The following is a 60,948-nucleotide window of genomic DNA, read 5'->3' as shown; positions in this document are numbered from 1 at the left end:
ATGTCACAATCGTCATGTACAGCATATTTGATCTGGGGACAGCCAACACAACAGTTGTTTGACGCATGGCAATTTAAAGTAGTTCTAATTATGCACTGTTGTTCAGCTCTCTTTTATGTTTGAAATCGACAAAAGGCAGGTCTCTCGCCCTTTGAGTATTCCCTGGGGTATCAGCCCCTGCTCTTCCCTGAGCAAGAGGTCGGCATACCTTCGGCCCAGATGTTTGTCCGCCGCTGTCGTCGTACCTGGAAGAGAACCCGGTCAGACTTCTCAAGACCACCTCCAAGTATTGACGACAAGCGGACCGCCACCGGACCCCAGCTCCCCGGTATCGTCTCGGGTAGAAGGTATGGCTGTCCACCCGATACCTGCCCCTCCGATGGGAGTCCCGCAAACTTCCCCCCTGGTTTATCGGCTCTTTCCCCATCGCCAGTGTCATTAGCCCCTATGCTGTTCGTCTTCTGTTGCCCCGTACCCTCCATATACGTCCCACTTTTCATGTTTCTAAAATCCAACCGATGTCTCACAGCTCCTTGTCTCCTTTTGTTACTTTGACACTGTCTGCATCTGGGTCTTCCCTAAAACGTGATAGATCTTTCCTCTCAATAGCAGCTCATCATGTCCCTCATTGTCCCGAAACAATACACTAGTTTGTCTCTAAACTTTTAGGTCCCAATCGGTGGACATCTTTACACACAAAGGCGTGTTGCCATACATCTCTTCCACAAAAACTGTAAAATGTTAACACCACAGCCATGTCTTTCCAGGAGACGTGCTGAACCAGCAAATCTTCTGCAAGAGGTCCAAACAGTTGATGGTTAAGGTCTACACCACTTCAGGCAATCTTATCCAGCTGGCAAATGTGTCTGCCTTTATGGATTGACAGAAAATATTTATATAAGCGGTATAGGGCTCTGTATCATCAAACAGTCATGCAGATATATCCAAAGAATGTTTAAAAGATCAAATACAAGGGAGTGAGTGTACAATACAATATTTAAGACTAACTCAAAAAGAGAACTGGGTATTCAACAAGAATGTTATATGGTAAAAGTAACATACACCAAAAACACAGCATGGACAGTGTAGTACAGTTCAGTGTGTCTCTGTGTATTAAAGTGTAGCTACAGATTGTTACACCAGATAATGTGATTTAACCAAAGATTTTTGATATCCATTACTGGGAGGTACAGGATAGGTACTGTTTGGTGTAGCACAGCGAATTTTCGACCAACCTTAGCTTGGCAATGCTGTCTTTGTCCTCGATTCCTGGAAACACGAGTCTCAAAATATCTGTGTCCAGTTGCATGGGGTCCGTTTAAATTTATAAAAAATGTTTTACTCCATGAAGTAATCCAACAGTGTACGCAGCCATTTTATCTATATCAAGTCTTCTCTCATTGATCGAGACAGGTGTGTCCACCCCAAAGAGGCCTATGTCATGATGACAGACACCTGTCTCACCATTCCAAAGAAAAATACACTAAGTTCAGAAAACACTTGTCACTGTGGAAGGAGTGTTGTCATGGTAAAACTACCATTCAGCTGCTCTTGAGTAATCTTCAACTTGAAATCCAGCATAATGTCCAATCCAGCGAGAGGGATACAGTTCACGGGATACAGTTCTGCTACAATGACACACACAGCCAAAGGAATTCTGTTTCTCAACAAGGATCCACTCCAGGAAGAAGCACATGGTATTGTCTGTAAGACAAAAAAACATAATAAATTATTCTGCATTGCACAGTTTGAACAAGAGCTGAACTTTCCCAGCAGAACAACATTAGGGTAGACTAGTTGAACATGCATACATAGGCATAGAGATTACATTTAGAACAATCTCTATCCTAATAGAAAGAAATATGTCATAACCTTCAACCTTTGCACAGATGTACATAGGTAGGTAAGCAGACAGTATCTAGCTACTGTACAGCCATGTCTAACAGGCATGCTTAGGCAAATCTTTTTTATAACAAAACCAGCTTATCAGTTTTAGAGATTTACAACAGTTAAAGTGTTGAATTATTGTTTCTCCTCACTGTTAGCTAGTAAACTTAACTAGCTAGCTTGCTGGATAGCCAATCATTGTTATTTACATCTGTTTGGAATCATATCTTGTGTCTTGCTTATTTTGTGATTTTGAAACGCATCCACAGTCATAATCATAACTATTGTCAACCCTCGTCAATTATGTTATATAGCTAGCTAGTAAAACTATTTACAGTTGCTAGTATTGCAAATGTTTGCTAAAAAGTTACAAATGGGAGGTCCGGTGGCGCATAGTAACAAGTTAGCAGGCGCCTGGCTAACTAGCTAGCCAATGCTAGTCATATGCTAACTTTTGCCCGTAAACTTAGCCTTAGGTAGCTAATTTGTAAAGTAACCATATCTACGACTAAAAAGTGAAAAAGTTTACAATAGTGATACAATAGATCTCCGATTGTAAAATCTCTTCTATTTTTGTCATAGACATGGCTACCAGTAACTAGCAACCTACCTAGCTGTCTTAGTTAGCAAACATAAAATGTATTTGATTTCCCACCCACTGTAACACAGTAGTATGTTGGCCAGCAATACACAATATGTGACCCCCAACAGCTGGATTCGGTACTATGAAGAACATTTTGAAATGCTGTTTTTTTACATTGGACAAAGGGTCTAGACTCAGAGCTAGAAAATGGTCTATCATACACTGCATTTAAGGAACAACGGGAAAGTAATTCTGCTTTTTAAGTTGATAAACTTGTAACCACACTTTTGAGAAACTGGCCCTTGAATGTTTTGGTACACCTACTGGAGAACTCTTCTTTGTCTACACCTATTCAGCATCATTCACACCCTCATACTCCTTAGCCCCACCCATCACTTTAAGGATTCACATGCCATGTGCTAAATAACCAAAGATTTCAAGACTAAATGTGGTAAAAGTAGTAGCCTACAATAAGGAAAAAACTCCAGGTAAAAATACACTTTATCTAGTCCTCCTAATCTGATTTTGGTACAGGTCATGTTGATCTTCATATTACCATTTCTGGTAAAAACACACTATATAAAGTCTATGTTTATTTGTCACAAGCTCGGGACACAGAAGGTGTAAACGGTACAGTGAAATGGTTACTTGCATAGTAGCAAAAGTTTCCCCAGATACACTTGTATAAATTGATGGGTCATGTGAAAGAAATTCTATAACAACCCCCCAGCCACATGTAGCTACGTGGATGGGTCACTATTGTCTAGACATGTACACATCTTCATGAAATACAATAGATGGCCGTAATCACACCAAGACACACCTGGTTAACTTGATGGGTCATGTAATCATCTGGTGAAGTGGAGTCTTTTGTTTAGACAGCTAGCTATCTATCTAAACAATGAACAGGGATAATCCCAACTCATACTAATACCAATACAAACATTGTCATAGCTGTAGTATAAAGCTACAGGTAGATAAAGCTAACAAAACTAGGTTCAATGTTATCTAGGTAACATTAGGCTATAACTAGCAATGCAAATGGTTCATACACATAGATCATACACGTAAAGTTAGTCAGCGAGCCAGCAAGCTAACGCTCGCTAGCTAGCAAACGGTACGCTTTAACTTGCAATGAAAACCACTTTGACAAAATCAGAAACACATCATACAGTACATCTTGTTTGGCCAGCATCGTGTCACGTCTTTCCGGTTCACATTGACCGTGGCATGTGCAGAACGTATCCCATCACAACTTTGTCCAACTGAATGTCGATAGCACCTGCTAAATTCAATGCATCCCCTTACAAAAATGTACCATGGCAGTAAAATGAGAAAAAAAAATACCATCGTACTATCATAGGATGTATCATGTGGCATGCGAATCCCAGACCTCCTGGGCAATTATGTGTGAAACATCTCACTGACCTAGAAATGCCATGGACATGATGAAAACAAGCCCAGATTACCCTAGGGCGAAATTCCCCTTTAAGGATTAATGAATTGCTTTTTCAACATTGCTCAGTGGTGGTGATTATGGACTATTTAAAACAGCCCCACAAATAAGCCAACGTTCCTTAAACAGACATCTAACTCTTTGATTACACCGACAGCGTCAATGCGCAGAAATAGTACGCAGCATCATCTGGATATGTATGCAACAAATGTTCAACATTCACCTTCTGCTACCATTTCTGTCAAGCCGTCTACGCATACAGTTTGACGCATATGTTCGCTACATCCAACGCATGCACAGCAACTGCCTCTGCAAAGCAACGCTGCAGGGCAAACGCAGAGTTTAATTGGAATTGACTGTAATTCTGGTGTGCCAAAATGCAATGACACTGTCGGTGTGTTCGAAGCATTCTGTCAAACGCCACACACCCCCTTGATGTTCAATGGCTGCTGGGCTTGAACCTCGAACGCGTCATAGGAGGAGTGATTTCAATTTGTGCTCCCTGTTGGCTTTGAACTAAGGAGTAGCTCCGCCTTCATATCACAAAAGCGGTGTATAGCCATGAACAAGAATCCCGTTCTATTAACAGAGCTCGACTGTCTGACATGAGAAACACTTCATTCACCATATGTAGCCTATTTGAAATCCCATGAAGTCGGCCAACACAGTATGGAAACAGATTTAGCCTACTTCTGGACTCGTCTGCATGATCTCCAAACGGAATACTAAACAACTGTTTGAAGTTGTTCCATCTTGAGAACGGCAACAGTCGATCGTTGCAGCAGTCCACGAATTGGTTGAACTCGCTTACGCCTCGTGTTGTGACACGCGCCACCATCGTGATCATTTCTTCGCCTTGACTTCACATAAAACTACCACGACGGAAAGGTGAGCACCGGATGACATTTATCCACTTTTTTTTTTTACCAACGTCCAATATGGTTCAAAGTTGCAGCCTGTGGTTCGGACGACTGTTAGACTTGTACATAGTAATGCATTTATGGCTATAATTGGAACATGTTGGTGCCCGTTTCTAGTCGATGTCTGACATGTTCGGACAGATTCTTGAGCGTAAGTTATTCGTCCGTGATTCTACATTTCCCTCTTTCCGGTGGTGAAAGTGGAGAACATGACTCACTTTTACCACTCATCGTAGCACACATCTCTTAACGGTTCGTCCATGCTGTTCTTGGAGGGGTGGGTGGGTGTCTTGACTTGACTGCATCACAGCTGCAAGAGAGCACTTATACAATGGGGAGTTGTGCTCCGTAATGGTCATTAAAAGCAGGGATGGGTGTATTTATGGCCCTTGAGCGCAATATTAAACGAGAAGGATATATTGCTAATCTGCCTTGGTGGCAAGCGGGCCTGACCACTGCTCACTGTAGGCCTGCTATTGGTACTATTTATAGTGTCTGTTAATGGTACAGTCATGCTTTTAATTACAAACGACTTCCCCTCGCTTGTGTGAGCAGATTATTTGTTCATTTTAAACGGAGGGGTTGGGTTTTGACAGGTTTTCATTAGTGTAGGTTTACCTAGGGCAGAGGGAGCAATGCGTCTCTACAAAGTGACTGGTGAAATTTGAACGGAGCCACTGATATATGGGACTTGTTGATGCACATGAATTGAATTTAAACAAGAAAAGGCCAACATGCCTTAGCCTACAAAATGCCTGGTGGTCTTATAAAACAGTTAGTACTCACCATATGTTGAGAAAATAAGGTTATATAGGCCTATACTACCTAGGTAGGTGTTTCTCCAAAGAAGCTTTGCAATATAAAAAGATTATATGATTGGGAGATGAGCATCAAATTGAACATGGATAACATGACAGCTCCCCACTTAGGAAACCCGTCAATGTATACTGAACAGAAATATAAATGCAACATGCAACGATTTTGCCGAGTTACAGTTCATAAGGAAACCAGTCAATTTAAATAAATGAATTAGTCCCTAATCTATGGATTTCACGTGACTGGGCAGGGGCGCAGCCATGCCCCAGCCAATCAGAATGGCTTTATTACAGACGGAAATACTCCTCAGTTTCATCAACTGTCCGGGTGGCTTGTCTCAGACAATCCCGCAGGTGAAGAAGCTGGATGTTGAGGTCCTGGGCTGGCGTGGTTATATGTGGTATTTACTGGATGCGCTGCCAAATTCTCCAACATGATGTAAGAGGTGTTTTATAGTAGAGAAATGAACATTAAATTATCTGGCAACAGCTCTGGTGGACGTTCCTGCAGTCAGTATGCCAATTGCATGCTCCCTCAACTTAAGACATCTGTGGCATTGTGTTGTGACAAAACTGTACATTTTAGTGACCTTTTATTGTACAAGGTGCACCTGTGTCATGATCATGCTGTTTAATCAGCTTCTTGATATGACACACACGTCAGGTGGATGGATTTTCTTAGCAAAGGAGACATTCTCATTAACAGGGACGTAAACAGATTTGTTCACAACATTTAGAGAAATAAGCTTTTTGTGCTTATGGAACATTGCTGGGATCTTTTATTTCAGCTCATGAAACATGGGACCAACACTTTACGTGTTGCATTTATATTTTTGTCCAGTGTATTTCTCCCCAAGTGAATAATTCAATGAAGAAGAGCCAAATGCAATTGTGTATCGGCAAGTGAACTATTATTTGCTCTGTCAACCTGAAACCAGATGCAATCCATCAGTCTGTACTCAGACAGCCACGGTATTGTGTTCCTCCTCATTAGCCTCTGTTTTTAATCAGTCTATTACTAGAGCGGAACAGCGCCGTCTCTTCTCCTCACTAACCTTTTTGTTTTGCTTGATAATTCATTTATCATGAAACACTGCAACGGAGACCACGGTTATTACAAATCAGAGCCAACAGACGCTTATTTCTCGATAATGACTCCAGTTTATCAGAGGAAAGAGTGTAAGTAGCCTAGTCAAAGACAGATTGCCAGGCAGACTCAAACTTTAATCTAAACAAATGTAACTCTGTCACCCCCCCCCCCCCCCAAAAAAAATGTGGTCCTTCGGTGTGTGCCACTCTTTCCTCTGTCTGGTACGCTTGCGTAGACTTTCCTAACCCCATTTTCTCTTTTTTTGTATTTAGAAAGCCAAGATGCTCCTTTTGCCTGGAGAAATGCCCTACCTTGTTTTTAGCGATAGGCTCTGGTTACAGATCGGCATTACAGAGTTGTGCAAAGGTCTGCTTGGAGGTGATAAGATGGAACACTAAGTCATTGTGCCCTCCAAACTAGGTGGGTGTCTAGTGTGTTCAGTGGGGAGATGAGCTTGTCTACGTCCCGTATAGGCTAATGTACAGTTGAAGTCGGAAGTTTACATACACCTTAGCCAAATACATTAAAACTCCGTTTTTCACAATTCCTGACATTTAATCCTAGTAAAAATGCCTGGTCTTGGGTCAGTTAGGATCACCGCTCTATTTTAATAATGTGAAATGTCAGAATAATAGTAGAGAGAATGATTTCATGTATTTCAGCTTCTATTTCTTTCATCACATTCCCAGTGGGTCAGAAGTTTACATACACTGAATTAGTATTTGGAAGCATTGCCTTTAAATTGTTTATCTTGGGTCAAATGTTTCGGGTAGCCTTCCACAAGCTTCCCACAATAAGTTGGGTGAATTTTGGCCCATTCCACCTGACAGAGCTGGTGTAACTGAGTCAGGATGTAGGCCTCGCTCGCACATGCTTTTTCAGTTCTGCCTACAAATTTTCGACAGGGTTGAGGTAAGGGCTTTGTGATGGCCATTCCAATACCTTGACTTTGATGTCCTTAATTAATTAAGCCATTTTGCCACAACTTTGGAAGTATGCTTTGGGTCATTGTCCATTTGGAAGACCCATTTGTGACCAAGGTTTAACTTCCTGACTGATGTCTTGAGATGTTGCTTCAATATATCCACATCATTTTCCTCCCTTATGAATCCATCTATTTTGTGAAGTGCACCAGTCCCTCCTGCAGCAAAGCACCCCCACAACATGATGCTGCCACCCCCACGCTTCACAGTTGGGATGGTGTTCTTCGGCTTGCAAGCCAAGCCTCCCCCTTTTTCCTTCAAACAGAATAATGGTCATTATGGCCAAACAGTTCTCTGGTCTGATGAAACAAAAATAGGACATTTCTCCAAAAGGTATGACTTTGTCCCCATGTGCAGTTGTAAACAGTAGTCTTCCTAACTGAGCGGCCTTTCAGGTTATGTCGATATAGGACTCGTTTTACTGTGGATATAGATACTCAGAGGCACTGAGTTTGAAGGTAGGACTTGCAATACATCCACAGGTACACCTCCAATTGACTCAAATGATGTGAGTTAGCCTATCAGAAGCTTCTAAAGCCATGACATCATTTTCTGGAATTTTCCAAGCTGTTTAAAGGCACAGTCAACTTAGTGAATGTAAACTTCTGACCAAACTGGAATTGTGACACAGTGAATTATAAGTGAAATAATCTGTCTGTAAACAATTGTTGGAAAAATGACTTGTCATTCAAAGTAGATGTCCTAACCGACTTTCCAAAACTAGTTTGTTAACAAGAGATTTGTGGAGTGGTTTAAAAACGAGTTAATGACTCCAACCTGAGTGTATGTAAACTTGCGACTTGAACTGTAATTGTTGAGGCTTGCGCTGCATTGAAATATCTCCCCCTCTGAAGATGATGATGACATCCCTGAGGCTCAGTCTCAGATCTTGCCTTGTGCTGCAAAAGATGAATAAATGTTTATTTGCATTTAAGAGACTAGTTTTCTTTTTTTTGCAAGGTTATTTTGGCTCTTAGTGTACGGCGGACATTTCTGCAGGTGTGTGTGTTTCTGTCTGTGTTATTGCGTTCGCTGTGCAAATACATTCGCTGTGATGCCGCATCTTGTTGCAGGTACGGCAAGGAATGTTAAAATGTTTTTATTTGCAGGGCTCCAGACTAACGTTTTACTGTACTAACCTTTTTCATTTGATGGCACCAGCCCCTTTTCAGGTATTTGCTCTCAATTAGAGGTCGACCGATTAATCGTAATGGCCGATTAATTAGGGCCGATTTCAAGTTTTTTTAACAATCGGAAATCGGTCATTTTGGACGCCGATTTAAAAAAAAAAATAAAAAAAAATAATAAATAAATAAAAAATCACAATTAAAAAAACATTTAAAAAATGTTTTATTCTTTTAAATATATTTTTTTACACCTTTATTTATCTAGGCAAGTCAGTTAACACATTCTTATTTTCAATGACGGCCTAGGAACGGTGGGTTAACTGCTTTGTTCAGGGGCAGAACGACAGATTTTTACCTTGTCAGCTCAGGGATTCAATCTTGCAACCTTACGGTTAACTAGTCCAACGCTCTAACCACCTGCCTCACGAGGAGCCCGCCTGTTACGCGAATGCAGTAAGAAGCCAAGGTAAGTTGCTAGCTAGCATTAAACTTATCTTATAAAAAACAATCAATCAGTCAATCATAATCACTAGTTATAACTACACATGGTTGACGATATTACTAGTTTATCTAGCGTATCCTGCGTTGTATTTAATCGATGCAGTGCGCATTCGCAAAAAAGGACTGTCGTTGCTCCAACGTGTACCTAACCATAAACATCAATGCCTTTCTTAAAATCAATACACAGAAGTATATATTTTTAAACCTGCGTATTTAGCTAAAAGAAATCCAGGTTAGCAGGGAATATTAACCAGGTGAAATTGTGTCACTTCTCTTGTGTCAGGGTATATGCAACAGTTTGGGCCGCCTGGCTCATTGCGAACAAATTTGCCAGAATTTTACTTAATTATGACATAACATTGAAGGTTGTGCAATGTAACAGGAATATATAGACTGATGGATGCCACCCGTTAGATAAAATACGGAACGGTTCCGTATTTCACTGAAAGAATAAATGCTTTGTTTTCGAGATGATAGTTTCCAGATTCGACCATATTAATGACCTAAGGCTCATATATTTCTGTGTGTTATTATGTTATAATTAAGTCTATGATTTGATAGAGCAGTCTGACCTAGCGATGGTGGGCACCAGCAGGCTCATAAGCATTCATTCAAACAGCACTTTTGTGAGTTTTGCCAGCAGCTCTGCTGTTTATGAATTCAAGCCTATCAACTCCCGAGATTAACCGATGTGAAATGGCTAGCTAGTTAGCGGGGTGCGCGCTAATAGCGTTTCAAACGTCACTCGCTCTGAGACTTGGAGTAGTTGTTCCCCTTGCTCTGCATGGGTAACACTGCTTCGAGGGTGGCTGTTGTCGATGTGTTCCTCGTTCGAGCCCAGGTAGGAGCGAGAAGAGGTACGGAAGCTATACTGTTACACTGGCAATACTATAGTGCCTATAAGAACATCCAATAGTCAAAGTTATGTGAAATGGAAATGGTATAGAGAGAAATAGTCCTATAATAACTACAACCTAAAACTTCCTACCTGGGAATATTGAAGACTCATGTTAAAAGGAACCACCAGCTTTCATATGTTCTCATGTTCTGAGCAAGGAACTTAAACGTTAGCTTTCTTACATGGCACATATTGCACTTTTACTTTGTTCTCTTTCTTCTGCATTTTCTCAACCAAATTGAACATGCTTCATTATTTATTTGAGGCTAAATTGATTTGATTGATGTATTATATTAAGTTAAAATAAAAGTTCAGTCAGTATTGTTGTAATTATCATTATTACAAATACATTTCAAAAATCGTCCGATTTAATCTGTATCGGCTTTTTTTAACCTCCAATAATCGGTGTCGGCGTTGAAAAATCATAATCGGTCGACCTCTACTCTCAATAGGCATAAGCTATTTTCTAGTTAATGAGATGGTTTTTACGAAAGGCATTGGCCATCTATCAGAAGACAGTTCTCATTTGCATCGCTAACGGCTACAGTGGTAGACATGCGTGCATCGCACACACACCGATGAGACTGGCTGTCCTGTGTCGCTGCTTCTTCTGAAAGTTGCAGGAAATACGAATCACTGATCTGTGATAATGGCGCGGGAGGGGGTGGCTGCTGTTTTACGGTCTCCTAACCAACTGTGCTATTGTAGGTTTTTTTCGAATTGTTAGTTACTTATTTTGTACATAATGTTGCTGCTACCGTCTCTTATGACCGAAAATATATTCTGGAAATCAGAACAGCGATTACTCAGCTCGAACTGGACGAAGATATTTTTTCTTTAATGAGTCTGATGCGAAGGATATACTGCTTTTCCGAGACCAGGTGCAAATGCCACTTATTCACATGAAGAAAATACAGAAATATAGGGGGCTGAGATCGGGGTGCCTTGTGAGAATTTGTCAGCGAGTGGGTATCCCGCCTTTACCATCTGTTCTATTGGCCAATGTGCAATCACTGGAGAACAAACTAGATGATCTCCATTTGAGATTATCCTACCAACGGGACATTAAACTGTAATACCTTATGTTTCACAGAGTCTTGGCTGAACAACGACACGGATAATATACAGTTGGTTGGGTTTTCTGTGCATCGGCAGGACAGAACCAGCTATGTCTGGTAAGATGAGGGGTGGTTGTGTATTTGTCAATAACAGCTGGTGTGCGATGTCTAATACTAAGGAAGTCTCGGTATTGCTTGCTTGAGGTAGAGTACCTCATGACAAGCTCTAGACCACACTATCTACCAAGAGTTGATCTATATTTTTCATAGCCGTCTATTTACCACCACAAACCGACGCTGGCACTAAGAATGCACTCAGCGAGCTGTAAAAGACCATAAGCAAACAATAAAATGCTCATCCAGAAGCAGCGATCCTAGTGCACTTAAATCTGTTTTACCTAATTTCTACCTGCATGTCACATGTGCAACCAGAGGTGGAAAAAACTCTAGACCACCTTTACTCCATACACAGAGACGCATGCAAAGCTCTCCATCCCCCTCTATTTGGCAAATCTGACCATAGTTATATTCTCCTGATTCCAGCTTACAAGCAAGAACTAAAGCAGAAAGTACCAGTACCAACTAGTACCAGTACCAACTAAAGTACCAGTACCAGTGACTCGCTCAATACGGAAGTGGTCAGATGACGCGGATGCTACGATACAGGACTGTTTTGCTAGCACAGACTGGAATATGTTCCAGGATTCATCCAATGGCATTGAAGAGTATGCCACCTCAGTCACTGGCTTCATCAATAAGCGCATCGACAACATCATCCCCATAGTGAACGTACGTACATATCCCAACCAGAAGCCATGGATTACAGGAAACATCCGCACCGAGCTTAAGGCAAGAGCTGCCGCTTTCAAGGAGTGGGACACAAATCCGGACGCTTATACAGTGGTTGCTCAGCTAAAAGTTTTGAGATTATGCTGCGGGATTTAAAGGTAATTTGTGGTTTAGTACGGTACCCTGCGTCACTGCTTCATTGCTCCAGACCACCGCAAGGGGGAGTTAGGACACAAAGCATAATCAGTTCTCTAAGGCGCTAAATGGGTCTACCTGACAATGAATGGGTGATTTAAAAAAAAACTAATAGAAACTGATAAATGTGCACGGCTTCAAAATTGAATTTCAATGAACTGAATGATGAGGATGAAGCAGGTGATTTGAATTTATAAATGAAAATGTTCAATTCTATTCCATGATGTTCTTAAGATATACACTACCAGTCAAACATTTTAGAACACCTACTCATTCAAGGGGTTTTCATTTCTTTTTAGTATTTTCTACATTGTAGAATAATTGTGAAGACAAACTATGAATTAACACACATGGAATCATGTAGTAACCAAAAAAGTGTTCAACAAATCAAAATATTTTATTTTAGATTCTTCAAATTGCCAACCTTTGCATCGATGACAGCTTTGCACACTCTTGGCATTCTCTCATCCAGCTTCACCTGGAATTATTTTCCAACCGTCTTGAAGGAGTTCACACATATGCTGATCACGTGTTGGCTGCTTTTACTTCAATCTGCAGTCTGACTCATCCCAAACCATCTCGGGATTGTGGATGCCAGGTCATCTGATGCAGCACTCATCACTCTCCTTCTTGGTAAAATAGCCCTTACACAGCCTGGAAGTGTGTTTGGATTATTGTCCTGTTGAAAGACATGATAGTCGAACTAATCCCAAACCAGATGGGATGGCGTATCGCTGCAGAATGCTGTGGTAGCCTTGCTGGTTATGTGTGCCATGAATTCTAAATTAATCAGACTGTGTCACCAGCAAAGCACCCCCACACCATAACACCTCCTCCATGCTTTATGGTGGGAAATACACATGCAGAGATCATGAGTTCACCCACATCGCGTCTCACAGACACAGCAGTTGGAACCAAAAATCTCAAATTTTCAGCCTAAAGGACAAATTTCCACCGGTCTAAAGTTCATTGCTCGTGTTTCTTGGCCCAAGCAAGTCTCTTCTTCGTAGTGGTTTCTTTGCAGCAATTCGACCATGAAGGCCTGGTTCACGCAGTCCCCTCTGAACAGTTGATGTTGAGATGTCTATTACTTGAACTCTGAAGCAATTCTGAGGCTGGTAACTCTAATGAACTTGTCTTCTGCAGCAGAGGTAGCTCTGGGTCTTTCATTCCTGTGGCTGTCCTTATGAGAGCCAGTTTCATCATAGCGCTTGAAGATTTTTGAGAATGCACTTGAAGAAACTTTCAAAGTCCTGAATGTTTCTGTGTTGACTGACCATGTCTTAAAGTAATGATGGACTGTTGTTTCTCTTTGCTTATTTGAGCTGTTCTTGCCATAATATGTACTTGGTCTTTTTTCCAAATAGGGCTATCTTCTGTATACCACCGATACTTTTTCACAACAATCTAATTGGCTCAAACGCCTTAAGAAGGAAATAAATTCCACAAATTAACTTTTAACAAGGCACACCTGTTAATTTAAATGCATTCCAGGTGACTACCTCATGAAGCTGGTTGAGAGAATGCCAAGTGTGCAAAGCTGTCAAGGCAAAGGGTGGCTATTTGAAGAATGTAATAAACAACTCAAAATATATTTTAGAACACTTTCTTTGGTTACTACGGGATTCTAGATCTGTTATTTCATAGTTTTGATGTCTTCACTATTGTTTTACAATGTAGAAAAGAGTAAAAATAAAGAAACCCTTGAATGAGTAGCTTTTCAAAAATGGTAGTGTATGTGTTGACTGAATAATAAGCAAGTGATGTCTGCTAAGTAAGTTGACATGTTGCGGTTCTTCTGATGAAGGTGCTCATGGGCCTATTTGTATAATGAATAAGAATACGAAGGGCAGAAATTAAAGCATTAGACCTCACTAAAGGTGTCAGTCATACAAAGTTAGCCTTAAATCTGAACTGGTTTTACAGCACTCGCTCATCTTCAACCATCAGTGAGCCAGACAAAATTAAAAGGGCCTAATTGTCTCACTCCATGTTCAAGAATGGCTTTTTCCCCCCCTTGATTTAGGTTACAACCGCTCACTTTCGGTTATTTGAAAATGAAATCATCTCCAAAATACCGAAAAATGAGATTGAACTCTGTAAACAAGGTTTCCAGTCCGAGAATGGTAAATGACTAATTAATACATTAATTCAATACATTGAAATACAAAATAACCCACCCATCCATTTTGGGCTCCCGAGTGGTGCAGCGGTCTAAGGCACTGCATCTCATTGCAAGGTGCATCACTACAGTCCCTGGTTCAAATCCAGGCCGTATCACATCCGGCCATGATTGGGAGTCATACGGCGGCGCACTATTGGCCAAGCGTCATCTGAGTTTTGCCGGGGTAGGCCGTCACTGTAAATAAGAATTTGTTGTAAATAAGTAATTTTTAGATACTTATTAGATATATTATTTCACTTATAATTCACTGTATCACAATTCCAGTGGGTCAGAAGTTTTAGTTCACTGTGCCTTTAAACAGCTTGGAAAATTCCATAAAATTATGTCATGGCTTTAGAAGCTTCTGATAGGCTAATTGACATCATTTGAGTCAATTGGAGGTGTACCTGTGGATGTATTTCAAGGCCAACCTTAAACTCAGTGCCTCTTTGCTTGGCATCAATTCCCATACAGCCCTAACAGATCCACAGATGATGCAATCTGAATCGCACTCCACACTGCCTTTTCCCACCTGGACAAAAGAAAGAAACACCGATGTGAGACTGCTATTAATTCGCTAACTCGTTTTTTTGTCACACTGCTTTGCTTTATCTTGGTCGCAGTTGTAAATGAAACTTGTTCTCAACTGGCCTACCTGGTTAAATAAAGGTGTGGAGAACCCCCCCCCCCCCCCAAAAAAAACAGTTCAGCGTTCATCATAGTGCCCTCAAAGCTCATCACTAACCTAAGGACCCTGGGACTAAACACCCCCCTCTGCAACTGGATCCTGGACTTCCTGACGGGCCGCCCCCAGATGGAAAGGATGGGTAACAACACATTTGCCACGCTGATCCTCAGGCCCCTCAGGGGTGCGTGCTTAGTCCCCTCCTGTACTCCCTGTTTACCCACGTCTGCGTGGCCAAGCACGACTCCAACACCATCATTAACTTTGATGACGACACAACAGTGCTAGGCCTGGTCACTGACAATGATGAGACAGCCTACAGAGGGTAGTGCATATGGCCAAGTATGTCACTGGGGCCAAGTTTCCTGCCATCCAGGACCTATATACTAGGGGGTGTCAGAGGAAGGGCCCAAAAATTGTCAAAGATTCCAGTCACCCAAGTCATAGACTGTTCTCTCTGCTACCGCACGGCAAACGGTACCAGAGTGCCAAGTCTAGGTCTAAATGGCTCCTTAACAGCTTCTACCCACAAGCCATAAGACTGCTGAACAATTAATGAAATGGCCACCCAGACTATTTACACCCCCTCACCCTTTTTTTTTTTACACTGCTGCTACTCGCTGTTTATTATCTATGCATAGTCCCTTTACCCCTACCTACATGTAGAAATTACCTCGACTTACCTATACCCCCGCACATTGACTTGGTACCGGTACCCCCTGTATATAGCATCGTTATTTTTAGTATTTTAAATATTTCTTGAACTGCATTGTTGGTTAAGGGCTTATGAGTAAGCATTTCATGGGAAGGTCTATACCTTTTTGCTTTCGGCGCCTGTGACACAATTTTACTTGATGTGTTCTGTTCATGTCTTCATTATAAACTTGGGCAAATGTAATGAATTTTCTATTGATTTCAATACATTTAATTGACTTCCTACCTAGTTCAATATGACCCAATGAGGCCTAGTGCACTCGCAATGGCCGATGCGCAGCTTCATATTTCAAAACCTTATTTGATATGGCAAAACAGTATGAAACGGCACTGCGGAAGGGAGGACACTATCATTACAGGAATAATGCACTTTACTGTTTACCCAAATCATGGTTTTATCCGTCTAAAAATGTGATGTTTTGATTGGAGGTGACCAGGTGGAATGTACAACTCGCACCAGTGTGACCAATTAAAAATGTAACTCGCACAGCCAAGTCAAAAGGTCGTAAAATACAACTATGTGGTCGCAGCCTGGAGCCCTGATTTGTGCACCCATTTGAGCCTCACACGTAGCTGCACTGCAGCAGGAGTTCTTTGGAGGCTTCAGTATGAAGACAAAGTCAAGCTTACGGGGAAATAATCATTAATTTAAGGGCAGCCTGTTAGCCCCTTCGGTTGAACACTGTCTGCTGTGTCTTCTCGGTACATGTTATGATCTGTTTGGAGTCAAGCGTGACTAACTAGTTGTATAGGGAAATTTCCAGCTGCCCAGAAATAAACTGAGGCATAGGACTTGTTGACATTGTATTTCAGGAAATGTTTGCATACCGTATAGATACTCTCTACCCCAGGGGTTTTCAAACATTTGCTCGGGGACCCTCAGCCATTCCATATACACTATGTGGACATCTGGTCATGGAACATCTCATTCCAAAACCATGGTCATTAATATGGAGTTGATCCCCCTTTGCTGCTATAACAGCCTCCACTCTTCTGGGAAGGCGTTGCACTAGGTGTTGGAACATTGCTGAGGGGTCGGGCACTGATGTTGGGCGATTAGGCAGGACTTGCAATTGGTATTCCAATTCTCTCCAAAGGTGTTCGATGGTGTTGAGGTCAGGACTCTTTGCAGGCCAGTCAAGTTCTTCCACACCGGTCTCGATAGACCTTGCTTTGTGCACTGGGGCATTGGCAGGCTAAAACAGGAAAGAGCCTTGCCCAAACTGCCATAAAGTTGGAAGCACAGAATTGTCTAGAATATCATTATGGTGTAGCGTTAAGATTTCTCTTCACTGGAACAAAGGGGCCCAGCCCGAACCATGAAAAATAGCCCCAGACCATTATATTCCTCATCCACCAAACTTTACAGTTGGCACTATGCATTGGGGCAGGTAGCGTCTTCCTGGCATCCAAACCCAGATTAGTCCGTTGGACTGCCAGTTGGTGAGGCATGATTCATTACTCCAGAGAAAGCGTTTCCACTACTCAAGAGTCCAATGGCGGCAAGCTTTAAACCACTCCAGCCGACACTTGGCATTGTGCATGGTGATCTTAGGCTTGTGTGCGGCTGCTCGGCCATGGAAACCCATTACATGAAGCACCCGACGAACAGTTATTTTGCTGACTTTGCTTCCAGAAGCAGTTTGGAACTTGGTAGTGAGTGTTGTAACCAAGGACTGTACTCGGCAGTCCCATTCTGTGAGCTTGTGTGGCCTACCACTTCGCCGCTGAGCCGTTGTTGTTCCTAAGCGTTTCCACTTCACAATAACAAGACTTACAGTTGAACAGGGAAGCTCTAGCAAGGAAGAAATTTGATGAAATGACTTGTTGGAAAGGTGGCATCCTATGATGGTGGCACATTTGAAAGTCACTGAGCTCATCAGTAAGGACGTTCTACTGCCAATGTTTGTCTGTGGCGATTGCATGGCTGTCTGCTCGATTTTATACACTTGTCAGCAACAAGTGTGGCTGAAATAGAGGAATCCAGTAGTTTGAAGGGGTGTCCACATAAGTACGTGTGATTGTGTGTCTTTAGCCTATTCCAGTGCTGGCACACGTAGCATTTTAGCGAACCCTTTTCCTAATCTTTGCCTTTTTCTCCTAACCTGCTACGTTAATTTTCCGAACCTACGAAAAAGTATTTTCGGTAGTGATGCACCAATATGACATTTTTGGCCGATACTGATATCCAATATTTTCCTTGCCCCCCAAAAAACAATACCGATATTAAAAGTTTTAGCGGCCTTTTAAGCATTCTAGTACAGTTAAATAGACCGCTGTGTCCATGTGTGTTAACTAAGGCACTGCATCTCAGTAAAAGAGGCGTCACTACAGTCCCTGGTTCGAATCCAGGCTGTATCACTTCCGGCTGTGATTGGGAGTCCCATAGGGCGGCACACAATTGGCCCAGCGTTTTCCTGGTTTGGCCGGGGTAGGCCTGACTATGGACTCAGGTCCTGAGTCGACTGCACGTCACAATTTAACGCGTTCATACATTTTTACGTAGTTATTACACAGCGTAATCAATATCACTCATATTCCATATGTCACAACGATTCATCGACGCGTATGCCATGATGCTGGTAAAGTTGTCTCGCGCACCTACAGTGCTGGTCATTTAAAAAAAAAAAAGTTGGCTCATGGATGCAAACAATGTTCTTCCCCAAAAACTTATCAAAACGACTTCTGTTTCAGTAGCTTTAGTTAGCTAGCTAACTATATAGCTAGGTGTCATCTAAAATAACCCTCATTTATAAGACCGTTCTTATTTGATTAATGGTGGTCGGACCCATCTATGTGAAGCTAGCCACAATAGTGAACTTTGCGGTTAGCCTTCAAAATAAAAGTGTGTCATTGACAGTGATGCAAATAGTAGAATTATGCTATAATTGAATAGATCATGCTAAATGAGGTTGGACTGTTATATAAAATTAACAAAAGACAATTTGTTAATTTGACATCTGTTGATATCACACTGGCTGTGTTATACTTCAGAATTGCATTGGGGGCATACTTATTTCACTGTACAGCCTTACCTATGGATTGTGGATCAATGACATGGGGTATCAGTCTACTCAGTGACACCCAGAGAACAATAGCGTAGTAGCTCTTATTGTGGGACTCTGAAACAACTGTGAAATGAGTCACATTGATTGTCAACCTATGTGCATTGAACACTATTCCAGAGGAAAAACAAGACTGTATGGATGTTGTAGAGTCTGATAACTCTGAGGAGGACGTTGGGGAAAAATTATATTGAGTAGACTGATAGCCCATTTCGTTGATCCTCAATCCTTAGGTAAAGCTGTACAGTGCAATATGAATGTCAATACACACAATAGGCTCTTCACAGTTGTGTTCTGTGGGTGTCACCGAGTAGACTGATACCCATTTTATTGCTTTACATTCCAACCTTGTTTAACATGATCTAGTCTAAATATGGCATGATTCCACCAATTGTAACCTTCTGCATCACTTTCAAATAGGTACTTTTATTTTGAAGGCAAACCGCAAATTCCACTATTGTGCCTAATCCTTATTATGGCTAGCTTCACACACAACCCGGTCCGGTTGAGCGTCACTAGCCAGCTAGCTGGCTGCTTATAACGTTAGCTTTGGGCAACAGGGTTAAGTAGCTGGCTAGCTATTTATTTTCATGAACTGTTTCAATAGGCGAACAACAAGTGGCTACCTAGCTAAAACTTACTCACAAGGATTCCTTAACCTGTTGAGGATGGGGGCGCTGTTGTGACTATTTATGCTAATCGTGTAATTTTTGAAACGGCTTCCCACAAAATTCTTGATCGTACAATATGCATATTATTATTATTATTGGATAGAAAACAGTCTATAGTTTCTATAGGAGTTGAAATTTTGTCTCTAAGTGGAACAGAGCCCATTCTACAGCAATTTCCCTGACATGGAGTCAGATTTCAGAAATGTTGGCCCCTGATCTGGAGTCAGTTAAAAGGCCGCAGTTATTGCTATGAGTATACGTACACTGCTTACGTCTTCCCCTGGATGCCTTTACGTGATGACGATTTGAATGGGGTCGTTTGCGCGTTCACAGGCACTACAAATTAAAAAACCCTGAGGCTAGTCACTCTTTTGGAGCTGCGTCATGCGCCTAGAGGACACCGACCCGCACCTGTTCCAAGCATTAGTGGAGGGAGTAATATTACTCTGGTCATGTTTCTACTCGTTATAGGAGTTAAAAACATCATAAGGTAGTTAATTTAAAGCGTTTTATAGCAATTTATATCCGTTTAGTGCGATTTTGGGACATTTATTTCTGAAACGCTGTGAATGGCTGGGCACGCTTCCAGTTCATCCCGAATGCAGTTGGCATTTCCACATGGCAAGAGGACAGCTTTCCACCAAAAGACGATTAGACCCAAGAAAGGATCCTTTGCCCAAGATACTGATGGAAGAACAGCTCAAAGTAGGACATTTTTATTATGATAAATCGTGTTTCTGTCGAAAAATGTTAGCGGCTTAGGACGCCATGTTTTTTGACGTAGCTTCGCTTGGCGCAAACTGTATTGAAAAGTAAGGATAATTTAAAAAATGTAATTCCGCGATTGTATTAAGAATTAAATTGTCTATCAATCCCTGTCCACCCTATATTTTTTAGTCACGTTTATGAGTATTTATGTATAAGAGTAGATCACTGTCTAATATGGCGCACGGACATTTTCTCACCAGCTGGGCTACATTTCACATTGTCTAACCATGATTTTGGTGGCTAAATATAAACATTTTCGATCAGACTCTATTTGGATTGTGTAATATGATGTTACAGGAGTGTCATCTGAAGAATTCTGAGAAGGTTAGTGAAAAAATTTATATTTTTTGGCGATGTTGACGTTATTGCTCACTTTGGCTAGAATCAATGCTGGGCTGCTATGTGCTATGCTAATATAACGATTTATTGTGTTTTCGCTGTAAGACACTTAGAAAATCTGAAATATTGTCTGTATTCACAGGATCTGTGTCTTTCGATTAGTGTATGCTGTGTATTTTTACGAAATGTTTGATGATTAGTAAGTAGGTAAACACGTTGCTCTATGTAGTTATTCTAGTCCATTTGTGACGGTGGGTGCAATTGTAACCAATGCCATCTACCTGAAATATGCACTTTTTTCTAACAAAACCTATCCCATACCATAAATATGTTATCAGACTGTCATCTGATGAGTTTTTTTCTTGGTTAGGGGCTATAAATATCTTAGTTTAGCCGAATTGGTGATAGCTACTGGTGTTGGTGGACAAATAAAAGATGGTGGATTATGCTAATGTGTTTTTAGGTAATAGATGTACATCTTTACATATTGTGTCTTCCCTGTAAAACATTTTAAAAATCGGACATGTTGGCTGGATTCACAAGATCTGTGTCTTTCATTAGCTGTATTGGACTTTAATGTGTGAAAGTTAAATATTTTAAAAAAATATTTTTTTTTAATTTCGCGGCACTGGTTTTTCAGTGGGGGTGGGGGGTGGGGGGGGGAGTGCCGCTAGCGGCACCCTCATCCTAGACAGGTTAATCATTGCTAAGAATAACGAAAATTATGTTTCTACTGGTCATTGTTTTCAGTCTGGTTGTATTGGTGCTAGCTAGGTACCCCAGAAGTTGCGGTCGGTAATAAAGCATTTGTTCAACACGGTAGTGTAAACACATAGTTCGTGGCCCGTGTGTTTGCTTGTTTGCAGACTTATTTTGTACAGCTTTGGCAGTGCTACTGATAGTAGTGGTGGCGCTTGGCTTGCACGTGCAAATTCAGAACACACATTCTATAAAATAACTTATTTTACATGTCAAATTAAAAGCTTTTTTAACGCGTCAAATAGGTCAAATAACATTATCTTTTTTTGACACGCAAAGACCCAAACGGCGTTCCATAGTATGTTGTGAAGCTATTACTGTGTAACTCCGATACGGCAACGTGTAGCGGTTCTCGACCAGTCGGCAAAAGCCAACATCACCCACGACAGAAAATGGTTGATTGTCAAGGACAATGAATTCCGTTATCTTGGCGTTTTAACCTGTCTAGGACTGGGGAACCCCCGTTCCGCTAGCGGAACCCCTCGCCAACAGCCAATGAAATTGCAGGGAGCCAAATACAAATCAACAAATCTCAAATCAAATTTCTCAAACATACAAGTATTAGGCTACATTTTAAAGATATAATTCTCGTTAATCCAGCCCCAGTGTCTGATTTTCAAAAATGCTTTACAGCGAAAGCTCCACAAACGATTATGTTAGGTCACCACCAAGTCACAGAAAAACACAGCCATTTTTCCCGCCAAAGAGAGGAGTCACAAAAAGCACAAATAGAGATAAAATGAATCACTAACCTTTGATCTTCATCAGATGACACTCATAGGACTTCTTGTTACACAATACTTGTATGTTTTGTTCGATAAAGTGCATATTTATATTTTATTTTACATTTTACATTGGTGTGTTACGTTCAGTAGTTCAAAAACATGCTATGATTTTGCAGAGAGCCACATGAATTCACAGAAATACTCATTATAAATGTTGATAAATTCAAGTGTTATGCATGGACCTTTAGATACACTTCCCCTTATTGCAACCACTGTGTCAGATTCCCAAAAAACTTTACGGAAAAAGCATAATCTGAGAACGGGGCTCAGAGCCCAAACCAGCCAGAAGAAATATCCGCCATGTTGCGCCGTCAACATTAGTCTGAAATAGCATTATAAATATTCACTTACCTTTGATGATCTTCATCAGAATGCACTTCCAGGAATCGCAGTTCCACAATAAATGTTTGTTTTGTTCGATTATGTCCATTTATGTCAAAATAGCTTCTTTTGTTAGGGTGTTCCAAAAGCGCGTTCAGGTCCAGTCGGACGAAAAGTTAAAGTTATATTACAGGTCGAAGAAACTTGTCAAACTAAGTATAGAATCAATTTTTAGGATGTTTTTATCTTAAATGTAAAATAATATTCCAACCGGAGAATTCCATTGTCTGTAGAAGAGCAATGGAACGAGATGTGAAATGCGCGTGACTGAGAACGAGGCTGCTGGCAGACCCCTTAGTCAAACAGCTCCCATCCGGACCCCCTTCACATGAGAAGCCTGAAACAACGTTCTAAAGACGGTTGACATCGTGGAAGCCTTAGGAAGTGCAACATAACCCATATCCCACTGTGAATTTGATAGGGGCTGAGTTCAAAAACTACAAACCTCAGATTTCCCACTTCCTCTTTGGATTTTTTCTCAGGTTTTTGACAGCCATATGAGTTCTGTTATACTCACAGACATCATTCAAACAGTTTTAGAAACTTCAGAGTGTTTTCTATCCAATATGAATAATATGCATATATTAGCATCTGGGACTGAGTAGGAGGCAGTTCACTCTGGGCACGCTATTCATCCAAAAGTGAAAATGCTGTCCCCTATCCCAAAGAAGTTAACTTCACTAGGGTAGGGGGCAGCATTCGGAATTTTGGATGAAATGCATGCCCAAATTAACCTGCCTGCTACTCGGGCCCAGAATATATGATAAGAATATAACTGGTAGATATGGATAGAAAACACTCTTAAGTTTCCAAAACTGTTAAAATAGTGTCTGAGTATAACAGAACTGATTTGGCAGGTGAAAACCTGAGAAGTCCATTCAGGAAGTTTTTTTGTGGGGGGGTTTGTAGTTTTCTATTCAATGCCATTACAGTATCCATTGACTTAGGACTGAAATTGAAGTTCCTATTACTTCCACTAGGTGTCAACAGTCTTTAGAAATAGTTTCAGGATGGTATTCTGAAAAATGAGGGAATATGAGCATTTGGCATAACTGGACCCTAAAGTGTCGCAGAGGTTTTTCATGAGCGCGACAGAGATAGCAATTCTTCTTTACCATTTCAATTGACGACGTTATTGTCCGGTTGAAATGTTATCGAATATTTAGGCTAAAAACAACCTGAGGATTGAGTATAAACATCGTTTGACATGTTTCTATGAACTTTACGGATACAATTTGGATTTTTTTGTCTTTCTGTCTTGAATGCGTTTGAGCCTGTGGTTTACTGAAGAAAACGTGCAAACAAAATTGAGGTTTTTGTATATAAAGAGACTTTATCGAACAAAAGGAACATTTACTGAGTAAATGAATGTCTGCTGAGTGCAACCATATGAAGATCATCAAAGGTAAGGGATTCATTTTATCTCTATTTCTGACTCTGACTGTTCTGCTTGGCTGGTTACTGTTTGTAATGATTTGTCTAGTGGGCTATGTTCTCAAATAATCGTAAGGTATGCTTTCGCCGTAAAGCATTTTTTAAATCTGACACCATGGTTGGATTCACAAGAAGTTCATCTTTAAACCCATGTAAAATATGTTTTGTTTTCTGAATTTCTATAATGAGTATTTCTGTATTTGAATTTGGCGCCCCGCCGTTTCACTGACTGTTGAAGAGGTGGGACGCTACGTCCCACATACCCAAGAGAGGTTAACAAACTATAGTTTTTGGCAAGTCTCTTAGGTCGTCTATTTTGTGCGTGACACAAGTAATTTTTCCAACAATTGTTTAGATATTTTATTTCACTTATAACTCACAATTCCGGTGGGTCAGAAAATAAATTGTAGACCTCCACAAGTCTGGTTCATCCTTGGGAGCAATTTCCAAATGCCTGAAGGTACCACGTTCATCTGTACAAACAATAGTACGCAAGTATAAACACCATGGGACCACGCAGCTGTCATACCGCTCAGGAAGGAAACGCATTCTGTCTCCTAGAGATGAACGTACTTTGGTGCGAAAAATGCAAATCAATCCCAGAACAACATCATCAAAGGACCTTGTGAAGATGCTGGAGGAAACGGGTGCAAAAGTATCTACAGTAAAACGAGTCTTATATCGACAGAACCTGAAAGGCCGCTCAGCAAGGAAGAAGCCATTGCTCCAAAACCGCCATTAAAAAAGCCAGGCTATGGTTTGCAACTGCACATGGGGAGAAAGATCATACTTTTTGGAGAAATGTCCTCTGGTCTGATGGAACAAAAATAGCACTGTTTGGCCATAATGACCATTATGTTTTGAGGAAAACGGGGGAGGCTTGCAAGCCGAAGAACTCCATCCCAACTGTGAAGCGTGGGGGTGGCAGCATCATGTTGTGGGGGTGCTTTGCTGCAGGAGGGACTGCACTTCACAAAATAGATGGAATCATGAGGTAGGAAAATGATGTGGATATGTTGAAGCCATCAGTTAGGAAGTTAAAACTTGGTCGCGAATGGGTCTTCCAAATGAACCATGATCCCAAGCATCCCAAGCATACTTCCAAAGTTGTGGCAAAATGGCTTAAGGACAACAAAGTCAAGGTATTGGAGTGGCCATCCTCAATCCTATAGGAAATTTGTGGGCAGAACTGAAAAAGCGTGTGCGAGCAAGGAGGCCTACAAACCTGACTCAGTTACACCAGCTCTGTCAGGAGGAATGGGCCAAAATTCACCCAACTTATTGTGGGAAGCTTGAGGAAGGCTACTTGAAAACGTTTGACCAAAGTTAAACAATTTAAAGGCAATGCTACCAAATACTAATTGAGTGCATGTAAACTTCTGACCCATTGGGAATGTGATGGAAAATAAAAGTTGAAATAAATAATTCTCTCCTATTATTCTGACATGTAACATTCTTAAAATAAAGTGGTGATCCTAACTGACCTAAGACAGGGATTTTTTTACTAGGATTAAATGTCAGGAATTGTTCAAAACTCAGTTTAAATGTATTTGGCTACGGTGTATGTAAACTGCCGACTTCAACTGTATACACTGCTTTTCAAAAGTTTGGGGTCAGTTAGAAATGTCCTTGTTTTTGAAAGAAAATCACATTATTTGTCCATTTTAAAATAAAATTGTTAATGTTGTAAATTACTTTCTTTGGAAATACATCAGTCTATTCTATTTCTGAGGAATGATGGCTATTCCATGCGAGACATTGCCAAGAAACTGAAGATCTCGTACAACGCTGTGTACTACTCCCTTCTCAGAACAGCGCAAACTGTCTCTTACCAGAATAGAAAGAGGAGTGGGAGGTGTCTAGAAGTGCATTAGTGTCTAGTTTGAGGAACAGACGCCTCAAGTCCTCAACTGGCAGCTTCATTACATAGTACCCACAAAACACCAGTCTCAACTTCAACAGTGAACAGGCGACCCCGGGATGCTGGCCTTCTACGCAGAGTTGCCAAGAAATAGCCATATCTCAGACTGGCCAATACAAATAAAATATTAAGATGGGCAAAAGATCACAGACACTGGAAAGAGGAATTTTTACTATTTTCTACATTGTAACCCTAGTGAAAACCTTTTTGAAAAACCAACCCCTCTGTCGACTGTAGTCTACACAGCTCCACTCTGCAATGCAACCCAACAATAAACGCCCAACAACATTTATTCAGTAATCAGCACTCTGCAACATCAAAGACTTCTCCTCTGGAACTTATTTGGAAGTGACACTGAAGAGGTTTGTGTGGAGGTTGTCGTGGGACAACTGCTTTCTAGGATGCCAGTCAGTTCAAAAGCGCATGTTTTCTCAGGGAACTGCCCCCCCCCACCCATATTCCTTAAATAAATAGGCCTAAGCTCTTTGCCAGGGAGACCCTAAGCGTAACCGATTGGTTACGGTGCCAAGACTCACATTTGGGAATCAGAGGCCTCTTTCCTGTCTTTGAGGCCCCTCTCTCCTAGTCACACACGTTCCAGGTGTGTGTAATGTATGGCACGGATTTATTTAGGAAGACCCTGATAACGGGGATGATTGAGAAGCAGCTCTTGTGAACGCTCCCAAGGAAGCTACATTTCCTGAATGTTCTGGTGGTTTACGGAGTAGAGTCTCCTTCACATGGTAGAAGCATCAACCCAAATACTCATAGTTGAAGTAAAGATTCACGGTGGGTTTATGTCAGTGGTCGTATTATTGCATTGACTGTTAATGACAGGTGTTTTGTAGGCTTTATTTCGCTGGTCCTTAAACGTCTGTCCATATTAAGCAACATTTTTGTGCTGCAGAATAGACACTCTTCTCCATTCACCCACCCTTGTTGTTACCAGTCTTATATCGCCCCCTCCCTTCTTATCTCCAGGCGAGCCATGGTGAACAGCCGGGTGGAGGCATCAGCCGTGGCGGTGACAGGCGGCGGCTCGTCAGGCAGGTCCTGCGCGGGCTGCGGCGGGCGCATCGCCGACCGCTTCCTGCTCTTCTCCATGGAGCGCTACTGGCACACGCGCTGCCTCAAGTGCTCCTGCTGCCACGCCCAGCTGGGTGAGATCGGCACCACCTGCTACAGCAAAGGGGGCATGATCCTCTGCAAGAACGACTACATCAGGTGAGCATCAGGGGAGGCAGCATTCAAATCAGAAAGGACTGGGGTTCGGGTGGTGGATGCAACATGGTAATAGCTTCACCTCTGGTAGGCCAGTGGTGTCTGCGTTCATTTTGGTCATGCAGTTAAAGGAAAGAGATTTGATTGCAATCAACCCTACTAGAGTGACAGATATGGGGAATGCGGAATTACGTGGGGGAAAGTTATTTGACTATGTTATACAGCAGTCTGCAATGACTGTAGTTTGTAGGTTAACGGTCTCAGATGTTTTAGCTAACGTCAACCATTTTTGACATGGACAATGAAAATAGAAATTCAAAGTTAATAGTGAAAGTGCCACAGAAATCCACTTTCCACAACTGATCACGTGTGATGAGTCTTAATGTTTGTCCAAACAAGCACAGACAGCTCTGAAACAGGTGGAAGAATGGAGGAATGTGTCTTTGCACATGTAAAGGCACCAGGTGTTTGTGTGTGAATGTAAACCGGTACGGCAGGATAAGAGCGACAGGAGGGTGTTACGGAAGGGGTATAGGCACACACCAGGGTTGTGTGTAGGGCCGGGGGAGCAATGGATTTTTAACAGCAACTCTCTAACCTTTCAAGACATGACCAACTGTCTCAATACTTTTTAGACATTTGATGACAAAACCTTAAGGAGTTGCGTAAGGTGAGAGGAAACCGGGAATAGACTGCACATTAGCCAATTCCATCACCACTGCATTGCTCCTACTCCTACTCTTAATTTCTTGCCCAATCGTGTGTGTGTGTGTGATGCCTGGTACACTGAAACGTATGTACTTTTTCAATGCTACATGAAAAAAGGTTTGTACAAGAATTGTTACTTTGGGTTCTTCCATCAAATGTGTCTGACGTTTGGAAATCAGCTAAATCTATTGAACCAATTAGAAACGTAAATTTCCTGAAGAAAATGTGGTGTGCATGCTAGATTGTGAAGGATCCATTGATTGATAGGATAGCCTGAACATGTGAAAGTTGTTTATTGATGCTAATTTATATAGGCATAATTGGCCAAGGATTATTTTAAATAGCTACCATTATATTACTGGGGTTCTAATTCAAATCAATTCCAATTTTATTAGTCACATGGGCAGAATACAACAGGTACCTTACCGTGAAATGCTTACTTACGAGCCCCTAACCGACAGTGCAGTTTCAAAAAATACGGATAAGAAATTAAGTAACAAGTAATTAAAGAGGAGCAGTAAAAAAATAACAATATATACAGGGGGGTGCTGGTACAGAGTCATTGTGCGAGGGCACCAGTTAAGTGAGGTGGTACTTACATGTAGGTCGGGTTAATTAAAGTGACTATGCATAGATTACAATAGAGAGTGGCAGTGGTGAGGGGAGGGGCAATGTGAATAATCTGGGTAGCCATTTGACTAGATGTTCAAGAGTCTTTTGGCTTGGGGTCTTTGACTTTTCAGTCTCCTGAAGGGGAAAAGGTTTTGTCATGCCCTCTTCAGGACTGTCTTGGTGTGCTTGGACCACGTTAGTTTGTTGGTGATGTGGACACCAAGGAACTTGAAGCTCTCAACCTGCTCCGCTGCAGCCCTATCGATGAGAATGGGGGCGTGCTCGGTCTTCATTTTTTTCCTGTAGACCACAATCATCTCCTTTGTCTTGATCACGTTGAGGGAGAGGTTGTTGTCCTGGCACCACAGAGCCAGGTCTTTGACCTACTCCCTATAGGCTGTATCGTTGTTGTTGGTGATCAGGCCTACCACTGTAGTCATCTTCAAATTTATTGATGGTGTTGGAGTCGTGCCTGGCCATGCAGTCATGAGTGAACAGGAAGGTACGGGGGGGGGGGGGGGGGCTGAGCACGCACCCTTGAGGGGCCCCTGTTGAGGATCAGCGTGGCGGATGTGTTACCTACTCTTACCACTTGAGGGCGGCCCGTCAGGAAGTCCAGGATCTAGTTGCAGAGGGAGGTGTTTGGTCCCAGGGTCCTTTGCTTATTGATGAGCTTTGAGGGCACTATGGTGTTGAACGCTGAGCTGTAGTCAATGAATAGCATTCTCACGTAGGTGTTCCTTTTGTCCAGGTGGGAAAGGGCAGTGTGGAGTGCAATAGAGACTGCATCATCTGTGGATCTGTTGGGGCGGTATGCAAATTGGAATGGGTCTAGGGTTTCTGGGAAGAGGGTGTTGATGTGAGCCATGACCAGCCTTTCAAAGCACTTCATGGCTGCAGACTTGAGTGCTACGGGTCAGTAGTGATTTAGGCAGATTACCTTAGTGTTCTTGGGCACAGGCACTATGGTGGTCTGCTTAAAACATGTTGGTATTACAGACTCGGACAGGGAGCGGTTGAAAATGTCAGTGAAGACACTTGCTAGTTGGTCAGCGCATGCTCGTGTCATTGGGCAGCTCTCATGCTGTGCTTCCCTTTGTTGTCTGTAATGGTTTGCAAGCCCTGCCACATCCGACGAATGTCAGAGCTGGTGTAGTACGATTCGGTCTTAGTCCAGTATTAACGTTTTCCTTTTTGATGGTTCGTCAGAGGGCATAGCGGGATTTCATATACGCTTCTGGGTTAGAGTCCTGCTCCTTGAAAGCGGCAACTCTAGCCTTTAGCTCAGTGCGAATGCTGCCTGTAATCCATGGTTTCTGGTTGGGGTATGTACGTACGGTCAGTGTGGGGACGACATCATCGACGCACTTATTGATAAAGCCAGTGACGACAGTTACTAGGAGCGCCGCCTCTGGGTGAGCGTTTTTCTTGTTTGCTTATGGCGGAATACAGCTCATTCATTGCCATCTTGGTGCCAGCCTCAGTCTGTGATGGTATGTCAACAGCTACAAAGAATATAGATAAACTCTCTCTGTAGGTAGTGTGGTCTACAGCTTATCATGAGAAACTCTACCTCAGGCGAGCAATGGCTCGAGACTTCCTTAGATATTGTGCACCAGCTGTTGTTTACAAAAATGCATAGACCACCGCCCCTTGTCTTAGCAGACGCCACTGTTCTATCCTGCCGGGTACATCTTATAACCAACCAGCTGTATGTTGATATTGTCTTTGTTCAGTCACGACTCTGTGAAGCATAAGATGTTACAGTTTTCAATGTCCCGTTGGTAGTTTAATCTTCCCAATAGCTCGTCCATTTTATTGACCAAAGATTGCATGTTTGCGAGCAGAATTGAGGGGAGTGGGGGTTTATTCGATCGCCAGATCACTGGGGTCGGGGCCTGTTCCCGAGGGAGCCGTATATCGTGAAAGAAGAAAAATGATTGTGCTAGTCCGTGGTGAGTAATCCCAGTCCTGATGTCAAGAAGTCATTTTCGGTCATAAGAGACGGTAGCGGCAACATTATGTACAAAAATAGTAAAAAAAATAAGTTACAAACAACGCAGATAAATGAACAAAAAAACACAATCGGTTAGGGGCACGTAAAGCGCCTTATGCTCCGGTGCCATCTTACTAATTTAATTACTAATTGAAACCCATGTTAAGTTAGGCAAATTTGAAATGGTTATCATTCAAAAAGGTATGTAAAATATGAAGGCAATCTAAGTTGCGTCAGTCTCAACGTTGGTTTGGTGTTGATACTGTAGCTTAAATGGTGGAGGAGATGCATGCTCAAATTTCCAAATGCTTCCCAGTCTATGGGACTTGTATTGCCATTGAAATGCATTGGGAGCTCATTTTAAATCGTTTTGTAGTATAAAAAGTATAAATAATATCCAAATATTTTCTCAAGCAGTTGGAGAAGTCTGCACATATGTAAGTTGGTTTGGTGTTAATACTGTCGCTTGAGTTGATTTAAGCGCTAGATCTAACCAATCAAATAATAATGAGTAAGTAAGAAAGCGAGAGTTTGGCATTGCTTTGCGTGCACACCTAATTAGTTAATTTGCCCAAGTTTATCATGAGACCTAAAACGGAATGCATCAGTGATTCGTATTCCCTCAAACCTTCTGAAGAGGCAACAGCACAGAAATGCCCGTCTGTGTGCGCGCGTGGCACGTGTATGTCTACCAACTTGTGTAGCCGTTAGCAATGCTAATGATAGGCTAACCATCTTTAGGGAGATGAAAAGGCTTTCACAAATGCCTTCTCAATTAAAAGTTAGACTACTTTGTGGTTATGCCTACCTGGCAGAATTTGCATCAATCCACTGGCCATTTTGTTTTGCAAACTCCATCACATGTGGTTTAAGCATTGTTGTGGACTTAGAACATCTAATTTATTATATTTTTATACAAAACATTTTGATAATGATAAATCTGTTCTTTTCAATGGATTTATTTTTTGCCGTGGTATCGTTTTGGTATTGAGTATCATGATACTAAACCTGGTATTGGTATCGAAGTCAAAATTCTGGTGTGTGTGCGCGCGCACGCGTCAGAGAGGCTGGCTGATATAACACAGACAAGGGATTGTGTGGGTGCCTGCGTTGGCACTGCCCAGGCTCTAGCGAGATCTGGAGCAGTCTGAAAACCCACGGCCCAAAGGCGCCTGCACGGAGGGAGGCCTCCTGGATAGTGCTCTGGGCACTTTGTGCATTTGTCTAGTAATAGTTCAGAGGATTTAAAGCCACTCACAGTGGAATTAATAAAGCACTTATACTTCTACTACACTGAACAAAAATATAAACGCAACATGTAAAGTGTTGGTCCCATTTTTCATGAGCTGAAATAAAATATCCCAGACGTTTTCCATATGCACAAAGTGTAATTTGTGCACAAATATGTTTACATTCCTATCAGTGAGCATTTCTTCTTTGCCAAGATAATCCATCCACCTGACAGGTGTGGCATATCAAGAAGCTGATTAAACGGCATGATCATTACACAGGTGCACCTTGTGCTGGGGACAATAGAAGGCAACTTTAAAATGTGCAGTTTTGTCACACAACATAATGCCACAGATGTCTCAAGTTTTGAGGGAGCATGCAATTGGCATACTGACTGCAGGAATCTCCACCAGAGCTGTTGCCAGAGAATGGAATGTTAATTTCTCTACCATAAGCCACCCCAACGTCATTTTAGAGAATTTGACAGTACGTCCAACCGGCCTCACAACCGCAGATCATGTGTAACCATGCCAGCCCAAGACCTCCACATCCGGCTTCTTCACCTGCGGGATTGTCTGAGACCAGCCACCCGGACAGCTGATTAAACTGAGGAGTATTTCTGTCTGTAATAAAGCACTTCTGATTGGCTGGGCCTGGAGCCGCAGTGGGTGGATCCAGGCCCACCCATGGCTGCGCCCCTGCCCATTTATGTGAAATCCATAGATTAGGGCCTAATTTATTTATTTCAATTGACTGATTTCCTTATATGAACTGTAACTTAGTTAAATTGTTGCATGTTGCATTTATTTTTGTTCAGTATATGTGATCTTCAAAATATGTATGGTTGCGAAATGTAATGTACTGTATTGCTTTAATTTCACCTTGACACCTGTGCCAATAACTCCTCATTGCAACCATCACAGAATGAGTGGGAATTGCATAAGTGTTTTTGCCCCCAAAATACCTATGTTAATTAGCCATATGGATCGACACCATTTAATATAACAAGTATCTGGTTTTTCTGCACCGCTGCTTAACGATCGTCAAACGTAGTGCACACTCGTGGAAAGAACCTTGCGTGTCCATACACGCTTCAAGGTCCATCCTCACAGACATTTGTAACTCATACCGGTATGCAATTCGCAGCATATCAAATATGTATAGTACAGTTGGTGGGTCCTCATTGCCAAGTGACCCGGTGCCAATGAGGTCCGATAAAGGGAGAGGGAGCTTTAATTAGGGAGAACAGGGTTCTTCTCGGGCACTTGCTTATTCATTTACTGTTTGGATTAAGATCAATAGGGCAAGGGAGAGAGTATAGAGGGGGAGGTATAGCAGCCAAAACCGGTATGGTAGGCCTCACAAGGAAGAGGGTGTAATGAGAGCAGGAAAGAGGCTTCCTATTAAGACTGAATGGTTTAACTGTTTACACGCTAGGGGCACTGAGAGATGGTCCAAATTGGCTCTGGGTAGTCTATACTAAATGTGGTGTGAAGGTTTCTTGTAAGTCGCATGTAAACTCTGCAACAAAAGAAACGTCCTCTCACTGTCAACTGCATTTATTTAACGCAGACTTAACGTGTAAATATTTGTATGAACATAAGATTCAACAACTGAGACATAAACTGAACAAGTTCCACAGACATGTGACTAACAGAAATAGAATGTGACCCTGAACAAAGGGGGAAGGGGGGGTCAAAATCAAAAGTAACAGTCAGTATCTGGTGTGGCCACCAGCTGCATTAAGTGTAGTGCATCTCCTCCTCATGGATTACAAAAGATTTGCCAGTTCTTGCTGTGAGATGTTACCCCACTCTTCCACCAGGGCACCTGCAAGTTCCCGGACATTACTGGGGGGGAATGGCCCTAGCCCTCACCCTCCGATCCAACAGGTCCCAGACATGCTCAATGGGATTGAGATCCAGGCTCTTTGCTGGCCATGGCAGAACACTGACATTCCTGTCTTGCAGGAAATCACGCACAGAATGAGCAGTATGGCTGGTGGCATTGTCATGCTGGAGGGTCATGTCAGGATGAGCCTGCAGGAAGGGTACCACATGAGGGAGGAGGATGTCTTCCCTGTAACGCACAGCGTTGAAATTGCCTGCAATGACAACTTCTCAGTCCGATGATGCTGTGACACACCGGCCCAGACCATGACGGACCCTCCACCTCCAAATCTATCCCGCTCTAGAGTACAGGACTCGGTGTAACGCTCATTCCTTTGACGATAAACGCGAGTTCAACCATCACCCCTGGTGAGACAAAACCGCGACTCGTCAGTGAAGAGCACTTTTTGTCAGTCCTGTCTGGTCCAGCGACGGTGGGTTTGTGCCCATAGGCAACTTTGTTGCTGGTGATGTCTGGTGAGGACCTGCCTTACAACAAGCCTACAAGCCCTCAGTCCAGCCTCTCTCAGCCTATTGCGGACAGTCTGAGCACTGATGGAGGGATTGTGCGTTCCCGGTTTAACTCGGGCAGTTGTTGATGCTATCCTGTACCTGTCCCGCAGGTGTGATGTTCGGATGTACCGATCCTGTGCAAGTGTTACACGTGGTCTGCCACTGCGAGGACGATCAGTTGTCCGTTCTGTCTCTCTGTAGCGCTGTCTTAGGCGTCTCACAGTACGGACATTGCAATTTATTACCCTGGCCACATCTGCAGTCCTTATGCCTCCTTGCAGCATGCCTAAGGCACGTTCACCCAAATGAGCATTGACCCTGGGCATCTTTCTTTTGGTGTTTTTCAGTAGAAAGGCCTCTTTAGTGTCCTAACATTTCATAACTGACCTTAATTGCCTACCGTCTGTAAGCTGTTAGTGTCTTAAGGCTAGAGCTAGCCAACATCTGCTGAAATGTTAGTGTTAAATTCAAAAATATTTTTGGGATATATTTAACTTTCATACATGCACAAGTGCAATACAGCAAATTAAAGCTAAGTCGCAGAAATAGATATAATTAATCACTAATCTTTGATGATCTTCATCAGATGGCACTCATAGGACTTCATGTTATACAATACATGTATGTTTTGTTCGATAAAGTTCATATTTATATCCAGAAATCTCAGGTTACATTGGCGTGTTATGGTCAGTAATGTTGTGCCTCGAAAACATCCAGCAAATTTGCAGAGAGCCACATCAATTTACAGAAATACTCATCTTAAACTTTGATAAGATACAAGTGTTATGCATAGAATTAAAGATATACTTCTTCTTAACCTCTCTGGGATATGTGGGACGCTAGCGTCCCACCGGCCAACATCCAGTGAAAATGCAGAGCGCCAAATTCAAATAAATTACTATAAAAATTTTACTTTCATGAAATCACACATGCAATACACCAAATTATAGCTACACTTGTTGTGAATCCAGCCAACATGTCAGATTTCAAAAAGGCTTTAGGGCAAAAGCAAACGATGCTATTATCTGAGGACAGCACCCCAGTAAATAAACACAGACAGTCCTATTTCAACCCTCCAGGCGCGACACAAAACGCAGAAATAAAGATATAATTCATGCCTTACCTTTGACGAGCTTCTTCTGTTGGCACTCCAATATGTCCCATAAACATCACAAATGGTCATTTTTGTTCGATTAATTCCGTCGATATATATCCAAAATGTCAATTTATTTGGCGTGTTTGATCCAGAAAAACACCGGTTCCAACTTGTGCAACGTGATTAAAAAATATCTCATAAGTTACCTGTAAGCTTTGTCCAAACATTTCAAACTACTTTTGTAATACAACTTTAGGTATTTTTTTACTAAATAATTGATATATTTTAAGACAGGATGATCTGTGTTCAATACCGGAGGAAAACAAAGTGTTACGCGCCTCTAACAAAGAGTACACTTCCCTCCAGCTTCATTCTGAACAGTGCTACTTCTTCATTTCTCAAAGGAAAAACCTCAACAAATTTCTAGACTGTTGTCATCCAGTGGAAGCGATAGGAACTGCAAGAAGGTCCCTTAGGAATCTGGATTCCCAATGAAAACTCATTGAAAAGAGTGACCTCAAAAAAAACAAAAAAAAAAAAAGAAGATCTGAATGGTTTGTCCTCCGGGTCTTGCCTGCCAAATAATTTCTGGTATACTCGCAGACATGATTCAAACAGTTTTAGAAACTTCAGAGTGGTTTCTAATAATATGCATGTCTTCTGGGCCTGAGTAGCAGGCAGTTTACTTTGGACACGCTTCATCCAGACGTGAAAAGACTGCCACATATCCGAGAGAAGTTAATGCAACCGCTGTGTCAGATTTCAAAAAAGCCTTTCGGAAAAAGCACGCCATGCAATAATCTGAGTACAGCGCTAAGCCACAAAAACAAGCCATACAGATAGCCATACATGTTGTGGAGTCAGTAAAAGTCAGAATTAGCGTTATAAATATTCCCTTACCTTTGATGATCTTCATTAGAATGCACTCCCATAAATCCCAGTTCCACAATAAATGTTGGTTTTGTTCAATAAAGTTCATCTTTGTCCAAATACCTCCCTTTTTGTTAGCGCGTTAAATTCACCAGGCACGAACGGAAGTCCAGACAAAGTCAAAAACGTTCTATTACAGTTCGTAGAAACATGTCAAACGATGTATAGAATCATTATTTAGGATGTTTTTATCATAAATCTTCAATAATCTTTCAACCGGACAATTCCTTTGTCTTTAGAAATTAAAATGAACGCAGCTCGCTCTCACGGCCGCTCGCCTGACTTAGCTCATGGCATTCTGTCAGACATCTTAGTCAAACAGCTCTTATTCTCTCCCCCTTCACAGTAGAAGCCTGAAACAAGGTTCTAACGACTGTTGACATCTAGTGGAAGCCTTAGAAAGTGCAATATGACCCCATAGACATTGTATATTGGATAGGCAATGAGTTGAAAAACTACAAACCTCAGATTTCCCACTTCCTGGTTGGATTTCTTTTCAGGTTTTCGCTTGCCATATGAGTGCTGTTATACTCACAGACATCATTCAAACATTTTTAGAAACTTCAGAGTGTTTTCTATCAAAACCTACTAATAATATGCATATATGAGCTTCTGGGCCTGAAGTAGCAGGCAGTTTACTCTGGGTATGCTTTTCATCCGAACGTGAAAATGCTGCCCCCTATCCCAAACAGGTTTTAACGACCATTCCACAATAATTGTTTATGGTTCATTGAACAAGCATGGGGAAACAGTGTTAAACCACTTTACAATGAAGATCTGTCTAGTTAATTCGTAAAAATCCAAATATCTTTGAAAGACAGGGTCCTAAAAAAGGGACGTTTCTTTTTTTGCTGAGTTTACTTACTTGGTCACGCTCCGAGGAGGAGGCTAAGTGTTTGACAGGAGCAAGGCAATATGTAGTTCACCAAAAATAGTCCAATAGCGGATCACATTGTTTTCTTACGCTTCACACCAAACAGACATTATCACTGGCACCTACAAAAGATATTCACTGACTCGTGAAGAAAAATCCTTAATCCGGGTTCTTCACCAGTTTCAGCTGAAACATATTTCTGGGCTCTCCCAGTAGCCTGCCATGGACTTCATCTACAGCTCAACCCCCACCTGGAATCTGTATTCGTCAGCTGAGCACCACAAGACCTGAGTCACGTCACAGCACCACCACCAGCACCATTCCATGCTGCATCCCTCCCATTCAGTCATTCTGGACTCCTACTTAATTCATGACTTCAACCACTTCTCTGAGAACTATTTAGCATTAATTGCTTGAGTTGGTTCTAGTTAGGATCGGGAAAGGGTAAGCTGAATAGAATCAGCTGTTGAAGGCCGAGAGTGGTACTGAACCACAGCATCATTGTCATTGACCAAGTCACCACATGTTCCCAATCTGTTGAAGGTTAAGTGGTTGCAGTTGTCTGACACAGTTTGTTTGGGTTGACCCGCAGGCTGTTCGGGCACAGCGGGGCATGCAGCGCCTGTGGCCAGTCCATCCCTGCCAGTGAGATGGTGATGCGGGCACAGGGCAACGTGTACCACCTCAAGGTAAGACTAACTTCAGCCTGAAAGTAAAGACCGACGCCAACAGAATCTGCAAAAGCTAAATATTTAAGGGCCCTTTGACCCATGCTTCTGTTGCTCATTCTTAAACTGTTTCATTAAACAACTCCTTCCTCCATTTTTCCTTTGTCCCTCCCTCTGCAGTGTTTCACCTGTGCCACCTGTAGGAACCGGCTAGTGCCGGGCGACCGCTTCCACTACGTTAACGGCACCATCTTCTGTGAGCACGACAGGCCAGGGGGCGCTCTACTCCGCAGTCACATGACCCCACTGCAGGGGAACGGCATGATGCCTGACCAGAAGGTATGAGGATGTGCTCCGGACCGTGTTTTGATAGAACTACACAGTTTGTGGTTGATTGTCCCTTATGTGTTAAGAATCCATGTGGTTTAATGAATGAATTTACTGTTTTGGTCATAGTTTTTGAAGGTGGTGTTGAACTGTGGTTGTCTTAACGGTCTTTGCGTAATCAATGCTTATCATTAATCACCTCTTTCTCCTGATCTCAGGTGTGCTGAAGAAGGATGGATGAAGAAGGATGGATGACAAAGCAACGTGTGCCTTTTCCCTCACATCCTGCTCTTCCTCCTCCATCTTTAAGTTTGTCCTACACCATCCATCCCTTCGATATTCCAAAATCCATACTCCGGATACTGCTGCCAGTGTCCAGTGGCTTTCATTCCCAACAAAATGATATTTCTTCTGTTCATAGAGAATCATGTTCTCAACCTTCAAGGGGAAGATGCTGAGGAGGGAAAGACTATTGATGAGGATGATTTATACTGTCAAGCCAGTGTCCATGCCCTGAGAGGAGGACTAGGGCATTTCCAGTGATGGACCTTTCACTTTCCTTAGCCAGCACATAACACTACAGGGAGAGAGATGACACGGACTAATACGGAAACACGTATAAACTGGTTCTGGTCAGGGGCTGCTTCAACCAAGCTACAGTATACTGACTCTTAAAACAGGAAGAGCACATTCAAACAAGACAGGCCACACGAATACACAGATGCACCACTTTCTGAGCTCAGACTCTCTAGACCCTTTCATGTGTTGCGAGAAACAGGAAATACTGTGGTTGCAGTGCTATGCTGCCGTAGCTGTGGTTCACTCGACTGGTGAGTTGGGCCGAACAAGTAAAGATCAAATACACCTGGCTGGATGTCTCATTTACATAAAAAATATATACTCTCTGTGTACAAAATGTAAGAAAGTCTATAGAATATTCATCAACACACCTTTTAGTCCCATGATTCTTTTGTACTACAAGTGGTTGCCTTTTTGTAGATTTTCTTTGATATTTAGTTATGTTTTCAGGTGAAAATGGCTTCTGGGGTTAGGACATTTACTCATGTTTATGTGAACATAGAAATTATGCATTTTGTAATTTGTCGTTTTTCAAATATTTTTTACTCCAGTGACAATTGTAATTCCAACATGACTTCGCAGCAGTGCTCCATACGTCCTAAATGTATTCTCGTATGTGTGGTGGTGGAAGAGGAGAAGGTCCAAGTTGAACTGGTCCACATTTAACCTGGGTCATGTTGAGTAGGGCTCACTGTAGCAGTTTCTGAAAAGAAAAATAAATGTTTCTTATTGGAGAAGTTCAGGTAGTCCCTACCTGGTTCAGGCTGTTTTCTTCCGTTTGGTACCTACTGAACACGATCCAGGTTGAGGGAATAGGGGAGCGGCATGGGGATGGAGAGAAGTAATAACTGTATATATTTTTTTCTAGTGCAATAATTGTATTGTGTGCTCTATGGTTGAATTTTGTCGTTGTGTGGCCTTTGTCTCAAGCAGAGGCCCATTTCAAATGCTGTAAAACATTTCATAATAACTATACTCCTAATATCGCGAGTCACCTGTGTCACGTCTTAACGAGTGACTGGTTCGATAATATTTACGTGCCGCAGGATGAGGGAGAGTGGCGTGCATGTGTGTAGCGAGGTGTGACACATATCCCTTTCACGCCGAAACGTAGCTTCGGTAATGCTCCAGGACTTGGACTAAGACGGCTGATTTCAAAGACTTGATCCGGGGCCATTACAGAAGATATCTAAGTGGTATGCGTTAAAGGTCCGGGCTTTTGCTGCAGTCCTGGGCCGGAGTCTAATCGGGTGTGCCGGGCCTAATTAAAAAGGGAGGGACCCCTTTCCCGTGGGTGCTTAGAGGAGCAGTCCAGCTGTTGACTTTACAGCACTGCAAAAATGCAACAACAAACGGAAGAAATAAGCGAACCTTTTCCTTCGCCGTTCTACTAAACTCCATCATTGTATAACTGTTTCTTTACAATGAATAACATTTTCACTTAGTTGCTGAGTTCTGAACTTGGTAGTTGGAGTAGAGGGCCCTATACTCATACTACTGAATGGCATTTTGCAATAGTTTTTTGGCACGCAAACGCTCCTCAGATCTTATTTAATTAGCTAATTAAATTCCATCTTTTTGTAGGTGCCTTTGGCCTAGAAATCACAAGGTGTTCTCTGCCAGTCGGCTTTCATGATCCTCTTTTACTTATCGTTCCGTGACTTTTCTACGGCGAGAAATGAAAACCAAACTTGCAACAGGCCTACAAAGAGGTTGAAAAGAAAAATCTATGGAGTATCCAGCTGTGACTTTAAAAAAATAATATGCCATGAGAAAACTCTTACCGTAAGTGGTGTGTCTCTGTGCCTCAGCTGTTCCTCTTTTAGGGTTAGCCAATTAGGTTGACACTCAAAATAACAATGAGCTTTCTAATGGCTGGATTTCAAACCATTTCTATTTGTAATGATGCAGAATGATTTAAAATGATTAACACATTCCTCGGGTTCTTCAGACCTATAATCCAAACCTGAGTTTCAAATCTTTCAACAACAAAAAATTTGTCAAGATATTTTTGGCATTCCTCAGTTTTTCTAATTGGACTCCCATACTTCCATAGACACAAGTGGGGTTCAATCCGAATAAACCTGATCTGAAAGCACTACACAGGAGAAAGCAATATCTCTTCAACCAAACCTACTGAAGCAAACATTTTACATATTTTCTAGCACCTGTTATCGCATTGCAGTTACCTAACCAGTCCTTAACATCAGTGTGGATGTTTAAAGAAACGTAGGAGAACTGCATACTGATAACATCCACACAAACAGTCTCTCTAACCAATGTGACACGCAATGTTCAATTTGTATACCTAATTATGATTTTATTCAAGCTTTACTAATAGTCATCTCATCAAAATACACTGCTCAAAAAAATAAAGGGAACACTTAAACAACACAATGTAACTCCAAGTCAATCACACTTCTGTGAAATCAAACTGTCCACTTAGGAAGCAACACTGATTGACAATACATTTCACATGCTGTTGTGCAAATGGAATAGACAAAAGGTGGAAATTATAGGCAATTAGCAAGACACCCCCCAAAACAGGAGTGATTCTGCAGGTGGTGACCACAGACCACTTCTCAGTTCCTATGCTTCCTGGCTGATGTTTTGGTCAATTTTGAATGCTGGCTGTGCTCTCACTCTAGTGGTAGCATGAGACGGAGTCTACAACCCACACAAGTGGCTCGGGTAGTGCAGTTCATCCAGGATGGCACATCAATGCGAACTGTGGCAAAAAGGTTTGCTGTGTCTGTCAGCGTAGTGTCCAGAGCATGGAGGCCCTACCAGGAGACAGGCCAGTACATCAGGAGACGTGGAGGAGGCCGTAGGAGGGCAACAACCCAGCAGCAGGACCGGTACCTCCGCCTTAGTGCATGGAGGTGCACTGCCAGAGCCCTGCAAATGACCTCCAGCAGGCCACAAATGTGCATGTGTCTGCTCAAACGGTCAGAAACAGACTCAATGAGGGTGGTATGAGGGCCCGACGTCCACAGGTGGGGGTTGTGCTTACAGCCCAACACCGTGCAGGACGTTTCGCATTTGCCAGAGAACACCAAGATTGGCAAATTCGCCACTGGCGCCCTGTGCTCTTCACAGATGAAAGCAGGTTCACACTGAGCACATGAGCACATGTGACAGACGTGACAGAGTCTGGAGACGCCGTGGAGAACGTTCTGCTGCCTGCAACATCCTCCAGCATGACCGGTTTGGCGATGGGTCAGTCATGGTGTGGGGTGGCATTTCTTTGTGGGGCCGCACAGCCCTCCATGTGCTCGCCAGAGGTAGCCTGACTGCCATTAGGTACCGAGATGAGATCCTCAGACCCCTTGTGAGACCATATGCTGACACAAGCACATTTGTGGCCTGCTGGAGGTCATTTTGCAGGGCTCTGACAGTGCACCTCCTTGCACTAAGGCGGAGGTACCGGTCCTGCTGCTGGGTTGTTGCCCTCCTACGGCCTCCTCCACGTCTCCTGATGTACTGGCCTGTCTCCTGGTAGGGCTTCCATGCTCTGGACACTACGCTGACAGACACAGCAAACCTTTTTGCCACAGTTCGCATTGATGTGCCATCCTGGATGAACTGCACTACCTGAGCCACTTGTGTGGGTTGTAGACTCCGTCTCATGCTACCACTAGAGTGAGAGCACCGCCAGCATTCAAAAGTGACCAAAACATCAGCCAGGAAGCATAGGAACTGAGAAGTGGTCTGTGGTCACCACCTGCAGAATCACTCCTGTTTTGGGGGGTGTCTTGCTAATTGCCTATAATTTCCACCTTTTGTCCATTCCATTTGCACAACAGCATGTGAAATTTATTGTCAATCAGTGTTGCTTCCTAAGTGGACAGTTTGATTTCACAGAAGTGTGATTGACTTGGAGTTACATTGTGTTGTTTAAGTGTTCCCTTTATTTTTTTGAGCAGTGTATATTGAAAAACTCCTCAGGCAATCCCTTTAACTGTTCAGTCAAAGTTATAAGACAGACACTGAACACGATCAACAAACTATTGATTATAGGTAACTCATTCACAGGAAATTCCATAATTAAACATTGTTTACTGATTTGTAAGTCTTTGACTCAAAATATCTGCCACAGATAATGAATAGCAATCTTCAGTGAAGACTGGTTTTATTTGTAGCTCAACAGTCCACACCCTTCTGCAGGGTGGCAGCTTGACATCCCCAGCCCTTGTGCTGAAGTGCTGATATGGTATCAATTATTTATCCCATGTCTGTGATTTTTGGAAATACATCAGACAAATTAATTAATGTATGCACATGACCCTAATTGCAATCATCTCCATATCTTGATAAGTAAAAGAGGGGAGGGAATCCTCCAACCCCTTCTGTGGTGCAAGTTACACTTTGCTTTCAAACCAATCAAGCCTCATCTGCATACCACAAATTAGCGGCACATATTCAAAAACCAATTAGCGTGTCTCTCAAATAGCTTCTCCGCCACACGGCTTTGCTTTTTCAACCGAGCTGGAACAAAAAAAGTTCTCAGGTGCAGTTTCATGATGTGCCTTTCCCTTCTCGAGAAGTGGCGTGAGCTTTTTTTTTTCTCCCCTCAATTCACTAGTTAATCAAATTAACACATGCAAATTGGTGTAATTGCATTGTTTCGTCACCTCATGTTGTGTGAAGGAGGGGAAAAAGTAAGGAAGGAGAAACAACAGATTTTTTTTTTTCTCCTGATGCTGGAGAGAGAAAGACAGACGTGCCGTAGACCTGCCCCTCACAGCAGGGGCTGGGCGAGAGTGGTGATGCCACCACCAGCACATGAGGCCTGCAGACTCACTATCAGGCACAGAGTAGTGTCGCTGGTTGTCAATTGTCTTCCTCGAGTCCTCACGTCGACTCTCCTCATCACTTTCTTTAACTACATTGGAAAATAAGGTCCCAGGACTGGCTTCTCCAATGTATTTTGAGGAGGAGGCGAGACCTAATACCAGAGAAAGCTGACCCTTCCCAAAGTGCTTGACATCCATTCCTAACGAATCCTATCTGCAGATTGTAACACAATCCCTACAGTACATACACACGGCATCCCTTGAATTTATCTGGGAATTGGTTTTCTAAGACCAGTTTAAGACTTCCACCAAATGCCCCTGCCTTCACATGGCACTCTGGGAAATGAGGCCATATGTCAACGTCCTCTTAATTAGGATTAGTGTCCTTGGAATTATCAAAAGCTATTCAGAGGTAGACCACAGTCACTTCTTTATCAAGCCATAACCAAGTATCTGCTCCTGGCATCTTTTATCTACATGACTGAGCTCATGCAATCTCATTGACAGTGTCTATGCCTTTTCCTATCTGAACACGCATACAGTCAAGGCTATGTATTGTCTTAGCTAAACAATACCATGGGGTAAATACATGAATGTATTTAACATTCTGTCATCCTGTTTCCAACAGACACAACAACCATGGACGCAATGCTAGCTAACTCTCAGAGCGAGCTAGCAACGTTAACTTCCCTGACTAGTTGTAGCAGTAGTTTTTCAAGCCATTTCTCCCATCCTGCAAATGCAATTGAGGCGAGGAGTAACTATAGCTGCAATTACAGTGCCTAGTGAATGTCTACACACCCCTTGCACAGTTAACATTTTGCAGCCTTAAAGATCTAAAAAGGATTACATTACCTTTTTTTCCTACTTATCTACACAAGCTGTTTTGATATTTTCAGTGAAATGAACATGTCTTTCCACCCCACTTGGTGGAAGCACCCTTGGCAGCGATTACACCTGTGAATTGTTTTCATGCTCATCAAACCAGTCAGTGACCACTCGTGCCCTGTGAATGAGGACGTTGTCATCCTATGGAGGCATAGTCACCATGGTAGCCAAAATAATGGCCTGCCCACCATTTGTATACGCTAAGCATGATGGGATGTTAAAAGCTTAATTAACATCTTTGCTGTAGATTTTTAATTAACAAAAAATTATATATTTTTATACATTTGAAAATGTTAAGCAGGTTGTGTAGATAAGTAGGACAAAAATGTTATCTCTTTCTAAATTGCTTTTTAAGGCAGCAAAAATGTGTTAACTCGCTTGCTAGTCTCAGTAGAAAACACACCTGTTCAAGAGATAATGAACCGTGAAAACAAAGTCATTGGGATTTTGTAGGCGGCCTAGTATGAAACAAGTTTTACAAGGCCGCAAACAGTGCTCTTTCTTTCATGAAATCTGTACCTCGAAAAAAAATTATGCAACGTGCCTATCCCAAAAGTGCCCGATCACTTGCAAAAAGCTTAACTATTCTCCAGGTTTCTGGAGAAATGGCTTGATTTGAGGCTAGCAGAGGGCTGCATCACAGAGCAGCACCACTCATCATGGGAGTGTTGAGTGCGTTACACCATGCTGAGTGCGTTACACTATGCCCATTTCAAGTCTCTTTATGAACTCAGAAATATTACGTTTTTTCAGAATATTCAGGAAACCTAGATGGTTAAATCATTCATCCTACTTTATGACATATGCCCTTGCAAGATGTTGGAGTTGTGGTGTTTGCTCTCTGTTTGGACCAATGCGAGACAAAGCATGGGTCATGTTCAGTAGGGCCCACTGGGGAAAAAACTTTTCACAATGGAAAACGATGTTCTTACTAACAGTCAGTTCAGTAGTAACAGTCCCCCCCCCCCCCCCCCACTCAATCCTGGTAAAGGGAGGCTAGTCTGTGTAGGCCTCACACCAGTGTTCCCAGTCTAGTACATTAGCTGGGCTTTTCATTCCCCTTCTGCCATCTCTTAAGTCCACAGCTGTCTGGAGAAGAGGGGTCGTGCAAAAGACTGCCTATGCGAAAGAAAGGGAGGAGGAGAAGAGATGGGGAAAGATGCGTAGCGAGAGAGATGAGGAAAGATGGCTAGAGGGGGAAAAAACAGTTGAAGGGAAATAAATCTACTCTGAACTCAAATAAAAACATGTTTCATGAGCTGAAGTTAAAGATCCCAGAAATGTTCCAAATGCACAAAAAGCTTATTTCTCTAAAATGTGCACAAATTTCTTTACATCCCTGTTAGTGAGTATTTCTCCTTTGCCAAGATAATCCATCCATCTGACAGGTGTGGCATATCAAGAAGATGATTGAACAACCTGATCATTACACAGGTGCACCTTGTGCTGGGGGACAATAAGGCCAAAAATGCAGTTTTGGCACACAACACAATGCCACAGATGTCTCGTGTTATGAGAGAGAGTGCAATTGGCATGCTGACTGCGGAAATGTCCGCCAGATCTGTTAACATTCAATTATCTGCTCTGGTTATCTACCATAAGCCGCTACCAACGTCATTTTAGATAATTTGGCAGTATGTCCAACCGGCCTCACAACCGCAGACTGACCACGTGTATATGACGTTGTGTGGGCGAGCGGTTTACTGATGTCAACGTTGTGAACAGAGTGCACCAGGGTTATGGTATGGGCAGACATAAACTACGGACACAATTGCATTTTATAGATGGCAATTTGAATGCACGGAGAACGTGACAAGATCCTGAGGCCCATTGTCGTGCCCTTCATCCTCTGCCATCACCTCATGTTTCAGCATGATAACACACGGCCCCATATCGCAAGGATCTGTACACAATTCCTGGAAGCTGAAAATGTCCCAGTTGCCTGCATACTCACCAGACATGTCACCCATTGAGCATGTTTGAGATGCTCTGGTTTGATGTGTACGACAGCGTGTTCCAGTTCCCCCCCTAAGATCCAGGAACTTTGCACAGCCATTGAAGAGGACTGGGACAACATTCCACAGGCCACAACAACCTGATCAACTCTATGTGAAGGAGATGTGTCACGCTGCATGATGCAAATTGGTGGTCACACTAGATACCTGCTGGTTTTCTGATCCACACCCCCCCCCCCCAAAAAATGTTAAGGTATCTGTGACCAGCAGATGCATATGTGTTCCCAGTCATATGAAATCCATAGATTAGGGCCTAATTAATTCATTTCAATTGACTGATTTCATTATATGAACTCTAACTCAGTAAAATCTTTGAAATTGTTGCATGTTGCGTTTATATTTTTGTTCACTATCAATAAAGTGGAACAGTGACAAGGACTGTCTGAGAGAGGACAGTTGTTAGGGTGTTGTTGGCAACAGACTGGGATGAATCAGCCCTCATTAACGTGAGTCATTAGCCTAGCCCGAGGAGAGACTGACCTTGTATTGTAGCTTAATGTCGATTATGGTAGCCCCCCCCCGCACCTCTCTGATTCAGAGGGGTTGTGTTAAATGCGGGAGACACATTTCAGTTGAATGCATTGCAATGACTAGGTATCCCCCTTCCCCTAACGAATGCAGCTAGCCTAGCGGGTCATCAGGCAGCAAGACAGGGTAGCGCTAAGCTAATAACATCGGCGAAGAATCAATAAGAGTATCGTATCAGCACTGTTTTGGGTCAGCGATAAGGACATCTTATGGGGCTCAAACGTCCCTATCATAATGGGACCTCTCGGCTAAATGGGCTTCGTTTGCACTCTACAGATATGACCGAAGTTATTAAGTGTCCATTTCCATATGCGAATGCGCTGCAGCAATAAGAGGTGCCAGCTATCGGCGACCGAGATTCCACCATCAACTTCATGGATAGGGGGTGCGTGTGGTTGGGATAGTTTTGGAGGGAGTTACGGGGCTAGCAGTTCCATCTAATCCGAGCGCTTTCGATAATTTCAACTGATCAACTTCATTAGCTAAATTATGTTGATTTGACCACAGAACATGGCCATATGATGCAATGAAACAAAAGAGGCGGAACTAATTAAAAGTACAATAATAAAGATTTTAATGAACTGGTTCCCCAGACGTCAGCACATGGGGCTGTGGAGTCGTAATTAAGTGCTGTAGTGCTGGCAACATTCTCTCCCTCATTTTAATAACGGAAAGGGTTCCAACCATCTAATTCAATCTGTAAATGAATTAGCAACACTGCGGTTCCCCGCTTGATTTTTACACCCCACCTCCCGCACCGTTCACTATTCCCCAAATACCTCCATACACACGCACACACTCGCTCTCGCTTTCACTCTTTTTCTCTCTCTCACACACACATACATACACTTTTCCATCCAAACACATTTGATGTTAATGAAATGTAATCATTATTGATACACTTTCAGAGGGCTTTAGCAGTTGCTAATGCATCCTAAAAATGCTAGGATGCAACACTGCACACTCACTGGAGAGTATGATAAATGGTTCTGGGGTACGGATGTGTCTGTTGAGAATCAGTCTGTCCTCCCCTTGGAATTCCTACTTTGTTTTAGGAGAGCAAAGACCTTTCTTCATCACTAGCTAATGAAATCACCTTTTTTTCTACAGGTGCATCTCAATAGTGGGATCCTCTCGTCTCCTTTCCTTCATCTGCATGGGTATGGGAAACGAGACAGGCGGGAAGCATCATTCCTTGTAGACATCCAGCAAATTGCTCTCCCTATCCTGTGACCTCAAATGAGGTGCACATGAAGGAGACAAGATAAGGAAAGGTAGCCACTGCGGAATATTTGGACATACTCACACCATTTAGACCTGACGTGCAGTTTCTGACACTCATCTCTTCTCTCCAATCTCCCCCCAGGGAACCAACCTTCTGCTCTCTATCCTCCCTTTCCATCTCAATCTGGGGATCTGGGAAACTAATTAACAAAAAAATCACATGGACTGACAAGGGAGTCATTTGCATATTCAATTAATTGGATCTTCACTTGGGTCTCTGTATACTGATGACATTGCAAAATGGCGTGGAGAAAAAAAAGTGGGTGTGTGTATCGACATTTCTCTCTGTTGGTCGTGTCAGGCTAGTCGATATGGCAAGGTTTTTCTTCTGCGTATTTGTCGTAGGAATAGGTTAGGTTACATTATGACAACAAACATTTCTTTCCTGGTTTCTTTTATTTCAGGACCACTGATAAATTAGAAAACTGAAGAGATTTCCAGCGTAGATGCTAACGTGTTGACCTGCGATTACAGCAGAGCCAGTTGCCTATTGGAGCCATGCTGGGGTTTCAGTGCCTGATCTGAGTCTGGCAGTGGTATTCCTCTAGTGCAAGAAATGGATGGATGTCCATCCCATCCATCCATCCTTCCTTCCCAGAAGCAATCACAGAGGTAATGGGAATAATATGTAACCTGAAAATGTGCTGTTATTGGCAGAGAGGTTTGGAATTCACTTTGTTATTGGTCTATTAACTTATACCTTGCAAGCAAAAACTCCACCCTTGCAAAACCTGCTGATTAGGTCCTATGTAGATTGTATTTTCAACCAGCAACTGTTGGGAAATAACACTGATAAAGAAAACACTTTCAGTGTAAATATGAAACAAAACAGAGAGCAAAACCTTTTACAGACAGTCCAACAAAGTGCAAGTCTCGCTCTCGTTTCTCAGTTAGCCACCATCACCATCATCATCATCATCATTGCCAAAAGGACACCCACCCACGTTGAAGGGCTAGCATGTGTTGGCACAGCAGGTGCCGTTACCACAGCACACACTACCACGCTGACCTCAGGTCAGTGCCCCCTCCTGCTGCGATCAGAGTCTAACAGTCTAACGCAGTGGTTCCCAAACGGTGGGTCGGGGTTCACGTGGGGCGTTGAAATTAAAATAAAAATGCTTTCAGTGTGAAGTTAAACGACTTAAACCAAATAGAAAGTATGTAGAAATGATAATGGACCTGAATATGTTTTAATAATAGCTTATAATCTTTGAAAACGTATAATCAACTAAATAGAAACGAGAAAATCAGGCCTCAATTGATTTTATGTTTGAGCATAATAACACAACATTAGCCATGTCAAAATGCGTAGAATTGCAGGATGATATTTTGACTTATTCTTTGGTCTGTGTATGTTTTTTCACCTCTCAACCCTTATGGTGGGTCGCGACTCAAAAGGGACCTCAGTTGGTGGGTCACGAAGAAAATATTTTGGGGAACCCCTGTCTAACGGATGGGTGACCGCCCCACGCAGCAGATCCCAGGTCAGTTTCCAGAGGCCACAGTGACCCTTGGAGCTAATTAAGGCTAAATATAAGGGCATTAATGAGCCAGGGGCCCTGATGAAAGGAGCATGACAGCTGAGCCTGGGAGGGGGGTGAGGAGGGGGGGGGGGGGACTGCTCTGTTTACACGAGTTACCCCCAGTAATTGGGAGGGATGGGGATAAGATACAGGCTGATCCTTTTGTCAAATGGGGGTGGGGGGGAGACAGCTGTCACACACACACACTGTTGTCGTTACTCGGAGCATGTGTCGCCTCGACAGTTTGGCACTTGGAGGGTCCTGGGAAACATGTACCGGCTGGTGAATGACATTGGTCGGAACATGTGTAACCTTGGAGACCAAAAGTGGAATGTCTTGGCACTATCTAGCTTGAGTTTCTTACAACCATGACTGTCTACAGTAAATAGGAGCACAGAGAGGGTACAGTATATTGAGGGTAGTTTGATGGATCTAAAGTCCACATGCAAGTACTTCCATTAAATAACTTCCTTTCCTTGTCTCCTCTCTTTCATAAACACTGACCGGCCATCTACTTGAAATCACTAAGCAACATCTAATATCTTCCCACCGGGCACACCACATCATTTCAACACGGAAATATGAGTAATATGTGGTTGAGATGTTGATCAATGAGATTTCAACCTATTTTCACCCATTCAAAATAACAGAAGTTTGTTGAATTCCCAATGTGTTATCACTGCGCTTTCAACCGAATAAAATCCTCAACAAAGTTCAAGTGGGAATATAATGTCAGATTGTTTGTATTTGTACATCAACTAAATGAGTTGTCAATGTGGTTTTTCGAATAGCACAACCGCATGACCTGGATCGAAGTTGAGATTACTTTACTAGTATAGTGCAAATGATCAACGCTGTTTCGAGATTCTGCACAAATTATTACAGCAATTGTGAAGATCTCCACAGACCTGCGACCTTTGCATGTGTAGCCCATGCTATTTTAGACATTCCCTAACCAGTGGCGATTTTAGCATGGAAATCTTGGTGGGGCAAAAAATATAAACAATGTGGGATGCATGCCAGCAAACCCACTACATAACACAACACTAAAAAATATATTAATTGCACTTTAACGGTGACAAACAGTGCCCACAAACTGTTAGGGCCTACAGAAAGCTGTCCCAACAGCAGAGTCCCAACACTTTACCACTGCTACACCTGGCTTTCAGCGGAGCCTTGACTGGCAGAGAAACAGTTTATTCAGCCTCATTTACTGCCTTTAAAAAAAAAAACATCGCTGATATGGCTGACTTTGTTGAACAAATGTGGTTTCTACTGACAATTGAGATGTACAAACTATGGCATAAGCATAGCAGGCGACAGTGGATAAGAGGCTAACAGTAATTTCGATTAAGACATTAATGAGCGAGCGACGACGGACGTAGTCGATATAATTATTTGTTCAGCACTTTTGAAATCTACAGCGACAAAATTCAGAACATGGGCCATTCTTACAGTGTACTCCCTCTACAACAAGTCAGAACAGTAGGATAAATAAAGGGGGCATATAAACAGACAATGAAAGTTCTTACAATATTCGATGATTACATTTCTCTAAAACAGGTTATAGGCTACATGTACACCACCAAGTTAGAACAGTAGGCAAAATGAAGAGGTGAAAATAGACCAAATTATTAGGGTGAGGAACATTGAAGGCCGTTTGGGTCTTTGCATGTCAAAAAAGATACACTTCAAATAACACTATTTCACGAGTTAAATAAGGTTTTAATTTGACACGTCAAATAACACAATTCTACGATAGAATGTTGCGTGTGCTGAATTTGCACATGCAAGCCAAGCGCCACCACTACAATCAGCACTGTCAAAGCTGTACAAAAAAATTGTCAAACAAACACACACCGGGCCACGAACCATGTGTTTACAATACCGCGTTGGTGAAAATAGACCAAATTATTATGATGAGGCAAATGGGCTACTAACAGCTTACTACACAACATACACTTAGTATTACTTTCTTAGCTACTGTATACAGTAATTATCTCCCTTGGATTTTACATAATTTATGCAGCAGCAGACAAGACATTTTTGGACTCACCTTGTGAAGGTGACGCAGCGGTCCTTTGTGGGCAAATTTTGTCATCAAACTTAGTCATCAAAGTCTGGCATTCTCTGGATTTATGGTGGGAACTTGGGGGGAAAAACACACAGCCACTCCATTGAATAGCAGGCTAACGTTAGTGGTTGCTTTGCAACTCTTGCAGTTAGCCATTGATTCCTTCCAAAGAACTCATTGTTGAATTTGCGTATTCCAAATTGTTGTGTAATCTTTATGTCCAATGGCCGATGAGCACCGATACGTTTTATCTATCATTTCTCTTCATATGACAAGGATTACAAAGGATTTACCAGTAGATTGTCGCCTTGTTCATGATGATGACTGCTAGCTAAGACTTTGAAAGTAAGATGGACATGATCAGTCCAATCAAAGCTACTGTGCATATAACGCGATTTGACGTTACTTTCTCTGTGGCCAATGACCTTGAGTTTTACATACACTAAATTGACTGTGCCTTTAAACAGCTTGGACAATTCCAGAAAATTATGTCATGGCCTTAGAAGCTTCTGATAGGCTAATTGACATAATTTGAGTCAATTGGAGGTGTACCTGTGGATGTATTTCAAGGCCTACCTTCAAACTCAGTGCCTCTTTGCTTGACATCATGGGAAAATCAAAAGAAATCAGCCAAGACCTCAGAAAAAATGGTAGACCTCCACAATTCTGGTTCAATATGGGAGCAATTTCCAAACACCTGAAGGTACCATGTTCATCTGTACAAACAATAGTACGCAAGTATGAACACCATGGGACCACGCAGCAGTCATACCGCTCAGGAAGGAGACGCGTTCTGTCTCCTAGAGATGAACGTACTTTGGTGCGAAAAGTACAAATCAATCCCAGAACAACAGCAAAGGACCTTGTGAAGATGCTGGAGGAAACGGGTACAACAGTATCTAAGCCACTGCTCCAAAACCGTGATAGAAAAGCCAGACTACGGTTTGCAACTGCACATGGGGACAAAGATCATAATATTTGGAGAAATGTCCTCTGGTCTGATGAAACAAAAATATGTTTTTGGCCATTATGACCATTGTTATGTTTGGAGGAAAAAGGGGGACGCTTGCAAGCTGAAGAACACCATCCCAACTGTGAAGCACGGGGTGGCAGCATCATGTTGTGGGGGTGCTTTGCTGCAGGAGGGACTGGTACACTTCACAAAATAGATGGCATTATGAGGTAGGAAAATTATGTGGATATATTGAAGCAACATCTCACGACATCTGTCAGGAAGTTAAAGCTTGGGTCTTCCAAATGGACAATGACCCCAAGAGTTCTTCCAAAGTTGTGGCAAAAGGACAACAAAGTCAAGGTATTGGAGTGGCCATCACAAAGCCCTGACCTCAATCCTATAGAAAATTTGTAGGCAGAACTAAAAAAGCGTATGCAAGCATGGATGCCTACAAACGTGACTCAGTTACACCAGCTCTGTCAGGAGAAATGGGCCAAAATTCACCCAACTTATTGTGGGGAGCTTGTGGAATGCTACCCGAAACGTTTGACCGAAGTTAAACAATTTAAAGGCAATGCTACGAAATACTAATTGAGTGTATGTGAACTTCTGACCCGCTGGGAATGTGATCAAAGAAATAAAAGCTGAAATAATTAATTCTCTCTAATATTATACATTCTTAAAATAAAGTGGTGATCCTAACTGACCTAAGACAGGGAATTTTAACTAGGCTTAAATGTCAGGAAATGTGAAAAACTGAGTTTAAATGTATTTGGCTAAGGTTTATGTAAACTTCCGACTTCAACTGTACACTACTGTTCAAAAGTTTGGGGTCACTTAAAAATGTCCTTGTTTTTTAAAGAAAAGCACATTTTTTGTCCATTAAAATAACATAAAATTGATCAGAAATACAGTGTCGACATTGTTAATGTTGTGAATGACTATTATAGCTGGAAACAGCTGATTTTTAATGCAATATCTACATAGAGGTACAGAGACCCATTATCAGCCATCATCACTCCGGTGTTCCAATGGCACGTTGTGTTAGCTAATCCAAGTTTATAATTTTCAAACGCTAATTGATCAGAAAACCCTTTTGCAATTATGTTAGCACCGATGAAAACTGTTGTCCTAATTAAAGAAGCAATAAAATGTGCCTTCTTTAGGCTAGTTGAGTATCTGGAGCATCAGCATTTTTGGGTTCGATTACAGGCTCAAAATGGCCAGAAACAAATAATTTTCTTCTGAAACTCGTCCGTCTATTCTTGTTCTGAGAAATGAAGGCTATTCTTTGCGAGAAATTGTCAAGAAACTAAAGATCTCGTACAATTCTGTGTACTACTCCCTTCACAGATGATCGCAAACTGGCTCTAACCAGAATAGAAAGTGTAGGAGGCCCCGATGCACAACTGAGCAAGAGGACAAGTACGTTAGGGTGTCTAGTTTGAGAAACAGATGCCTCACAAGTCCTCAACTGGCAGCTTCATTAAATAGTACCCGCAAAACATCAGTCTCAACCTCAACAGTAAAAAGGTGACTCCGGGATGCTGGCCTTCTAGGCAGAGTTCCTCTGTCCAGTGTCTGTGTTCTTTTGCCCATCTTCATTTTTTATTTTTATTGGCCAGTCTGAGATATAACTTTTTCTTTGCAACCCTGCCTAGAAGGCCAGCATCCCGGAGTCGCCTCTTCACTGTTTCTGATCAATTTGATGTTATTTTTAATGGACAAAGAATTTGCTTTTCTTTCAAAAACAAGGACATTTCTAAGTGACCCCAAACTTTTGAACGGTAGTGTATATATATTTTTACATTTTACATTGTTTGCAAACTGATACGTGACACGTATTAATACCAAAATAACACGTAAAACAGGCAAAAATGTTGGGCTCATAACAATGACGGGTCGCCACTGTCCCTAACGTTTTCACAAAACAAGATAGTCCCCAACTTTTTTTCATTGTAAGACTAGGTTTGGGAATTTGTTGGCGACCCTTATTGTCTGAACATCTTTAGCTGTAGCTTTGATTTCGATCTCTTTCCAACTTGCCTTCTAAGACGGCACTCACAAATTTAGAAGCATAAAGAAACCAAGAAATCAGTGTGGTCTCGATACTGGACTCGTCTCGAGTACTACAACACTACTAGAAATATTGAACGCTGATAACTCAGAAATCTACTGGAAACCAAAGTTGTAATGTAATATAGTACAGAAGATTTGAGTGCATAGACAATCAGAGTGAGCGGAACAAAAAAAAGAAGAATTGTAACATTTTCCATTGATGTTTGTGAACTGAGAATCCGGGTGAGTTAGCTTTATGCTAGCTACTTTCTGTGCCTGTCTTCATGAATAACAAAGGTGTACATACAGTGCCTTGCAAAAGTATTCATCCTCCTTGGTGTTTTTCCTATTTTGTTGCATTACAACCTGTAATTTAAATTTATTTTTATTTGGATTTCATGTAATGGACACACACAAAATAGTCCAAATTGGTGAAGTGAAATTTAAAAAATAAATAGTTTTAACAAATTTTTAATTAAAAAAAAGGAAAAGTGGTGGCGCATATGTATTCACCCCCTTTGCTATGAAGCCCCTAAATAAGATCTGGTGCAACCAATTACTTTCAGAAGTCACATAATTTGTTAAATAAAGTCCACCAGTGTGCAATCTAAGTGTCACATGATCTCAGTATATATACACCTGTTCTGAAAAGCCCCAGAGTCTGCAACACCACTAAGCAAGGGGCACCACCAAGCATACAAGGGGCACCACCAAGCGTACACTCCACAGAGCTGGGCTTTACGAAAAAGTGTCCAGAAAAAAGCCATTGCTTAAAGAAAAAAAGAAGCCAATATGTTTGGTGTTCGCCAAAAGGCATGTGGGAGACTCCCCCAACATGTGGAAGATGGTACTCTGGTTAGATGAGACAAAAATGTAGCTTTTTGGCCATCAAGGAAAACGCTATGTCTGGCGCAAACCCAACACCTCTAATCACCCCGAGAACATCATCCCCACAGTAAAGCATGGTGGTGTCAGCATCATGCTGTGGGGATGTTTTTGATTGGCAGGGACTGAGAAACTGGTCAGAATTGAAGGAATTATGGATGGCGCTAAATACAGAAAAATTCTTGAGGGAAACCTGTTACAGTCTTCCAGAGATTTGAGACTGGGACGGAGGTTCACCTTCCAGCAGGACAATGACCCTAAGCATACTGCTAAAGCAACACAAGTGGTTTAAGGGGAAACATTTAAATGTCTTGGTATGGCCTAGTCAAGGCCCGACCTCAATCCAATTGAGAATCTGTGGTTTGACTTAAAGATTGCTGTACACAAGCGGAACCCATCCAACTTGAAGGAGCTGGAGCAGTTTTGCCTTGAAGAATGGGCAAAAATCCCAGTGGTGAGATGTGCCAAGCTTATAGAGACGTACCCCAAGAGACTTGCAGCTGTAATTGCTGCAAAAGGTGGCTCTACAAAGTATTGACTTTGGGGGGGGTGAATAGTTATGTACGCTCAAGTTCTGTTTTTTTGTCTTATTTCTTGTTTGTTTCCCAAGAAAAAATATTTTGCATCTTCAAAGTTGTTGTGTAAATCAAATGATACAAACCCCACAAAAATCTATTTTAATTCCAGGTTGTAAGGCAACAAAATAGGAAGAATGCCAAGGGGGGTGAATACTTTCGCAAGCCGCTGTAGTGGTGGGAAGTCGACTCCAAAATCATTGATTCCTCGACACCTTGCCCGTCGACTCCCGGTGTCAACTCCCATGTCTGGGTGTCAAGCTTCGATTCTGATAGAATTATTTTTGCAACGGCGGAAACTAGTCACCGTAGGCTACTTCTGAAAGCACAAACTCTCGCATCTTTCATAGCAAAGAAAGTTCGAGCAATCGAGGGAGGGAGAGGGGAAAAGACAGGAATAGATAGGCATGTTGGCCACCAGGCAGACAGTCAGAACCGTGCATCAACCTGGTCTCAGAGCATTTCGTATTATTCTGTAGTTAAATCTGAGACATTCTATTTAGTATGATATGTTACTTTTCGTATGGTATGTATTCATTTGTGGATGTCCATCACCCATTTCGTATGATACAGTATGTTACAAATTACAATGTGTATTATATGTTATGAATTTGCAAAACACGATATGTTACAAATTCTAGCTAGGTGGCTAGCTGGCTAACGTTAGCTATGTTAAGGGTTAGGGTTAAGGTTAGGGTTAAGTTTAGGAGTTGGGTTAGGTGAAGGGTTAGGGGAAGGGTTACCTAACATGCTAAATAGTTGCAAAGTAGTTGAAAAGTTGCTAATTAGCTAAATGCTAAAGTCGTCTGTGTTGAAATTCAAACTCGCAACCTTTGGGTTGCTAGCTATTTGCGTTATATGCCCCTGAGCAAAGCAGTTAACCCACTGTTCCCCTGGTGTTGATGAGGTGGATGTCGATTAAGGCAGTTAGACACATGCGTTAGACACATTTCAGTTGAATACATTCAGTTGTACAACTGACTAGGTATCCTCATTTCCCTGTCCCTAAATGGGGGTGTTCTGCTAAGCTATATTGTTTTAAGAAGGTCATACCAAGGATCATTTAGATATTTGACTTTAATAAGACCCCTTGAAGTATAAAAAAAAGATAGAAAAAATTGTTTGATGGGAGAAAAAAACTGCCATTAACCCATACAAACGCATTGAGTAACAAATTCACTACATATGCATTCGGAAAGTATTCAGGACCCTTCCCGTTCTCCACATTTTGTAATGTTACAGCCTTATTCTAAAATGGATTACATTTTTAAAAATCCTAAGCAATCTACACACAAAACCCCACAGTGACAAAGCGAAAGCATTTATTTATTTTTTCAAATTTATACAAAATAAAAAACAGAAATACCTTATTTGCATAAGAATTCAGACCCTTTGCTATGAGACTCAAAATTGAGCTCAGGTGCATCCTGTTTCCATTGATCATCCTTTAGATGTTTCTACAACTTGATTGGAGTCCACCCCCTCAATTGTCTAAGGTCCCACAGTTGACTGTGCATGTCAGAACAAAAACCAAGCCATGAGAGACAGGATTGTGTCAAGGCACAGATCTGGGGAGAAATTAACATTAAATTATCTGGCAACAGCTCTGGTGGACATTCCTGCAGTCAGCATGCCAATTGCGTGCTCACTCAAAACTTGAGACATCTGTGGTTGTGTGGCGTGACAAAACTGCACATTTTAGAGTAATTATTTGCTGGTTTTTAGATTCTTTTGAATTGTATGTGATTTATTATTGCAAGGCAGAACACTAATAAACCAGCCACATTTAATTTTTGGTAATTATTTAAAGACTTCTCTCGAATTAATAAGAAAAATATGCCACATTTCTCAGCTGCCTCTCCAATGTCTTTACAGTCTGCTGTGAACGAATAACTTTTCAACATTCTCAGGTCCACTCCTCCGAAGGCAGGGAGGCAGCGGCATTGCAGGCAGCAAACAGCTCAGCAGAAACAAAGGCTCTTTTTTGAGACCCACCGTATTGATTAAAAAACAATTAATTTCCTGTGTCTCTGTGTTTATATGTTAAAGCTAGAATCCTGAGTTGCTACATCCATTTTGGGGCTTCTAAATGAATACTGAATACCCATTGATCCCATCGCTTCTTTTAGAATATCACTTGTACCCCATAAGATCCCAAAATACAAGCTTTTTTTTCTCCAATGAATATTTGTAAACAATGTTGAATGTAAACATACACTGTATAGCCTCAAAAACATGGTTAACTATTTATGACTACTACAATTTTGATATCCCCGATGCTTTGAACCCCGGCCGAATAATTACTGTTAAGATTCACTAACCTCAACCCCAAACCAATTTCATCTAGGCGCCAGGAATTTCAATAGCGTGCATCTTGAAGCATCTCAATATCTCATATGCCACTGCGAGCTAACAGTCTCAAAGAAGGAAAGTAGAAAAGACTCGAGTGGATCGGCCCACAGCCTGCCAAGAGATTACACCATGCAATCTTTGAGGCTAACAAATTACCTCAACAAGCCCTTCACTTGAATGAGAAGGCAGAGTATTGTGAGCTTGTTGAATTGGCTACTTGAGCGAGAAGGCAGAGCAGCTAACTGTGCCCTCTTGAAAGGGTCAATAATATGAGTCAACTACACATCAGTGCAGCGATAATATTGAAGCGTAGCGGATTTCCACACTTTACTATTGACATTTACCTTTGAATGTTGCATGCAGCAAGTTTCATTTTTCATTTTTTAAGCATTTTATATTAGATTTTTTTCAGGCGATGCATGCCACTTCAATGTTATTAATATATCTAGGGAAACATGTAAATTAGATAGATCAGCACTGTATTGTCAGTAGCAAGCATCTGGAATCCGGTTTCCCCTAGATAGAACAGCCACAAAGTCAAGGAAATGTCCAACATTTTCATTTCTTATCGTGCTGCCACCTTATGGTATAATTGAGAATTGCAGTACCTGGTTGAAGAATTTGACAATGAAGTATAAAGAAAAGTATGTTTAAAATTGTTGCACCGACACTCATATTCTAGTGAATGTAATTGCAAGAACAACACGTTTTTGGTGCATTTTAATATAGCCCACATTAGAGCTAGTGAGAGGCAGACATTCAGAACAATTGACAAAAAAAGTCATACACATATAATATATATACATATACTGTATATAGTCCTGTAAAGAGAGTATGATTAGCATATCTTTGAATTAAGTACAATATTAAATAATAATAATATAAACATACAGTACCAGTCAAACATTTGGGCACACCTACTCATTCAAGGGATTTTCTTTATTGTTACTATTTTCTACATTGTAGAATAATAGTGAAGACATCAAAACTATGAAATAACACAGATGGAATAATGTAGTAACCAAAAAAGTGTTGAACAAATCAAAATATATTTGAGATTTGAGATTCTTCAAAGTAGCAACCTTGCCTTGATGACAGCTTTGCACACTATTGGCATTCTCTCAACCAGCTTCATGAGGTAGTCAACTGGAATGCATTTCAATTAACAGGTGTGCCTTGGTAAATGTTAATTTGTGAAATTTCTTTCCCTCTTAATGCGTTTGAGCCAATCAGTTGTGTTGTGACAAGGTAGGGGTGGTATACAGAAGATACACCTATTTGGTGAAATACAAAGTCCATATTATGGTAAGAACAGCTCAAATAAGGAAAGAGAAACAACAGTCCATCATTACTTTAAGACATGGTGAGTCAATACGGAAAATGTCAAGAACTTTGAATGTTTCTTCAAATGCAGTCTTAATTTGAAGCTGTTGAGGAACCTTTTGGTCCTGCGGTAGCAGAGAAAACAGTCTATAACTTGGGTGACTGGAGTCTCTGACAATTTTATGGGCTTTCCTCTGATATTGCCTATTATATAGGTCCTGGGTGGCAGGAAGCTTGGCCCCAGTGATGTACTGGGCCGCTCTCACTACCCTCTGTAGTGCCTTGCGTTCAGATGCCGAGCAGTTGCCATACCAGGCGGGGATGCAACCGGTCAGGATGCTCTCGATGGTACAGCTGTAGAAACTTTTGAGAACCTGGGGGCCCATACCAAATATTTTCAGTCTCCCGAGGGGGAAAATGTTTTGTTGTCCCCTCATCACGACTGTCTTGGTATGTTTGGACCATAATAATCCGTTGGTGATGTGGACACCAAGGAACTTGAAACTCTCGACCCGCTCCACTACAGCCTTGTCGATGTTAATGGGGGCCTGTTCGGCCTGCCTTTTCCTGTAGTCCACAATCAGCTCCTTTCTCTTGCTCACATTAAGGAAGAGGTTGTTGTCCTGGCACCACACTGCCAGTTCTCTGACCTCCTCCCTATAGGCTGTCTCATCGTTGTCGGTGATCAGGCCTATCACTGTTGTGTCGTCAGCAAACTTACTGATGGTGTTGGAGTCATGTTTGGCCACGCAGTCGTGGGTGAACAGGGAATACAGGAGGGGACTAAGTACACACCCCTGAGGGGCCCCAGTGTTAAGGATCAGCGTGGCAGACGTGTTGTTGCCTACTCTTACCACCTGGGGGCGGCCGTCAGGAAGTCCAGGATCCAGTTGCAGAGGGAGGTCCTTAGTTTAGTGATGAGCTTCGAAGGCACTATGGTGCTGAACACTGAGCTGTAGTTGACAGAGTTCAAGTAACAGACACATCTCAACATCAACTGTTCAGAGTAGACTGCGTGAATCAGGCCTTCATGGTCGAATTGCTGCAAAAAAAATACTACT

At 42.0% G+C, this 60,948-nt stretch overlaps 1 protein-coding gene across 2 annotated transcripts; it reads left to right on the top strand.

The window, feature by feature from the left end:
• Window positions 1–4,437: 4,437 nt before the first annotated feature.
• LOC129863640 (LIM domain transcription factor LMO4-B-like) lies at window positions 4,438–39,613 on the top strand. 2 transcript variants are annotated; one of them, XM_055935766.1, is made up of 5 exons: window positions 4,447–4,814; window positions 26,970–27,212; window positions 37,650–37,746; window positions 37,906–38,064; window positions 38,271–39,613. In XM_055935766.1, exons 2-5 carry the CDS (start codon window positions 26,977–26,979, stop codon window positions 38,277–38,279), a joined length of 501 nt encoding a protein of 166 aa, XP_055791741.1. In that variant the 5' UTR covers window positions 4,447–4,814; window positions 26,970–26,976; the 3' UTR covers window positions 38,280–39,613. The 2 variants fall into 2 exon arrangements, with proteins under 2 accessions (XP_055791742.1, XP_055791741.1); XM_055935767.1 differs by lacking the exon at window positions 38,271–39,613 and having other exon boundaries at window positions 4,438–4,814; window positions 37,906–38,070.
• The last annotated feature ends 21,335 nt before the right edge of the window (window positions 39,614–60,948 follow it).

The sequence above is a fragment of the Salvelinus fontinalis genome, chromosome 10, assembly GCF_029448725.1.
Source record: "Salvelinus fontinalis isolate EN_2023a chromosome 10, ASM2944872v1, whole genome shotgun sequence".
Classification (NCBI taxonomy): domain Eukaryota; kingdom Metazoa; phylum Chordata; class Actinopteri; order Salmoniformes; family Salmonidae; genus Salvelinus; species Salvelinus fontinalis.
This window is presented reverse-complemented; position numbering and strand designations above follow the sequence as displayed.

What these genes read in the sequence shown, in the direction of transcription:
- LOC129863640 (XM_055935766.1), top strand. Translation starts at nt 26,977, where the DNA reads ATGGTGAACAGCCGGGTGGAGGCATCAGCCGTGGCGGTGACAGGCGGC. An exon ending in TGCAAGAACGACTACATCAG is followed by an intron (nt 27,213 to 37,649) that starts GTGAGCATCAGG and finishes GTTGACCCGCAG; the next exon opens with GCTGTTCGGGCACAGCGGGG. An exon ending in GCAACGTGTACCACCTCAAG is followed by an intron (nt 37,747 to 37,905) that starts GTAAGACTAACT and finishes CTCCCTCTGCAG; the next exon opens with TGTTTCACCTGTGCCACCTG.